The sequence below is a fragment of the Pituophis catenifer genome, unplaced genomic scaffold (genome assembly GCF_029215685.1).
Source record: "Pituophis catenifer annectens isolate HBS135680 unplaced genomic scaffold, rPitCat1.0.hap2 SCAF_1, whole genome shotgun sequence".
Classification (NCBI taxonomy): domain Eukaryota; kingdom Metazoa; phylum Chordata; class Lepidosauria; order Squamata; family Colubridae; genus Pituophis; species Pituophis catenifer.
In genome coordinates, this window is record NW_027256881.1 from 199062935 (window position 1) to 199135023 (window position 72089).

The following is a 72089-nucleotide window of genomic DNA, read 5'->3' on the forward strand; positions in this document are numbered from 1 at the left end:
AAACAGAAATGTTTTGAACTTGGGATCGTCAACATGCAAATCACTGTTCTAACCTGGAATTATAGTCCTACCCACGCTCAGGTTCTTTTAAATTATGAAACTGAAAGACGGAAGGTAATAATTATGATTAGCATATTGAGTGTGTGTCAGTACATTGCATATATCTTATAGCTGGGTAGGATACAAGCAACAGACAGCCACCGCTCTCTTCATCATCTCTAAAATAGACTCTGAAATGCTCTGGAGACTACCTGGAAGCTACATGTATACAATTTGGCAGGACCCAAATTGTTAATGGGTAATCGTTGTTATAATCATGCAAAAGTAGAGTTCTGTGTTCTGCATTGGTTGTCAGTAGGGCTCTGGAGACCATTCAAAGCCCTGAATTTGATGTACAAATACATAACTTGGAACCTAGGTATCTACATGACCAACTATTTGATTTCTGCAGATTGGTTCTGTGGAGTAACATGACTTTAACTGAGATGCTGAGGATTATCCCACATGTTAGATCAGGTTAGGGGCAAGAACAATGTTTCGAATCTTCATCCATTTGGAATACTCAGCTCCCAGAAATCTGGATGGTGTCTTCCCTGATGGTTTTTAAGAAAGCGGTAAAAGCAAAACTGTTCTGCAGAGTTCTTAATTTACAATATAGCAATAGCACTTAGACTTATATACCGCTTCACAGCCCTCTCTAAGTGGTTTACAGAGTCAGCCTATTGCTCCCAACAATCTGGGTCCTCATTTTACCCACCTCAGAAGGATGGAAGCCTGACTCAACCTTCAGCCTGGTGAGATTCAAACTACCAAATTGCAGTCAGCCAGCAGTCAGCAGAAGTTGCCTGCAGTACTGCATTCTAACCACTGTGTCACCGAGGTTCTTGGGATACTTTGGATTCCCAAAAGAGTGTTAATTATTGCACAGTTATTCTATTTTAGGTTATGTCTTTAATGAGTAGTGTTTAAAATTTGTATAAAGGTAAAGGTTTCCCCTGTCAAGTTGTATCCAACTCTAGGGGGTAGTGTTTATTTCTGTTTCTTAACTGAGGGAGCCAGCATTGTCCGGAGACCTTTGTGTGGTCATATGACTACACCCTGAGGTGCACTGAATGCTGTTACTTTCCCACCAAAGTGGTACCAATTTATCTACTCACATTTGCTTGCTTTCAAACTGCTAGGTGGGCAGGAGCTGGGTCAAGGATGGGTGCTCAGGTCTCAGGCTGTCAACTTTCCAGCTGACAAGCTCAGTATCTTTAACCGCTGAGCCATCATGCCCCCAAGTTTGTATAGATATAGTATAAGTCAAGAGTACAAATGGACTTCGCAATATGTGAATATTGCAAATGCATACATAAATGCATAAAATTTTAAAATAAGAGGGGGAGTTGGTCTAATTATTGAAGAACAGCAAAATCACAAAGACGGCTGGCCACTAATGGTGCCAGTATTGAAAAAAGACAGCCTACAGATTTAAGTTTGCTTAATTTATACAACAGAGAACCTGAGGAGCTATGAGAAGAAATAATAGATATTAAAAAATGAAGCAAAAAATGAAATAAAGTAAAATGAAATCAACAAAAATACCAGAACCAACAAAACAATATTTCAAAGAGGAAAAGGACCTTTCAGAACAAGTTATCATGTTGGCCAAGGAAAGACAGTTTCAGAAGTAGGAACAGCACAAAGCATGAAACAATAATAAATAACAAGAAAATGGTAATCCTTTAATTGTTCATTGGTGGGGAATGCTACTTCCATTAATTTAATTTTAATGGATGGAATTCTATGTTCATTAATTTAATTTTTCTTTTATTGTACTGGATATGCTCCATTTTAACCTATTCCATGCTCTGTTTCTACAGTATTTTACTTCTCAAATGCATTAATAATATCACCAAAGATATTTTGAAGCAAGAACCAAGCAAATCTGCATATCTCATCACAAACTTCTACTTGATCTCTGAAAACATTCAGCTCAGAACTTCCAAAAATACAGTTTCGGTTTAGCTGACCATGCATTTTTATGGTCCTTTGGCTTTTGAACTGGTGATGCAGTGGAGATATAACTGACTGTAGCTCTCACTGTTTTCCAATTGTGAAAGAACAAGCTATTCCAATGGTAACCTATATTAAACCACTATTTCTTGACCAGCAGACTTGAAGAGAAGAAATATTAGCAGTAAAAATCAACCTGGCTTTATGTTCTCCTCTATTCCATTCAAGTCTAATGAATGGAAATGGCATCCCAGTGCCATGGACATTTCAAATGCAGTAAAGAAGCAGCACTAACATTTTACTTGTCTAGCCTCTTAACTGCTTCATAGTCGTTATCTTGATGATATGACAACAACTTTGTGAGTTAGAGCAGTATTACTGTCTCTGAGTTTGGGTGGGATGCAGTACTGAAAATTGTAACTTGTTGGGTGAATTCATCATTGAGCTGAGATTGTACCCGGCTCTAGGTCATCATCCATAACTCTGTTAGACAGGGAAAAATGTAGATCTACAGAAATTGGAGGAAAAGTCTAGCTGATCTGTTTCAGAAAAAAAAAATCCAGAGTCTCATGGCTTAAAAACCTCTTTTGGAGAGAGAAAATCTGCTTTTTTCTTCTAACTATTCTCATCCGAGTTGATGAAAGAAAATATGTTCTTCAAAATATTTCAAATGAGAGAATTTTAGAGACATTCTTAGGGTGGAAGTATCTTCCTCTTACACTTATTTAGTAATGAGATAGACAAGGGACGAATCTAAAGGTGCTGCCTTTTGCTGTGTCATCTTCTCTCCACTGGCAACTTCCTTGACTTCAAACTTTGGTACAGCTTCTACATCAGAGGTGTCAAACTTGGTCATGTCCCGGGCCAGATCGTGACGTATTGTAACATTTTTTTGCCTTTGCGTAGCCAGGGTGGGCATGGCCAGCACGTGATGTATCTGGCCTATGGGTTTGACAGGCCTGTTCTATATGGAACTCAGGTAAATCCAGGTGCTATCTATTAGAAACTAGAAAGAGTTCAAACTGAATTCCTAAGAAAGTTACTCCAGATAGCAAAATGTATATCTAGTATTGCTTTTCATTGGAGGCAGAGCCTATAACTATCAAAAAGAGGACATAGCTATGAGTATTGTTATTGGCATAAAAGCTCACTTTCACCCCCAAGGTTTGATGTATCTTAATCTGTACCAGTGGTGAAATTACTACGGTAAACCGGTAGTAAAAAAAAAGCTACTGGTTGGTCCGAACCGGTATTTCCAACGATCAGCTCTGCCGCACAATTTAAAATTGCTAGGAAACAGGAAATCCTGCTTTCTAGTGAATCTAAATCAAGCGGCAAAACTGTTCCCCCCTCGCTGTTTTACTTACCTTCCCAAGCCTCCTTTTTCCATGTGTAGCACGCATTTGGTACGTATGCATAGCGTACATTTGGCGTGCATTGCACATGTGCATGCAGCATGCGTTTGGCGCAAACCGGTGGCAAACTGGGGAGGATTTCACCACTGCTATAAACGTAACTATTGTTCATCTTGGAAATGCCAAATAAAAGATAAATAAGGTAGGTTAAGATTCTCAAGTGAGATGATGATGCACTTGGAATACAATTAGGTAGTGGTAGGAAGACTTCTTGATATAGAATATATCAACAGAATATAACAAGATGACACTTATAGCTTAATTGGAGTTGAGCAAAATTTATTTCAAAACAGTATTACACTTGGCTTAATGCTTTCAGAAGGTCTGCATAAAGTTTGTGAGATTTCAGTTAATCTGCCACAATTATACTAAAGTTGTAAACCAGTATTTAGGCTACAAAAAACTAGAATAATGCCAGAGGGATGCATATGTATCAACCATGGTTGGAAAATTTAATAACGCATGGATAACTTTCCACTGAAATGTTTCATGTACAGAATAGCAAATCGGAGAAATAAAAAAAACAAAACAAAACAGGAATGAATCAGTATTTAGAACTTTGGAACATGTAAATTTCATCTGAGTATTCTACTATGCTCACATAATTTCAGTCTTGATCTTTTCCCTCATTTGGTTAAGCCTTTTCTATGTCAGATAAATGCCTGAGAATCTTTTATTATTATTATTATTTCAGATACCTAGTCAATTGAATGCCCTTGAAAAACTCTCAAGGAAATCATGATAGTGATAACAGTATAATTAGAAATATATCAGTGGAAGGCACATAAAAACAAAAGTGATATACAGTTCTTTTTCCTTTACCCGATTGAAAAGTTGCCCTTAGGTGATATTATAGCGAGAAAGGCTGCGACTCCAATGAAATATGTATTTATTTATTTATTAGAAGAAAATAAACTCATGTTAGACTTAAATGTTCAGATTTTTTTCATGATATACAACTGAAAAGAAGATTTTTTTTGTTGTTTTTGCTCTTAAGAGTTTTTCTTGCTCCCTAATCCAGATTAAGTATTGGGATGGATGTATAGAGATTAACCAAGGCAGTTTATAATTATAGTTTGAGTTACAAAATATATCTGTCACAGTTTCCACGGCATACAAAGAAAATATTTACAAGATGATATACAGATGGCATCTTCCCCCCCGATAGACTAGCTAAAATGTTCACTGGACAATCAGCAGAATGCTGGAAATGTGGGTGTGAGCGTGGCACTTATTATCATCAGTGATGGACGTGCCCGAAAGCAGTAGAATTCTGGGGGAAAATAAAAAAATGGCTGAATGAGATTCTAAATCAAACGATTGAATGGTGACCAGAGACATGCCTGCTCGGCTCCAAACCGGAAGGTATTAAAAGAGATGTATGGTATCTTGCATTACATATTATCACAGCGGCGAGATTGGCGTATGCTCAACTTTGAAAAAATCAAAGTATCCCATCAGAGGAAGCTATTATAAAAAAGATTTTGGACTATGTGGAAGCAGATAAATTGACCAAAAAATTACAAGATAGAGATCAAACACAAATATGTTTATCTTGGGAAAAATTCTATAGGTGGCTAGAGAAAAGGAAAATATAACCCAAATTAGAAGAGGAACTATATGTACTGAGAAACTTATATTATACAAGTAAAGTGAGGTCAGATAGACCTAATTGTTTTATAAAGATATGTGAGATGTTCTGTCTTCTCCGGATTATAATATAGATATATAGTACTGAGTACTAGGTTATTAAGGTACTGCTTATAGGTATGCTAGTTTTGTTGGTTTTTGTTGTCTTGTCTTGTATGTTTTGTTTGTTATTTATATAATGTGTCGTTCTCTTTTTGTTTTTAATGGAAAATGTAAATAAAGATTATTTTATATATATATATATATATATATATATATATATATATATATATATATATATATATATATATATATATATATATGTTTTCTCAGGTTTTCGCGGGTCTTTGTATGTAGCTCTTTGGTTATTCGGGTCTTCTCCCACGTAAAATTGGAAGTGTCTTGGCGACGTTTCGACGAAGTCTCATTCGTCATCTTCAGGCTGGTGTTCTCGGCTTCGTGCTTCCAGGAGCAATGTGAGATCGCAGCTGTCTCTTCCTTTTAACTGCTAGTGGAGGTGTGAGCTGATTGGGTGGGAACTTGGCTGTGTTCTGATTGGGTGGAGGTGTGTTCTGATTGGTTAGGGGCTTGGCTGTGCTCTGATTGGCTGGGGTTGTGTTCTGTTTGGGTGGGGGCTTGGTTGTGCTCAGCTTAGTCTGAGTTGCAGGGGGATTTGAGCTGGTGAGCTGCGTTGTTGTTGTTTGGCTTCGTGTTTGTGGCCGTGCGAGCTCTTCATGGTGGGTGTCAGTCTGCTTCATGTATGGATTGGAGGGGTTTAAAGTGGCTAATGATGCAGCTGCGGTCTGGCTTCTGGTCCTTGGTCGTGGCTCATTATCAGTGTGGGTTTGAGTCTGCTTTCTGCGTGGATGTGTGGTGGTGACATCAGGTGTGGCACTCGTGAGTGTGGGTCTGGTGTCATTCGTCGTGTTAGGGACTCGTTTGTCAATAAGGGCGGGTTTCCAAATGGCTGGTAGGCGGGAGGTATCGTCTCGTTTGTTCATGCTGTGTGGGCGTTTTTCTATCTCAATGGCTTCTCTGATTATTCTGTTGAACACTTTAACAACAGAATAATCAGAGAAGCCATTGAGATAGAAAAACGCCCACACAGCATGAACAAACGAGACGATACCTCCCGCCTACCAGCCATTTGGAAACCCGCCCTTATTGACAAACGAGTCCCTAACACGACGAATGACACCAGACCCACACTCACGAGTGCCACACCTGATGTCACCACCACACATCCACGCAGAAAGCAGACTCAAACCCACACTGATAATGAGCCACGACCAAGGACCAGAAGCCAGACCGCAGCTGCATCATTAGCCACTTTAAACCCCTCCAATCCATACATGAAGCAGACTGACACCCACCATGAAGAGCTCGCACGGCCACAAACACGAAGCCAAACAACAACAACGCAGCTCACCAGCTCAAATCCCCCTGCAACTCAGACTAAGCTGAGCACAACCAAGCCCCCACCCAAACAGAACACAACCCCAGCCAATCAGAGCACAGCCAAGCCCCTAACCAATCAGAACACACCTCCACCCAATCAGAACACAGCCAAGTTCCCACCCAATCAGCTCACACCTCCACTAGCAGTTAAAAGGAAGAGACAGCTGCGATCTCACATTGCTCCTGGAAGCACGAAGCCGAGAACACCAGCCTGAAGATGACGAATGAGACTTCGTCGAAACGTCGCCAAGACACTTCCAATTTTACGTGGGAGAAGACCCGAATAACCAAAGAGCTATATATATATATATATATATATATATATATATATATATCTGTCACAGACATTATAGAATATATGCATGGATGTGTGGATCAGTCTAAATCAGGGGTGTCAAACTCAAGTCCCGCGGGCCTGATCTGGGCCGTGGGATGCTTAGAACTGGCCCATGGGGCCACTCTGGAAACAGTGAAGAACCGGTCCATGGTGTCTCTGCCAGGAAAACGGAGCTCAGGAGGGCTGTCTGTGGCATTCCTGAGCTCCGTTTTCGCTGGCAGACAGTTGTAGGAGGGCTGGTGCAGCTGAAAATGGAGCTTGGGAGCCCGTTTTTGCTGGCAGAGCACTTGGGCCACCACAGGCACCCCAACACGAGTGACGTTGAGCTGGTCGTGGCCCCCCTGGCCTTGCCCCCCTGCCCATCTGGGGTCAAACACAACCTTGATGTGGTCCTCAATAAAATTGAGTTTGACACCCCTGGTCTAAATCTAGACTGGGTTATTGTAGGCCTAGCTCTGAAGGATTTGAACAAAAGAAGGCAAAACTCAGCTTGGATTGAAAAACACAAATGCCTGGAAAAGCCAGCTCTGGTGGCATTATTTCTGTAGCCCACTTTTATGGGGACTGTAAAAAGTTAAAATTATGGCAAAATAAATTAGAAGTGAACATGAAACCCATAAAATGCTAAAAGAGCAAAGCAAATGCAAACACGAATCAAATAAAGAGAAGGACAGAGTAGCATAAAAGCAATTGATGAAATGCCAACGGAAAACAACTTTACCCCCCCTCAACATCCAAAGCCACAAAATTTGAGGGTATCTTTAATCAGCACGGATGGGAGCTTGTTAAATTACTGCATCTCACAAACCATCCAGCATGTGGGTGGTAGTTATCAACTCCGGAGCACTGATATTTCTCAGAAGCTGATTACAGTACAGCTACCTGTACTCTGAGTTCTTTATAGCACTGTCAGTGCTAATTGGCTCGTTAGTGCCAATGGCACACTAATTACCTCTTTTATCTAAACCTAAATTATTCAGCAACTTGCACCATGCTTAAAAATGCAGATATGAAAAGCAATAGTGTATGGAACAGATTCTTTTTTTTTTTTTTTTGCATAACAGGACTTTTAAAAAATTTAAAATATGCTGCAAGAGCTGCCGTTCCTCCTTTGCAAATAGATTTCGATGTATAAATATTTCACCTCTCCTAACTTAATATTCCTTAAATGTATATTCTTATTTTTATTTTTTAATAATCATTGCGAGCTGTGCCACAGTGCATATTTACACCTTTACGCTTTTGAAGTGAAAATGTAATTTCTATATTTCCTTTTTAAAAGAATAGTCTTAATTTCTTTCTCTCTTTGTGAAAGTATCTACTCCTGAAGGTGGAGGAAGTAGAGGTTCTATGGCTTAAGATGTTATGCAGCCCAGAGGTGGTATGATAACAATTTCATTTTCTTTTCATTTTCGCCTTTTTATTTGCAACAAAATGGGGAGGGAGGGGGAAATCTTATCTTTCTCACATGCTAGGGGTTGGAGGGAGAATATAAGGAGGAGGAAGATAGCAATGGTAGCTGGAACTAGCAAGCAGCTGCCCCAGGTCAGGTACTGAAGACCCAGAGAATTTCTGGGAGGCAAGATTTGAGATCTTCAGCCGACCTCCTTATGAACTCAGCCCTACACTTTTTAAAATTGTCCTTCTGCTCTGTTTAACCTCTTCCAATATTGCTGAAGGTTAACTTTGGCCTCCATTGGTAAAATTTGAAAGATTTGGGGATTTAAGAATAGGCAAAGGGCAGAACATAACTAATATTAACCACTGCGTTTTAAAACATGGGGTGGGGAGCCTTTTGGAAGAGCCCACCTTTGACTCTAACCCAAATAGAAAGAATACCACAATGCAAAGGAAGGGAAGGGGCAAATTTCTGTCTCTTCTGCACTGCAAACTTTACAGTCCTTGACTTAAGACTGGTCACTTAACGACTATTCAAAAGTTACGACGGACCTCCCAAAAGGTATATATGGCTCAGATTCTAAGTTCCAGTGATTGCCCCATCACATGATCACGTTTTGGACACTCAGCAATTGGCCCGCATTTAGGGCCATTTGTAGCATCCTGAAGTCATACCACTGCTGTTTATTACAGTTTTTGTGTGAAACTGATGTTTAATTCCAGTTTTTGGCAAAAACATTCATTGTGGACACTTAACATGGCATTCACTTAAAGGATTGCAGATTTGGTTAATAACTGCCCCAACAGATGTCATAAAATCAGGTCAGTTTCATGATCACCCTGCCCCCCTTTAATGAACAGCACAACTTATGACCATAATTCCAATTATAGGCTCAATTACAGTTGTAAGTCGAGAACTACCTATAATTGGAGGTGAAAAAACTACCCAAAAGAGGTTTTGCTGTTGGACTAAACAGAAAAAAATAAAATGTTACTCTTTGGTTTTTGGATCATGATTTTATCAGAATTGTACTAGTGTACTGAGCCGTGGTGGCACAGTGGTTAGAATGCAGTATTGCAGGCTAATTCTGCCAACTGCGAGTAGTTCGATTCTCATCGGCTCAAGGTTGACTCAGCCTTCTATCCTTCCAAGGTCAGTAAAATGAGGACTCAGATTATTGGGAGGCAATATGCTGACTCTGTAAACCACTTAGAGAGGGCCATAAAACATTGCGAAGCAGTATATAAGTCTAAGTGCTATTGTTAAGTGCTATTTATGAAACTTAAAAATGATCACCTTGGCTTGTGGAAAATAGGAAACAACACTGGAGAAAGAAAAATCCACCCACTCAACCAGGCCCTGTTGCTAGGGGTCAGTGGATCATATAGAACATATCAACATGTAACGTATATACATTTATATTGCTTTAATTACATTACTCATTTGAATGTTTATATATCGTAACTATTGGGCTGTGGATGTTTTATGTTTGGAATTATTCTCGTACACTGTTGAGGGCTATGTGAATGTGATGGCACAGGAATCAATCTAAAAGACTCAACAGGGAAATTCTTTGCAATTCTGGTGCAGCTTTGGATGGAACAGGATCAATTTGGTAACACTGGGAGTTGGGCTGCATGACCAGCTGGCCACAGAGTGAAGGTGGACCATTGCCTGTTTCTCATGGGCAGGAATGTACCACACTGTCTTCTACCTGTGCACAGTCCACCCACAAGACAAACTTCATCTGTCTTTGCCTGCTGTGTGTCAAAAGCAGTGTTTTGTGATTTATGCTGGCCCAAGTGATGCTGGGCAGATTGTCTGCTGCGCTCCATTTCACTGTAGACAAACAACAATTCCGCTTCAACTGATTACTGTTCACACCAGCAGGAATGCCCCCTTCCCTCTGGCCATTGAAAGCTGCTTTTCATGGCCATTTTTAAAAAAATAGATTCAGCCATGAAAAAGGGAAAAGCTACAGGTCTGGGTTTTTGTTGTTGTTGTTGTTGTTTTATTCTATTTTTGTTTTTGTACACGTTCACTGATGAAAATGTGAAATGGTGAATTGGTCCTTTTTTTTTTTTTTTAAGAAGTTCATTTGCATGGAGTTGCCCTTTTGTTTATTTTTAACCAGATGAAACGGTTTGGCCATTTCTTCCTTCTAGCCAAAGTAACAGGAAAAATGGTAAAATTGTGTTTTGTTTTGTTTTTACCAGTCCAAGAAGGATAAAGAAGAAATGGGATCCATCAACTGGGGATTGTGCTAAATATTGTCAGGAGAGAACTTCAGATCGTAAGATGGAAGAAGAGACTGAAACCTGGGAAGGAATTTCTTAACTTGGGATCATTTCTAGCCAGGAGATAAATGGGAAGAAAGCATTTGAAGGCTGCAGTGCAGAAAAACTGCATTAGACTTTCCCCAACCTGATGTCCTCCTATTGGGTTGGACTTCAGCTCCTTTTATTTCCAGCCAGAGTGGTCTTTGGCTACACGTTTAATACATATGGAAGGGACCAGTATGGGGAAAACTGCAAAAGGATCTTTCCAAGCCTCAAAGCTGGATACAGCCAATTGACCCATCAACATGATTGCAGACTTGAATTTCTATGAAAAGACACCAATTCGCCCATTTTTAAGGCATACTTTCTCCTCCCTCTCATTTGTCTTTTGCAATAATTTGGTTAATGGCAAAGTTCACAGCTCCCTGAAGCTTGACTCACAGTGAGTAATGGCCCGATGGGAAAAAAAATCACAGGACAAATTTCTATATCAACTCAAAACACAAGGAAACAATTCACGCATTCAAAGGCACAGCCTACACTGTTTTCTTCTGATAGCCAGCTGTCTCTTCCAATGCTCAAGGGAGCTCCTATCTTTTTTTCTCCACAGAATTAGTTTGTGAGGCAGAGTGGGGATTTCAGCTTGGGGATTCCATATCCTGGCTAAATGCATACTGAAAATGTCATATAGCTATAGTTTAAGACATAATAGTCTCCTTAAGTCATAGATAAACCTTACCAGGGATGGGTTCATCTTACCTTTACTACGGTTCGCAATGGGAGCGCACGCACACACGCTTGCTTTGCTCGCACTTCATGTGCAGATTGTCAGTGTTGATGACGGGGCAGGTGAGCAGAGCCTCCCACCTTTATTACCAGTTCGCAAGAAGCGGACTGAACCGGGAGCAACCCACCACTGAACCTTACACATATGTGCTAAACATTATTTCCATCACACAGAGATAACAGTGTATACAGTAGTAGTGTGCCGTTTAAGAAATGTAATGCCATATAATATAATGATGATTTTACCTAAGTATCATTATGCAGCATTATGCATTATGAATTATGCAGCCACTCCACTATATCATACTCCCCCGCAAAAACATTTTTTAAAAATAAAATTTTGCTGTCCCACATGCCTGAAAATGGTGAAATAATCGAAACGAAAGATGAAAATTCTTGCAAGCAAAGTGGTTTCACAAGGATGAATATATTGTTTTTAAAACATCTCTCTCTTTCTCCCTCCCTCCCACTCTGCTGTTTACTACCTCATTCCACCTTTTGAATAATATTGTTTTACTTCCTTAATAAATATATTTCATTATATTAAGTATATTTCTGTTCTTCAGACCTGGAGCGACAAACATGCCTAGACTTTTATATCTTTTATGAGAAAATAATTGTTTCCCCCATTCAGCAGAGCTGTTTGCTCAGAGGACAAATTTTCCTTTTATTAACATAGTTATCCAGCTGCGGAAGGAAATCTAGAGATACACTGGCATGAAAGAAGAATTTACTCTGAATATCTCTGGAGTCTCAGAATGGAAGCTGGAAATTCAGGGCTCGTGGAATCATATGTCTCTGTAATTTCCCTGTTTGGAATTATTAGATTCCTTATATCTGCCACAACTTCTCCATTGCTCCTAGATAGCTCACTATTCGGTCACTTGAGTGTCAGGACACAGATTGTCTCTTTGTTCTTCTTCCCAGGAAGAGGAAATTAAGTTTTATTGTTTCATTCCCCCCCCTCCTTTCCAAGGTCCTTATACAGGTACGGTAGTTCTCGACTTACAACAGGTCGCTTAGAGACTGTTCAAAGATATGACTGCTGCCCCAAAAGATACAATCTGTTTTTGAAATTACGACAACCCCCCCCCCCCACACACATGTGATCCAGGGCACTTGGCAATTGGTTCACCTTTATGGATGTTTGCAGTGTCTCATGGTCAAATGCCTATGATTTTCAACTTTTTTTGCTAGTTTCCAGCATTTTTATTTCCAGTTTCTGGCAAAAAAAATACCCATTGGGTATAATGGATTCGTTTAACAATCACAGCATTTATTTAATAACTATTCATTTAACTTACACCATTGTGTTAGTTAAAACACATTGAAACAAAACTATTGCCAAAAAAACTCTATTGTAACCAGCCTGCCTTCCACTGAAAAAATGTATACTGCCCAAGCCAGAAAGAGGGCTGAGAAAATATCTGCAGATTCCTCACATCCTGGATATAAACTGTTTCAACTCCTCTCCTCGGGATGCTGCTACAGTAAATAAATAAAGTATAAATAAAACCAAATAAGTATTCTATTAACAACTGTGGCATTTGCTTAATAACTGTAGTGTTTGCTGAACAACTTCTGCAAAAATTTTTGTTAAATCAGGTCCAGTCACATGATGGCATGTTTAATGAGTGCAAACACTTAAAAGCATAATTCTGGGCTCAATTATGGTCATAAGCTTAGGACTACCTATAGTATGTGCTTGTGTGAATATGTCCATAGTGTATATATGTTGTGTATAGGATCACTATGCCTTTGTGTTTCTGTGAATATGGCTGTAAAGGAGCACACTGTATGTATGCTTATGCAGATTATACAACTCTCTTGTGTGTTGAGTTTCTTCCTATTTTATATGGTGGGTTTCTCCCTAGTTGTATATGTTGAGGATCAGGGGTGAAATGCTACCAGTTCGGACAGGTTCACCTGAATCAGTAGTAAAAAATTCTACCGGTTCGGGTGAACCAGTAGAAAAAAAATGTTACCGGTTCAGGCAAACCAGTATTTCCGACAATAAGCTGTGCCGCACTATTTATATTTGCTAGAAAGCAGGAAATCCTGCTTTCTAGCAAATCTAAATCGTGTGGCATAGCTGTCCCCCCCCCCCTCGCTGTTCTATTTACCTTTGCAGACTCAGAAAAGGATTCTTAATCCTCCTTTTTCAGCGCTGCGTGGTAGTGCCTGTGGTGTGCCTGTGTGCAAAGCATGTGTTTGGCATGCACTGTGCATGCGTGCGTGAAGTGAACCGGTAGCAGACTTCAGAGCATTTCACCCCTGCTGAGGATGTTGTAGATGAACCTATGTGGGTCTGCTAGCTGTAGATAGAGAGGTTCAATTTTATGGATAAATAATATATGCTCACATGTATGCTATTAGATGTGCACCCAAATCAGTGGTGAAATCTAAAATTTGTTACTACTGGTTCTGTGGGCGTGGCTTGGGGGTGGTGGGGGTAATGTGACTGGGTGGCATGGCCAATTTTTTTTTCTTTTAAAACCATTTTTTCTACAACCTCTTCGGTGAAGAGGTTGTAAAAAAATGCTTTCAAAAGGCTCTGATGATCCCAGCTGAGATGCCTGATTGGCAGAGGCTTTTGTTCTTTTAAAAGCCTCTGCCTATCAGACAACTCAGCTTGGATCATCAGAGGCATTTAAAAGAAAAAAAGCCTCTGCTGATTAGGCAACTCAGCTTGGATCGTCAGAGTTTTTTAAAAGAAAAAAAACCTCTGCCGATCAGGCAACTCATCTTGGATCGTCAGAGGCTTTTAAAAGAAAAAAAAAACCTCTGCCGATCAGGCAACTCAGCTGGGATCATCAGCTGACAATTCCTTTGATGATCCCAGCTGAGCCGCATGATCATCAGAGGCTTTTTTTTACTTTTAAAAGCATTTTTTCGGCCGAAGAGGTTGTAGAAAAAATGCTTTTAAAAATTAAAAGAAAAAGCCTCTGATGATTTTGCGGCTCAGCTGGGCATGGGGGGGGGGGGCAGGGATTTTTGCTACTGGTTCTCCAAACCATCCGCCTCCATCGCTACCGGATCGGGCGATTTGATCCAAACCGGGAGCATTTCACCCCTGACCCAAATGCTTGCATTGATCTCAGATACCCCAAAATATTATCTCCCCCTAGTTTAAATAATCAGGGAGGTCACCTAGGTGATTTCCTTATGTCATAACCTGTAGATCATTGGTAGGAATGAGCCTAATTCAATCTAGTATCTTCATGTTGTCTGAAAGGTCTTCTCTGAAAATCTTAAGAAATAGATCATTGGCTTTTCTTTATATAAGGCAGCTTCTTATGTTCCTATGGATACTTGATGATAAGGTAAACTGTGAATCCATTTCCATGAACCATGCAGATCGTTGGCAGTCACTTAGCAACTGTCATTTCCAAAATGGAAACATGTTAATATAGCTGCACATCTTCTACTGCATTTAGAAAATCAGTTCAGATGCAAATTTCTATCCTGATGAACAGGTGCCAATAAAAAGTTTATTAATTAAAATGACATCTTATTTTAAGACTTGATTTCAGCCCCCACCATTATTTGCCATTTGAAGTCATGATATAGCATCAGATGTAGAAAAATAAAATTATGCAGGCATTATTCAGACCTGAAATGTTTTCATTATAAAAAAAAAAAGATTGGGGAAAAATGAATGAAATTAGCATTTAAATAACATGTCATATGCTGCAGTAACTGTTGTTTTGAAAGCTGGTTAGCCTCTATTAAAGTACATTATATATCAAAAACATACAATGATGCTACAGATAAAACACAGAATTGAGGTCTCTAATTTTACCCCTATCTTTCTAATCTGAGAAGAACTGACTGCTCAGGTTGCAATAACACTGCTTATCCTTCTTCAGATTGTCAAGACATAAACGGTTGGCTGTTCAGATGAAGTGGGGAATTAGTGGGATGTAGTATCATGGAAACCCACAAAATCTCTCTTCAGTCTTTTTTGTATCTCAAAAGACTCATGTGAGTGGATTTTGCCCACCTGCATATCTGAGAACCCTGGAAACCTAGAATAAGATTCTTTGTATAAAAGTACAAACATCCTTCCCTACATATTTCTAGATAGTGTGATTAAGGCTTAGGAAATGTGATTCAAAAAAAGGGAACATTGTTTGGCCTTAGGTACGATTCGGAGTCTGGAAAGAAACTATGGGCAAAGAAAAGTGTAAAAAAGAAGAAATCTAGAATTTAGATGCTGATTTTGAATAATCAAGAATTTCTTAGGGACCAGGTTTCAAGCTCTACTCCTCCATTATTCATCTAACCTTTTTAAAAAATCTTTTTCTTCTCAAAAGCAACCAGATTTGAGGTTCCAGAGGGATTAGCTATTTTAGAAATAATGTATTCTACAGGTGGGAGAGTTATTTCACAGAAACAATTCTTTTTTAGGCAAGAGTGGATTAATGAATTAATGAATGAATTAATCTGACAGTATCACACTTCCACTTGTAGCTAATAACATTTGATTTCAGTTTTTATCCAGTTAGCACACTTAGGAAAAAAGGATTTTAAAGGGAAGAGAGTATAAAATTCTATGCTGCTCGAACTAGCATTATAAAATGGATATGTCTAGTTCTTAACACATTTATCAAAGGTGTAAGAATATTTATACACATATACCACAAAGAAAATACAGTTTTAAAATATCTGTAGTTATATAGCCATTTTGTTGTTATCAGTGGCAGTCTTTTTTAATAGCGCTAAGAAATAGATACCACATTTGGATAAAATTACCCTTTATTGTTCTTCAAAGATCTTTGCTATTATGTTTTCAGCTATTTTTTTTCTTTAAAACAAAATCACTCCCTAATAGATCAAAAAGAATTAAGACTGGAAAGAAAGAAACTACCAATTAAACTAAATGACATGCAAATTGCGTGTCACCCTGCTCCATTTTTCTGAATTTTTTTTTTTTTACTGTAAATGTTCAGCCCCATGTGAGGACAGGCTGGAAATCTAATCTTCCTTTTTGTTTCTCTAAACAACATGGTGTTTTTTGAGTTTTCCCCTTAAATCCTACACTCCTGTAAGGATTATTCTTTTCAACAAAAGGGTTGAGAAAATGATTACCTTTTCTCTTCCTAGTCCTAATTTAGATCAGGCCACCCTGTACTTAGCATCAAGTGAATAAAATCAGATGCTTCAACAAGACAGCCTACAATTTGTGCTATTGCCTGCTTCAGGGCTGAGGGAATCCAAAGAGAATAGGTTGACCCCTTCTGTACTGCAGAGAATACCCATGATGATCTCAATTCAATTTCCTCCAGCTTTATTTCTGAATCTGGCACAACTCTTTTCTGCAATTACTGTAAAGCATTCTTAGCATCAAACTGAAATGGACAGATTTGTACCTGAAAGTACAGCTCTGCACCCTGTTGCAAAGCTATACCAGATTTCACAGTGACCAATTGAACACAGGCATCCATGGGGAGGTTAAAAATGGATGGCAGTGGTGAACATGTGATCAAGACCTCAACCCTTTTAAAAAGGGCGGGACTTCCAGCACATTGCTCCAATTGCCATCGTGGGCCCCGTCTCTGCTTCCTGCAGATCAGAGGTGGGATTCACTTACCTTCCCTACCGGTTCGCAAATGTGAGAGCTAATTCTGTGCATGCGCAGTAATCTTGCATTACGTCTGGGCAGGTGGGTGGAGCCTCCCACAGTCGCCGCTACCAGTTTGCGCAATCTGGACAGAACCGGCTGAATCCCACCACTGCTGCAGATGATGGCTTTTGCCCATCTTATTGCAGCAGGCACTTATGTTGAACACAATGCCATTCAAAGACATTTTTCCCCATGTTTTTAATCACTGATATGATTTAGAAGTCACCAGCAACATGGTTTAACTGGGAGGAGTTTTCTTATGTGTAGTGGAGATGGCTTCAGAGAAAAGCTCAATTAATTATTTGGCAATTGTTCTGCTATCATGCCACGATGCCTTTAAATAAATGTATAGCTCGCCATCTGATACAAAATACAGTACACTGCCAGATACAATATTATACTTTTCTGTCTTCCTTTCATCCAAAGTGTTTTTGGGAAGCATATACTGTACCTTCTACTTCTGCTTCATGTAGTGGAATACTTCTCCATCCAAGTTAAAATTAAAAGGGAGGTTTTGGCAAATACATTTTCTTCAACTACAAATGCACTTTAAATGAAACTCATTAAGGGCAACCAGAGGGGACATTCGCAGATGGAGAGGAAAAGGCAGGTGTGAGGACAGTTAGGCAGCTGTGAGAACTGCAGGAAGAACAACAGCAAAATAAATATTTGGATGCTCAGGGTAAAAACGTGAGGCAAGGAGACAGAACAGCCAAGAGAAAAAACATTTAAAAAGTTATTTGTTGGTAAGATTTAATTCCCCACAATTGAACCATCAAAGCTTTTGCCAAATGACTACATGTAAAAATAAATAAATAAATGAAAATCGTTTGGATTGTTTCCCTCCCCTTCTCTTCTATTTTTAACATGAAACTACCTGCATTTAAAGTTGTAATTCCTGCTGCACAAAAGAATAAGGTTTCAAGGAAGCGAGGAAATATGGACTCTATTTGTGTGTGTGTGTGTGTGTGTGTGTGTGTGTGTGTGTGTGTGTGTATGCACGCACATTCAAATTCATACTCAAGTCTTCTAATGCTTTTCAGATGAAGATGGTATGTGCTTTTTATATGATTGTTATTTCTTTTTGGGACTCTGTTGTGTTCCAATTCCACTTTATAGAGTTCAGACCATTTCCAAATAACACTGGGCAACAAACACAAAAGCAGTATGAAAGAAATATTCCAGCAATTTCTTCTCATAAAAGTTGACTGTTTCAAAGGAAGAAACAATGCTCCAGAATTTTAACAAGAAGCTGAAAGTATTTTGAGAGTAACATGGATCTATATAAAGATGAGTCAGTAGGGCGAGGTTACAAAGATGAGGATGTGTATGTGTAGCTATTAAAACAAACCCAGTGTTTTTCTCAGTAGGTCACACTGAGGGCTTTTCAAGCAACTAAAAGTTAAGATGGAAGTGAGGAAGGTTAACTTGATTCTAATCTCCTGAAGATACCAAAATTGGGGGCATAGTTAGACCCTACTAGTAGTTATTCTGAGGCTGAAGTCATTCCTGTAAGGCAGTGGTTATCAACCTTTTCTTCCCCATGGACCTCCTTTAAATACCTTTTGTGGCCACAGACCATGGCTATGGACCACCAAAACTTAACTCGAGATTTGAGTTATTTGACTGCATCAAATATTTATTTCAATTTTCTCATGAAGGTCTTACAAATTTGGAGAGAAGGGGAAATAAACTAATCTGTTAATGCACACACTCCTATTATATCTTTATTGCAATGATTCCATATGAATTTAAAGTAATAGTATCAACACTCTTTCCCCTCAAATGGACCATTTTAGGGTGTTCTGATGTGCTAATTCTGAATTTGACATCAATTTTTACATTAAAAATTTAAGGAAAGTTTTTACAATTCTGCTCACCTCCCCCCTCCTCTTGTTTGTCTGTGTTCAGTCACCGTATCTTTTTGTTTACGGGTCCAGGGCCACCACTTGGAGGAACAGACTTCAGCCCCGTTGTGGCCCCCCATAGAGGGCCTTTGGGTTAAGAAAATGTGTCTGAGAGAAAAACCATCTAATTAAAGTGAGTCCACCAACCATACTAGCACCACAACTACAAAAAACATACGCATACAAAAGTCACATGCAAATGGAAGCTGGAAAATGATATGAATAAAATTTTAGAAGTTGTATTTCGCTTAATGCAAGCTGTTGGCAAAAAAGGAATATATATATATATATATATATATATATATATAATATATGCAAAAACCACTCACACATTAATCACGAAATCTCCAGAACTGTAAAGCCTACAAACTTGAAATTTGCCACGTATGTTCCTCTTGGCTTCTAGGTGCTCACTAAGAAAGGATTTTTTGAAATGACCATCAGAGCATTAGTATTTCCTATATTATTATAACATGCTCTGATGCTAATTAGTTAGACGTTCTACTCCTCCTCCCAACTTGAAAATAACTCTGGAGAGAATGGGATAGCATAGGACAGGCTTCTGTGGGGCAAGGCCCATGAGGGAAGGAGCTAGAAAGCCTGACGGAGAGAAGGGGAAGGATAGGAGATGTTTCTATGGGGCAAGGCCGAGAGAGAGAAGGGAAGAGGTTTCTATGGGGCCAAGCCTGAGGGAGGGAAGGGGAGAGGAGAGGATCTATGGGGCAAGCCTGAGGGAGAGAATGGGATAGGAGAGGATCTATGGGGAAAGTCTGAGGGAGAGAATGGGATAGGAAAGGATCTATGAGGCCAGCCTGAGAAGAGAAGGGGATAGGAGAGGATCTATGGGGCCAGCCTGAGGGAGAGAAGGGGATAGGAGAGGATCTATGGGGCCAGCCTGAGGAAGAGAAGGGGATAGGAGAGGATCTATGGGCCAGCCTGAGGGAGAGAATGGGATAGGAAAGGATCTATGGGGCAAGTCTGAGGGAGAGAATGGATAGGAAAGGATCTATGGGGCCAGCCTGAGGAAGAGAAGGGGATAGGAGAGGATCTATGGGGCCAGCCTGAGGAAGAGAAGGGGATAGGAGAGGATCTATGGGGCTAGCCTGAGGGAGAGAAGGGGAGAGGAGGAATCAAACTCTAAGTGTTGATTTATCAAGCCCGATCACATAGTTTCTTAGGAGTACGGGTATTCAGCTAGTTCTATTCATACAATTACAACTAATGAGAATGCTGGTGCTGCATTCACACTCACAAGCCTTGTTATATCCAGGTTAATAGGTGAAACTTGTATTCTGAGTTCTGACTCTATGTTTCTATGCTTATTCTTAAAATAAACGAAAGCAGAGAATATTTTTTTGCATATGACGTTGTTACGAAAGGCATCAATACTTTCATAGCTTTCAGAACTCTTAGTTAGTTCTGGAAAATCTGCTTGTAGATGAACCCAGAAATTTGGAAGGGACTGTTCTTTGGCCTGAAGTTTCAAACCACCATCTGTGGATATTTCTATGAGCTTGTCTTTCTCAGCTGCTCTGAGCCCTTCTAGTTCACATTAACTAATATACATTAACTGAAAAAGTATCTCTAATCCAGTTTTTGCTTGCATCAGGAAAGAGGAAAATATTCACGGAAACTATGCTGCAAATCTTCCAAATATCGTGCAATAAGTGATGTGTCCCCCTTAGACACTTCTTTATTGATGGAACAAAGAAAACTTGTGAGGTTTGGAAACATCTCACACTTTTGGTTTAATAGGTGATGATGCCACAATTTCAACTTTTTGATCATTGTTTCAATCTTATCTTCAACTTCAAAACTAATCTTTTCTCCTTGAAGACTTAAGTTCAGCATATTTAAGTGGGTGAAGATATCTGAGGGATACGCCAATTTGACTAATCAGGAAAAATCTGTCAAATGATCGCTAAGGTGAAACTGCTTCTCCAGGAGGAATAATCTTGTCTCTCAGTTCCTAAAAGCGAGACAAAACTTTACTTCATGATAGCCAACGAACTTCACAGTGCAGCAGAAGTTGCTGATGTTCACTGCCCATATCCTCACAAAGCTGTTCCAAAAAATAAATAAATAAATAAAAAATCTTGAATCCAGTGATCTGCTTTTTTACAAAATTTACAAATTTGACTGATTCATTTAAGGCCTGTTTTAGTTTTTCTGGTATCTTTTTAGCAGCTAGTGTTTCTCTATGTATGCAACAATGGTACCAAGTCACTGATGACACAATTTCCTTAATCCATGCGACAAGTCCTGTAAGCTTTCCAGATATTGTTCACGCACCATCTATACTAATTCCAACACATTTCAACCAATCCATGTCATGAGATGTTATGAACTCATTTAAGTTGTTGAATATTTCTTCAGCTGTTGTGTGTACCAACGAGGAGATGAAAAGTATGCTTTCTTAATACACTTTTTTCATGCTGATACCTAATGTAGCATGATAAGATCACTTTGTTTATGTCCATGCTTTTGTCCAGTTGCAGTGCAAAGTAGGGGAATAGATGAATTCTTTCTAATAATTGTTCCTTAATATTAGCTGTCAAACCATCAATTCGCCTCTTAACTGTGTCATTTGACAAAGATATTATGGAAATTTCTTGGGTAGCTTGCTCACTGATCAACGCAGAAATCATGTGTTTTACAACAAGTAATGTAAGTACTTCAGCTATAGCGCACAGTTTTCCGGCTTTTGCTATTAGTTGAGAAGCTTCAAATCAAGCCTTCACTGCATTTTCATTTTACAACCAGTTGCCGTCTTTTTTTTTTTAAAAAAATCATTTTCTTACTTTCTTAAAGTTCACATTCCCTGCTTTTGAAAAAAAAAGTTCTTTGTGGCATGTCCCTTATGTTTTGTATCAAGATTCCTTTGTAATTTTGATAATCTTGTTTCATAGCCTTGTTGGATAGTAACTTGTAACACAACACGCTCTGTGGTAGTTGCTTGTCCTCAGGACCTGTACGCGTAAAGCCAATCGAGAGATATTCCTTGCTATAATGGTGCTACTTTTTAAAATGACTGGAAGCCACACCTTGCTTAGAACAGGATGCACCCTGTTCATCAACATCATCAGTCCCTTTACGTTTAAATTCAGCCAGCGATCCATCCTGAGGCTAAACCGAAATGTGTTATCATAAAAACCACGGCAGTAATATCAAAAAATCACCTTAACAAACTATACACAAATGGTTAGCAAAAATTGAAGACAATTACAAAATTGGTCTGAATGCTCATTCACACTGATAATGACTGACTCAGTTTTCTCTGCCCCATAGTCGCTGACAGTCTGTGCAACGCAGGAAATGTCACACGCTTTCTCCTCCAGTCGGGCACGGCAGTCAGGATGGGTGGAGACCTGGTTGAGTCGTCATTGGACCGGGTCTGCTGAAAAAAGGCAGGAAGTCCCTCCCCTGACCGTGGCTGTCAGTTTTTCGACTCGGTCGAGTCCAGACCGGTCGTGTCTAGGGTAGTCTGTTCGCTTAAAAAAAAAAAAAAAAAAAGAAGTTGAGAAAGAGAGGATTTAGTTAAAGGCAGCAGGGGCGAGGCTTGATTCTCTTCAGCGTAGTAGCTTCTAGCTCCGCTGGGATCGCCTGAGGTTACATCACCGGCTGGTGATTCCTCTTCCGACGCGCACGAGTTCGCTCCGTCGCGGCGGCCTCACTTCTCTGGCAGCCGAGGGAGCCCTTTACGATCGGCCTTAGAGCGCCTGGCTGCCTGCTCATTAGCGCGACGCTTCTCCGCGCCTCCGGGAGTGTCTTGCCGGCTGGCTTGCGCTCCGATTCAAAAAAAAAAAAAAAAAAAGCCTACGGAACGAGAACCAACTGCGGAGAAGCCCCTGAATCGCCTGGCTCCCTGCTAATTAGCGCGCTGTGTTTCCGCGCCTTTGGGTGTCTTGCCGGCTGGCTTGCGCCCTAATTTAAAAAATAATAATAATAATAAAAAAAAAGCGGAGAAGCCTCTGAGCGGAGCGTCGGCTCTGGGGAATAGCGGCTAGCTATTTTTAGCGCGTTTGCGATCCCGCGCTTTTTCAAAGTGCTTAGGCCGGCTGGCTAACACTTTGCACAAACACTTCCAGCTCTTCTACATTGAAGTCCTACGCAGTGAGTACGTCTCCTCGGAGATCCGTGGGCCAATTTGTCTTAGTCTCAGCTGCTTTTGTCTGAGGGGTCCTCTGGCCTTCTTAGCAGTCTCTACCAGCGGCCATTTTACAGACCCTCCTAAGATGGCGGACGCCATTCCTTCCCACAAGGGAAAAAAGAATAAACGCCCTCAGCTTCAGTTAGGTCCTGAAGGGGAGCAGGCCTCGACCTCCCAAGCTAAGAGGCCTAGAAATCATAGCTCCCAGGAGGCCCCAAAATCTAAATCTAGATCTAAGGCTAAGGATGAGCAAAGAAGACATAAGGCTATCGAGAAAGCATTTAATAAAGCAGCCTCCTCTTCCTCGAAAGATCCTCCAGAGGCCTCATCGAATCCTGAGCCCCCACCTGCCCCTGCCAGGAGTGCTGCCTTGTCGCAGGCCTCTCCAGTACCTCCTCTCTCCCCAGATATTTCAGTCACGGGGGACTCTTGGATTCCTGATACAGCCACCGTTTTTCCTACTGACATAGAGGTGGTCAATCCTTCTCAGACAATTCACAACCCTGAACCGGTTGTCAGAGGGGCAGGAGATTCTGTGGCCCAGCCCTCTCAGGCCCAAAAACTGGATATTACACCAGCTTTGGCCCAGTTGATAGCTAACTCGATACAGCAAGGGATTGCTCAGGGGTTACAGGAGAGGTCTTCCTCGAGAATTTCCGAATATCTGAATCGCCAAGCCCCTTCGATTAGTTCTCAGCCCTTGCAGGCTTCTTCTCAGGTCCTGCCTCAGGCAATTTCTCCTTCCAGGGATAGCCAAGGCTCCCTTTCAGGCGAGGAAGAACAGGCCATTATTGACCAAGATCTGTCGGAGGATGAAGGCTTAGAGCCGGATCAGCCCTCGTTTGTAGGGTTGTTCCGCCCTCAAATGTTTCGTTCCTTATTACATAAAGCTCAGATCACCACTGGTCTTGGCATCCCTTCGCCCTCAGACCAATCCAAGCCTGGGACTTCAACATCTTCTTCGGCCTTGTTTGACGTGCCTACAGTTCAAACCGAGATAGTGCCAGCCCCTAAATTGTTTGCAGACGTCTTGCAGAGGCAATGGAAGAACCCTAGCACAGGGCCAATCCCCAACAGCCTAGACAGACGCTTATTTAATTTGGCGGAGGAGTATGCTTCTCTTTTGCAGATCCCCTCAGTGGACACACCGGTGGTGGCTTTGACCTCGTCCTCTCCCGCCTCGGGCCCGGCTGAGGAATCCCTACGTCCGGAGGAGAGAAGAGCGGAACGCACCCTCATCAAAGGTCATCAGGCGGCGGCCTGGTCCGTGCAGGCCTCATCTGCCGCATCGTTTTTTAACCGGGCGTCGATCCTCTGGCTGAAGCAGTTGCAGAGCCGTATTCCTCCTACTGAGGTGAGAACACTACAAGACATTAACAAGATACTGGCAGCGGTAGAGTACTCGGCGGACGCCACTCTCTCTGCAGCCAGATTTTCGGCCAAGGCAATCGGTTCCGCAATCACTTCTAGGCGCTTACTTTGGCTGAAGTATTGGCAAGCCGACGTTCGTAGTAAGTGGCGCTTAGCGTCTTCACCATACTCGAGTGACAAACTTTTTGGGCCTGCTCTTGAGCCTCTCTTAATTGAGACCAGAGATCACAAGAAGATTTTGCCAGCGGTTTCCCGCAGGTCAGATGGATGTTCGTCGTCTTCCTTTCGACGGCAGTCCTTTCGAGGCCCTGACTCCGGCTACTTGCAACAGCGATCCCACCGACCCTTCCAACAACGTGGGAACCTTCAACACTATAATCAGGTCAGACAAGGCCCTCGATACCCCCCTAGCAGAGGCCAAAGAGGTGGCAGGGGCCGTCCCTTTAGACGGTCTCGTTAGGAGGCCTTCCTCAGAACAGCTTGGGGGTCGTCTGACCCTTTTCTCCCAGGCTTGGGAGGATACGGTTCCTGATGAGTGGGTTAGACGTACCATTAAATTTGGTCTTTCCCTGGAATTTTCATCTAGTCCCCCTATTAGGTTTATTCGTTGCCCAGTTTCCCTCAATGCTACTAAGAGATCACTAGTGGAGAAGGCTATCCATCACCTGTTAGCTATAAGTGCCATCGAACCGGTGCCCCCCTCCGAATTTGGCCAAGGTTTTTACTCTAGACTCTTTTTAGTACAAAAGTCTTCCGGGGACTGGCGTCCTATCCTTGATTTGAAGTCCTTGAACCGGCACATAACTTATCGCCGGTTCAAGATGCATTCCTTACAAACAATTTTACTTTGCATTAGGGAAGGGGATTTTTTATCATCTGTGGATTTAACTGAAGCTTACCTCCACGTTCCCATCCTTCCCGAACACCGTAAGTTTCTCAGATTTTGTTATAACAACAACCATTACCAGTACCGGGCCCTTCCCTTTGGTTTGTCCTCGGCCCCTAGGGCCTTTACCAAAATAATGGCTGCTCTCATGGGTTATGTCGCCACACTCCCAATTAGGGTGTCCTTTTATCTAGATGATGTTTTGATTTTGTCAAGGTCTTGGCAGCAAGCGCAGGCTGACCTGACTAGGACCCTTCAGATTCTCCAGGATCATGGGTTCTCGGTCAATTTGGCTAAGAGCCACTTAACCCCTTCTAATCGAATTCTTCACCTGGGAGCAGTAATTGATTCCTTGTCATCAGAGGTGTTCCTGTCTCCGGACCGGGTTAACAGCCTCAGAGAGTTAGCTGGCCGAGTGCAGAATCAGGGGTCCTCTTCTCTGCTAGCTTTGTCACGTCTTCTTGGCAAGATGGTGTCTACCTTTGGGATAGTCCCTTGGGCCCGTTTACACAGTAGGGACTTACAGTGGATGCTGCTGCCCTTTCAACGTTCCCACAGGGACACCTCATCCACAAGACTGATCCTTCCTCCGTCTGTGATCCGGTCTATGTCCTGGTGGACATCGGATGCCCTGTTAAAGGGGACCAGGTTTCGAGAGCCGTGCCGACTGCAGCTCACAACGGATGCCAGCTTGTCGGGCTGGGGAGCTCATCTGGGTCCCCACCTTGCTCAGGGCCTGTGGTCAGCACACGAGAAACGGATGAACATCAATGTGCTAGAACTGCGGGCCATCTTCCTCGCCCTAAAGGCCTTCGAGCCTCAGGTGCTGCACCGAGATGTGTTAATTCTAACCGACAATGTAACAGCCAAAGCGCATGTGAACCGCCTCGGGGGGACTCGTTCCAGAGCCCTGATGAGGGAAGCGCGGCGTTTGGGTCTCTGGGCAGAGGACCACTTGGCATCGATTCAAGCAACTCACATCTCCGGAGTTCTAAATCGCACGGCCGACTCTCTCAGTCGGTCCCCGATCGACGACGCAGAGTGGTCCATTTCTCCTCGCCTGTTCCAGGAGGTGGTTCGTCGCTTCGGGAGTCCGACAGTGGATCTATTCGCCAGTGCATCCAACCACCAGCTACCACGATTCTTCACCAGATTCCCTTGTCCCGGGGCAGAGGCGGTGGACGCTCTCCGGAGTCATTGGCCGACCAATCAGCTCCTGTATGCCTTCCCACCGGTCAACTTGCTGTCCAGAGTGGTACGGAAATTATTACAGGAGCAAGCGGAGTTAATCCTCATCGCTCCAGCCTGGAACCGACGTCCTTGGTTCGCAGACCTCAGATCCCTGTCGGTAATGCCCCCTTGGCGGATACCGGGAGACTGGATGACCCTCTCCCAGGGCCAACTGCAGCACCCGGATCCTCTCTGGTTCCAGTTCACCGCGTGGCGATTGAGCGGGAAGTGTTGAGTAAGCTTCCCCTCTCGGCAGGCGCCATTTCGACTATCCAAGCCTCTCGACGGGCTTCAACCACAAGGATCTACGACGCTACCTGGCGAGCCTTCTGGCTTTGGTGTAAGGCTCGACTTGTCTCTCCTACTTCGGCCTCAGTTCCTCTTGTCATCGAGTTCCTGCAGGAAGGGTTTGTCTCCGGCCTCTCGCCTAACACACTTCGCCGCCAGGTGGCTGCCCTTTCCACGATCTTATCCGGCTCCTCAACGGACCCTATCTCACAGAATCCTCTGATCCGGCAGTTCCTGCGCGGCGCTACCAATATCCGTCCGCCTGCAGTCCATCGCTACCCTTCTTGGGACTTGCCTAAGGTTCTCCGGGCTCTTACTGCTCCTCCCTTCGAACCCTTGAGAGATGTTTCCTTAAGATACCTATCCTTTAAGGTAGCCTTCCTTGTGGCAGTGACGTCGGCTCGGCGGATTTCTGAGATGGCGGCCCTGTCCATTCGTAAGGAGCTCTGTATCTTCCACCAGGATCGGGTGGTACTGAGATTGGATCCTTCTTTCATCCCGAAAGTGAATACGATTTTCCACCGAGCCCAGGAAGTAGTACTTCCTAACTTTTGTCCTAATCCTCAACATCCTCTTGAACGGCGATGGCATACCCTCGACGTCCGTCGGGCTGTAAAGATCTATATTTCCCGCACGGCTACCTTACGGCGTTCGGACGCCCTTTTCGTATCCTTTTTACCAGCTTCTCTGGGATCGAAGGCTTCTTCTACCACCTTGGGGCGCTGGATTCGGGCTTGCATTTCGGCGGCGTATGAAGCCTCTGCGCTTCCAGTTCCTCGCAATATAACAGCTCATTCGACGAGAAGCGCAGCCACTTCAGCAGCCTGGTCCACCCGGGCCTCCATTGACGAGATTTGTCGGGCAGCGGCCTGGGCATCGCCTTCTCCCTTTGTCCGCCACTATCGCTTGGACAAGTATGCGTCTTCGGATGCGGCCTTTGGCCGGAGAGTCCTGCAAGGGGTCCACTCGGCTTCCTGATTTCGGGACCGGCCTTCTCCCTCCCGTCTGGACACTTGGCTCTGGTATGTCCCATCCTGACTGCCGTGCCCGACTGGAGGAGAATGGGCGTTGGTTCCTACCTGACACGCCTCTTCTCTGACTGTCGGGCACGGCAGTCAGCCCCACCCTTATTGTGGTGGCCGATCCCGGTACGACCTCACCTGGGAGGGGGCGGGTTCTTCTAATTCTCTTTGTTCTCTATTCCTAGACACGTCTTACTGCTGATACTCCCTCGTCTCAAACTGACAGCCACGGTCAGGGGAGGGACTTCCTGCCTTTTTTCAGCAGACCCGGTCCAATGACGACTCAACCAGGTCTCCACCCATCCTGACTGCCGTGCCCGACAGTCAGAGAAGAGGCGTGTCAGGTAGGAACCAACGCCCATTCTCTTTGCCACTCAGCATCATTCACTTGCATGTTCTCAGTGTGTGCAGAAATACCAAACGCACTATTTAGCACTTAGCAATAGCAATTATATTGCTATTGTGGTATATAAGCAATTAGACTTATATACCGCTTTACAGTGCTTTACAACCTTCTCTAAGCACTTTTACAGAGTCAGCATATTGCCCCCAACAATTTGGGTCCTCATTTTACCTGCCTCAGAAGGATGGAAGGCTGAGTCAACCTTGAGCCTGGTGGGATTTGAACTGCCAAATTGCAGGCAGCCAGCAGTCAGCAGAAGCAGCCTGCAGTACTGTGCTCTAACCACTGTGCCACCGAGACTCTTGGTGCCATCAGACAGCTACTCTCACATCCGATTTATATCTCTGATTGTTGGTCATCAAGGCAATAAGTTTAAAAAGCCAAGTTTTACAAAACAAGCATGGAGAATTAAGATTTTGTTTTATTTCCCATACCATCTTACTTTCATTCGTTCATTTGGATTTAACTGCAAAAAATCATAACATTTCTTCCAAGCCTTTGCAGACTTCCTGTGACAACATCACAATCCCCCAAGAGTACACAGACCACAGGTTGAGAACTACTGCTGTTTTCCACTGCATAAATCAGGACTGAATAAAGAGATGCTGGTTTTAAAATTTGACACAGGAGGGGTTGGAAGCCCACTCAGTTGAGACACCATTGTGGATTCTTCTTTAAATCTGTGGATTTCATTGCTTTTGACATTTTTTTTTATTTTTTTTTTGCTATTCTCACTAAAATCCCACTGATTTCAACTGGACAAAGCAGGAACAAAAGGGTACAATGGGAGAGATACTGAAGAGGGGTGAATTTTATACCACAGGTTCTCAGTGATGGGTAGACCTCTGCTGTGCCATACTTGAATTTTCATCTATTAAGCATAACACACATGGCTTCACTATATTCAATTAACAAAAGGTTTTCTCCCATTCAAATTTTAAGTGCCGTGATGAGAAGAGATCCCCTTTTGAGGCTGACATTGGTAAGTCCTTAGATTAGCTCAGGGGAACATTATGAGCAGTGTACAATGGGATCTACTTTCACAAAAGTGTTCATGGGATGGATAGCATGGGCTTTTAAGAGGTCTGCAGACAGATGAATACTGATACAATATATAAGTGTTTCTGAAAGGAAAACTATTCATGGTGGCTTAATGGCATACTTCATTTATTCTGAAGAGGCCAAAAATCTGCCACAGCATAGCATGTGCTGGTATTTAATATCTGATGAGGACAGAAATGAATTAGAGAGGCAGTCAAATCCTATTTCAATATACAATCATCAATCATTCTATTATTATTTCCATTTATATAGGCAAGGATCTCAGAAGAAATGTTAGGAGCTGCTTAGGATCAGCTCCTTATTTCACTGCATTACAAACTGCCCTAAACCCTCATGGAAAGTTTGCATTAATTCAATATTTGAGGTTTCCCCCCTCAGAAGCATTGTAACATGCACTAACTGCTCCATTTATTACTCTTTTTGTAAGCAGCTGTAAATATAGAACTTTATAGAAAAACTAGATGCAAATAGATATACATGTTACTGCTTCAGTAGTAAGAACAGTAATAACATTCAGAATATATACATCCCAGGTGCCTTTTTAATAACTATGAGCCACTAAGAAATAAGGTTAGTGTCACCAATGTTGGGGGGAAAAAATAAAGGAAAGGCGGCAAAAGCTTGCTGACATTTTTCATGGTTAATAGCACCATTCATACCATAACATTAAACATGTTCTTACATGAGGCTAAAATATCATTTGCCTAATGTGATTGGAAAATGGATGAATATCCTACCTTTAAAAACAGCTTAGTGAATTTTGAGTGAAGACGTCTTTGTCAATAAACAATAAATATAGAAAAAAGTATTATTTGCTTGGGTTTTTTTAATCAAGAAATAAATCCATGGCATATGATTTATAAAATTACTTATCTGTAAAATAATTTGCTGCTGAATGTGTGGTCCAAACTGGAAATGACTACAATGTGTGTATATGTTTGAATGTGCATAGGTGGCTCTTTTAAAACAAGAGTTTCATTTGTTACGTTTGCTTAGATTTCCATGAGTATTATATATTTCCTCCTAACAATGTAGTAATTATCAAGAGTTTAAGATTTATCTGTAGCATAGAGTTGGAAATTCAAACAATCAAATTGATGTTTTATTCCTACATGAACTTGTGCTTCAAGCTGGTGTTTATATGGTGGCTGGAGAGCCAGGTGCACCTGGAATTATTTTATGATAGATACCCATGTCCTTGTTTTCACATCACAGTAATCACTGACCAAATTGCTGCATTCCCACATCACTGCTCAATTGCTTCCAGCTGATGAGAGTTGGGTGAAGCTTCAAATAAGCAGTTGGATTTGAAGAGATCTGTTCCAATTGTCTATTTGAAATGAATATTTGACCAGTTTAGAACAGTCCCTAGCAAGGCACTAGAGAAAGCTTTGAAGCACCTTTTGGAGGTTAAATCTGAAGAACTGCCACGGTCATGGATAAACCTTAGGTAATTTACTCCCATTATGAGATATCTGAACCTCTGGAAATTTAGACAAAGCTTTCAGATGAAATTTAGTTTTTTGCTGTAAGCAAATATGATCCAAATTTTGCATACTTGATTTTCTTTTTGCAGAAGCTTTCTGTAATATATGACTTGCCCTCATGGATCTGGACTTCTACCACAACAACAACAACAACAACAACAAAAAAACAACAACCCAAAAAACGAGTCATTATATGAAGAGAAACAATATTTCAAAACAATATCCACTTTTTTCTAGAATTGTGGATTCTATTCCTGCTCTGCTATTTGCAATAGGATGCATGGAAAAAAAAAACCACGCTGTTAGTACCTCTAACACATATTCCCAGTACCTCTAACACATATTCCCAATTGCTGCAAATCAGTTCCAACAACTGAACAGCAGTGGATTTGTAGAAATGTCCCTTTCATTTATGATTTAAAATATGAATTTCAGTTTCTGTTTAATCAATGGTTTATAACGAGAGTGCCTTTTTGCATATTTAGAAGTCAAAAGAAAATTCAAACCCCTTTGGTATTTTACAAAGAGAGGGGAGGGCAATGTTTTACAGAATAGGGCTGTATCTTCTTGGAGATTATTATCTTCTTGGAGACTATCGGAAATTACCAAGATTTTTTTCTAGGAGGTTAACTGTGGGAATAGGAGTGAGAAGGTTCTGGAAGGTAAACTATTCCCAGATAGTCCTCAATTTACATTTCATTTAGTGACCGTTTGAAGTTATAACACACTGAAAAAGGTGATTTATGACCATTTTTCACACTTATGACTGTTGCAGCATCCCCATGGTCATGTGATTTACATTTGGATGCTTGACAACTGGTTCCTATTTATGACGGTTGCAGTGTCCTGGGATCATGTGATCATCTTTTGCGGCTTTCTGATAAGCAAAGTCAATGGGGAAGGCAGGCTCGCTTTAACAACCTTTAGTAACAATATTACTAATTTAACAACTGCAGTGATTCACTTAACAAATGTGGCAAGAAAAGTCATATAATGGGGGTAAAACTCACTGAACAAACTTCTCACTTAGCAACATAAATTCTGGACTCAGTTGTGGTCCTAAGTCGAGGACTACCTGTGCCTCCTTAAAACTCCCCAATCAGGCTAAAAAGCAAGGGAGTTAAGGGTAGAGTAGAAGAGGTAGCTTTTCATCAACCATCACTTCCTGTTCCCATATTTAATTCTGAGGGGAAAAAAACCCCACTGATTTTCCTGGGTCAGTATTTGCAGCATGACTGTGAAGACCAGGGGTCTGCAAGTGGGATGCTGGAGCCCCTTTACAAAGGTTAGAAAAATCTTCAGAGATTTTTCTTTTAAAAGTCTTCTTTTTATTTTTATTTTAAATGTACATCTCAGAGAAAAGACTCATATATTTATTTACTGAAAAGGAGAGGAAAAACAGCGTTTTTCAAGGGAGCTATGATCGGCGATTTATTATGCAAGAAAGGGGAGGGGGAAAAAATCCTCAAACGAACTGTTTTTGATTAGTTCCCCAAACTTGTCAAATAATATGTTCATTACAGTTGTGTTATGTAGTAATTTCTTTCCATTTAACGCATGGATGAATTTATTCTTTGATTCTTTTAAGGAAATGTAATGATGCGTGTCTTGCAGCGTTTTAATAAGTATGTGTGTACATGAAAAGGAAAGGCTCTCATAATTATGCTGAACTAGATCTCAGGTACATTACACCAAAACTTTCTATATTGCCCTCCAACCAAGGAATAAATCATGACTGAAACCTGGCTTAATACATCTCAGCCTGAAGATCAAGAAATGCACGCAAAGTCCAAGACTCAATTCTCAGCCATGGAGCTTTCTTTCTTCAGCACAAAGATTTTCCTGACACTGAGTTTTCTAAAGCAGTCTTGGGGGGGAAAAAAAGGTTGAATTATGAACAAAAGGTTTAAATTTAAACAACTGCCTTTTCTTTTCCTGGCCTCTGCTGAGCCTAGATTCCTTAACCATTTTTGCTAACTCACTCGCATATTAAGGGAATTGATTTCTTGCCTCCACATAATAGAATCTGAGAGCTGGAAAGGAACATTCATGCCATTCTTCTGGCTGGGTAAAGACATCCAGTTAAAATATCCTCAGAAATTGTTTAGCTAGTGACTGCTTTAATAAATGAGAGCCCATCACTTCGCAGCTGGAATCACCATCAAGCCATCTTCTTATGTAACTTGTACTTTATGGAAAGAAAGGTATTAGGCACAAACCTCCCCTCTATAACTCTATTCAAAGTCTTGCAAGTAGCATTGGTTTTGTTTTTTTTTACTTTATCATTCCCTTTCTTGGGTTGGGTTCCTGAGGGTGATGCTGCTTCAGTTTGGGAAGGCTTTCTTCAATTTGTTGCTCAATGCCTCTGTGGCCATTCTCTAAGTCTTTCTCCAGCTGGGGAAATGTATTAGGTGGCACTGAGTCAACTTTCCTCAACTCAACCTATCTCTGAGGATTGTTGAGAGGAAAGAGCCCTATGTCACCTTGAGCAGCAGTGGGTTTCACCTATTCTTACCACCTGTTCGCCATGCACACTTACTTCACCCACGCGCACCTTCCGCGCATTTATTTATTTATTTATTTATTTAAATTTATATACCGCCCTTCTCCCTGAGGACTCAGGGCGGTGTACAGCCAGAATTAAAAAACATGAAATATAAATATTAAAAACAATTAATATATATATAAATTTGGCCCAAAATTAAAAATACAAACCAATTTAAAACATTGTTTTAATGTTCTTCTTAAGCCAGCCCAGCTTGCTGGAAAAAGTGGGTTTTAAGGGCACGGCGGAAGGCACTAAGGTCTTGGATTCTCCTTATCTCTGGGGGCAACTGATTCCAGAGGGTAGGTGCCCCCACAGAGAAGGCCCTCCCCCTGGGGGTCACCAGCCTACATTGATTGGCTGATGGCACCCTGAGGAGGCCCTCTCTGTGGGAGCGCACTGGTCGATGGGAGGTTGTCGGTAGCAGCAGGCGGTCTCGAAGATAGCTAGGCCCAATGCCATGGAGCGCTTTAAAGGTGATAACCAACACCTTGAAGCGCACCCGGAAGACCACTGGGAGCCAGTGCAGCTCGCGCAGGAGCGGTGTTACATGGGAGCGCCATGCTGCTCCCATCACTACCCGCGCTGCTGCATTCTGGACCAGTTGGAGCCTCCGGGTGCTCTTCAAGGGGAGCCCCATGTAGAGAGCGTTGCAGTAGTCAAGGCGAGAGGTGTCGAGGACATGAGTGACTGTGCACAGGGAATCCCGATCAAGAAAGGGCCGCAACTGGCGAATCAGGCGAAACTGACAAAAGGTCCCCCTAGCTACAGCTGTCAGATGTTCCTCCAAGGACAGCTGCATATCCAGGAGGACTCCCAGATTGCGAGCCCTTTCTGTGGGGGCCAAAGACTCGCCTCCAATAGTCAGTGATGGAGTCAACTGACTATATCGGGATGCCGGGAGCCACAGCCACTCAGTCTTGGAAGGGTTGAGCTTGAGCCTGTTCCTCCCCATCCATATCCGCATAGCCTCCAGGCACTGGGACATCACTTCAAGGGCATCATTGGGGTGGCCTGGGGTGGAGATGTACAGCTGGGTGTCATCAGCGTACTGGTGGTATCTCACCCCGAAGCCACGGATGATCTCGCCCAGCGGCTTTACATAAATGTTGAACAGAAGGGGTGAGAGGACCAATCCCTGTGGCACTCCACAGATGAGAGGCCTCGAGGTTGACCTCTGCCCCCCTGCCAACACAAACTGCGACCAGTCGGAAAGAAAGGAGGAGAACCACCGCAACACGGTGCCTCCCACCCCCAACTCTTCCAGCCGGTGCAGCATGATACCATGGTCGATGGTATCAAAAGCCACTGAGAGATCTAACAGGACCAGAACAGAGGAGCAGCCCCTGTCCCGAGCCCTCCAGAGATCATCAACCAACGTGACCAATGCCGTTTCCGTGCTGTGCCCAGACCTGAAACCTGACTGGAACGGATCTAGATAAGATGTTTCCTCCAGGAATTGTGGGAACTGTCGCGCGACCACACTCTCAACAACCTTCGCCATGAAGTGAAGGTTGGAGACAGGACGGTAGTTGGCCAATATTGCCGGATCCAGGGACAGCTTTGCCCGGCCTTGAAAACGTGGCTAAATAGGACGGCATTACGTTCGGGTGGGCCCACCTGCAGAATTCACCCGAACCGGCTGAATACCATCTCTGACCTTGAGGATAAAAGCTTAACAATAAATAAATAAATAGATGGACTGGGATTATGAGACTCTCAATTCAGAACCAGTTGTTTACCAGTTGGGAAATTGACATAAACTTTCTACTAGTTATAACTAGGAATTGAAGAAAGACTTTCCCACTCCAATTTAAAGGAGTGAAAAAGTCTTTCTTCAATTCCTAGTTATAACTAGTAGAAACAAGACTTAACATGACAAACAGCCAGTCCAGTTTAGTGCTTAAGGTGTTGTGCTGGGATTGGGAAGACCCAGGTTCAAGACCATCCTCGGTGAAGAGAGTTTCCTGGGAGCTTTGGAGGCCTGGCACTATTTCTGACAGGATTGTTTCTGTGAGGAAAAATTGGCGGAAGATTCTGCATATTATCTTGATCTGTTGAATAGATGGCAGGGGATAATTCAAACCAATAAACTGACCACGTTTTATTTTGGCGGCTTCTGTGGAACAGCACCCAGGAGAGGAAAAAAATGATGGTAGATTCTATACATGGATTTCAACCTGTCCAATTATGGAAGAATAATCATTCTGTGAAGGACATATCAGCCACAGAGACCTGGTTACGATGAAGCTTCCCTCACCCCACACACAAAGATGGAAGAAAGAGAAAGTGCTGTAAAGAAAGAAAGCTTCATTTCCCTCGATATTTTCAATCACTTAAAATCAAGTCAAAAGGGAGCTCTCGGGGCTCCTATGACCCTGAACTACAATTTCTATGAACTGACCTTTTTCTACGGATCCCAATTCTGCCTGCATGAACATGGCATCTGCGGACAGAGCTTTTTTGAAGTCTCGACTGCAGCTGTTCTCAAAGCCGCAAGAACTTTCAGCTTTAAAGCTGAGTTTTCAAAAGATTGCTCCCGGGTTCTAAGATTTCTTGAAGGGGCTGTGCAGCTAAATCTAAACTCCCAAAAATGATTTGAAGGTTAAGAAAAGCAACGCTATCACCTGCTTCAATTCTTTAGGGCAGCTACATCTTTTGTCCAAAAGCTCCATTCTTAGTCCAACTGATGCTTCATGTCCCCATCAATAATCATATTTAGGTTTCTCTCCTTTACCTAAATGCTCTGTTAACAAAGTCAGAGGCAAAGTGTGTTATTTTTAAAATTAATTATTGCCTGCTCTTTTATATTGAGCCACAAGGAAACGTAAATGAAAATACAGCTAGATGACTAGAAATAATTCAGTAAGGTTGAATTCAGAGGCTTCTACCTGTTTATATTTTGTGATGACTGCAAACTGTGTCTATTGAATATCTGCCTGTCATATACTTGTTTAAAGTGTTAGCTTTTCAGCTAGTGTACGTGCCCAATTTTATAGATTAATGCAGAGGAAGTATGTCTCTGTAGGAAATAGAGAGAGCATGGAAAGAAATGGCATGACTTCAAAAAAAAAAAAAAGAACCAAAATATTGGGTCTTTGGCTGTATAATCTGACTTGCATAAAGAAATTGCTAATGCTTTGGGTTAAATAAATAGTTCTGGGAAATAAATAAGATCCAGACTTGCTGCCAATAATTTAGGCATATTTGCTAAACAGATATGTTCTCTTTCCTTCATATTTTTGTATTATTTTCTGCCATGGAAAATTGGTTTAATTCCTCTACCCAAAGAAGATTTATAAAGTGATCTGTTTGACCAGGGGTAAATATATATATGTTGTAGTTTCTGGTCATTGTTAATGGGATTTTCTTTTGTCTATGGTTGAAAGGTCAGATTTTAACAATTAGTTTAAAAATGGATAAAATTTTCTTTTGCTTTATTTTTTTAAAGAAAGAGATAAATTTTGATTGTAAAATTGATTTTTATTAAGATTAAAATATATACTTTAATATTTCTGGTACCTTTTGGTAGCCCTTTGCTGATTAGGACTGAATGATATGTTTTTACAATTAGATTATTTATATGAGATGAGATAGGGAAAGATTTCTTTTTTAAAAACCTGCAGTACTAGAGAAGGTGTTAAGTGTGATGCCCTGGAGAAATCAGGAGATTCAGACTGTTGAAATGAGTATAAAGATTTATTGCAACCTTAAACTCTCTACAAGAATCTGAGCTAGTAAAATTCAAGGGAAATTAGCAGGAGTTAAGAAATTCAAAGTGGACTAGACTCAGTTCTCTTGCGGGCATGATTTATGATGCATTTGATCCCTCCCTCAGGTTCAGCCTGGTCATCTCCTACATTACGTTATACAACTTATTTATATTTGTCTTTTTTTCTTTTCTTATCTCTTTTCATTTTTTTAAGATACTTTAATTTCTATTAGTTTTTTTTTTAATTTTTGTATTTTTTTGTTAACATTAATAACATTAATACAAGACAATTGGTTTAATTGCCCTATCCAAATTCGCCTTCAAAAGATAATGGTTTCTTTGTATATGAATGACTATTTTGCTGACTGTTAAAATAATAATTTAAAAAGAAAAGTAAAGTATAGAATCAGTGTTATGTTAACAGATGGATGCAGGCCAGAATCATGGAGGGGCAGTCAATACAGCTTGAAAGGTTAATAATCTCTTTCGCCTTTACATCAGTGGCATTCTGTGGCCTTTTACAGGCGGGGATGGTTTTTTCTGTTGAGGCAAGGCAAGGAAAAGGCTTTGAATATTTGAAACAGAAATGATTGGACCTTTGGTTCCTGATTTGCAATTCAGTGAAGTTTGGAAAATACACTTCATAGGAATGAGAGGGAAAACTGGATTTCTGTGCCAGGTTCAGTGTTGTCTCCTGTATCTTTTCTTTACAGCTTTGCCCAAAAGACATAAAATCCTTTGCTGTGATGAAAAATCATTACCTAGTTGATTACTTAGGACAGGGATGTCAAACTCATGATGGCCCACGGGGTTCTTAGATCTGATCTGCGGGGCCACCTGGAAACAGCAAAGGACTGGTGCATCTGCCAGTGAAAACAGAGCCAGGGGAGGATTGCGCGCAGCCCTCCCAAGCTCCATTTTCAGCCGCAATGGTCTCCTGCAGTCCGCTGCCAGCGAAAATAGAGTTCGGGGAGTGTGCAGCCTCCCGAGTTCCATGCTGGCACAGGGCTGCAGGAGGCCGTCGCAATATGAGTGACGTTGAGCTGTCCATGCCCACTCTGGCCACACCCACCCAGCCCCGCGAGGTCAAACACAACCCTGATGCAGTTGTCAATGAAACTGAGTTTGACACCCCTGATTTAGAACTATTGATCATACAGATTTCTTATTTTTTAAAAAAATTAGGATTTAATTACTATGCGGTGCCCCATTGGCTTATATATGTTTGTCATGTATACGTTTTCTATTCATATCAATACATTGGCAGAATCAGGGAAGTGCCGTTTTCTTTTTTGTCGGTCGAGGTGAGTAAAAAATGAAAGAGACACAGGAAGAACTTACTTTATACTTACTCAAAATAATGATTTCTCTCTCGGCACAGGGGTTTAGATCTGCCTCTGTCTCTGCAAATTGCCTTCCAAACTCTGATATGGAAGGAAGCCAAAATAATTCCTAGTGTCGTAGCAGAAAAGATTTATCTTTGCAGCTATGCTGCTGGAGTCTGGCTTGGGTCCAGAGTATCACAACATTGCTTCTATTTAGGCTGGAAGGATTTTCTACTCATCTCTTCTGGCCTTGCTTTCCACAAAATTGCACTGAAGTCCCTTTTACTCACTTTAAAAGATGCAGCTTCCATTCATTATGTTTGTATTACATTCCATTCATTTCTGTGGCTTAGTTGTAGAAGAGTTATTACTACTACTACTACTACTACTACTACTACTACTACTACAGTACTACTACTGCAAAGAAGAACAGCAGCAACAGCATTTCATTTCACTTGTGTTCTGCTTTTCCTCTGAGGGCTCGAAACAGCTTATATTGAGATCTCATGTAATTTTTGTCTGCCGAATAACAATCCTGTGGGATGCACGGACTAAGGGAGTAACTGGTCCCTTATCATCACAAAGGCTCTCTGGTCAGATAAGGACACAAATGTGTGTTTCTCCAGTCCTGGTGCAAAATGCTTTAATTACTATATATCATTAGCTCTAGGAAATGGAAAAGAAGAGGCCATGGGAGATCCGTAACTGAGATCATCAGATTTTTGCAACTTTGTTTTGTTCTCAAGAATTGACAGAGGAGACCAGCCACTTATTATCAATCTTATTCCTTTCATTCAAGTGTTTCTTTTTAAAACAGTGGGGATTTTAGTAACTATCAGCCACGGTGGCACAGTGGTTAGAATGCAGTACTGCAGGCTACTTCTGCTGTCTGCCGGCTGCCTGCAATTTGGAAGGTCGAATCTCACCAGGCTCAAGGTTGACTCAGCCTTCCATCCTTCTGAGGTGGGTAAAATGAGGACCCAGATTGTTGGGGGGAAGAGGCTGACTCTGTAAACTGCTTAGAGAAGGCTATAAAGCACTGTGAAGCAGTATATAAGTGCTATTGCTATCAAATCACTCTGAAAGAACTGCCAGCCGTGATGAATGACTGGCATTAAAACTTTGGAACAGATTAATACCAAAATTACATTTATGAATTCATTCAGAAGTGCAGAATGTAGTCCCAACTACTAGACTGCAGTTGCTTTCCCCAACCAGGTGCTTCCAGTTGAGTTTGGATGTCATCTCCCATTGTTCTCAACCAACAGTTAACCATCCTGGTTGAAGTACTGGGTGTTGAAAACCAGGACTTCTAGAAACACTGGTTTGGAAAATAATCCATTCCAAAGTTCTCCATTAATAATGGCAGTTGCAACTAGATTTGCTATCTGTAAGTGATGCAGTCAAAGTATTAAATCACCACGCTCTTTAGCAATGGCAGTTTTGGCAGTCCTGGTTACCACTGTTAAAATTGTTACCGGTCATGCAGGTCATAAAGCAATAGCACTTAAACTTATATACCGCTTCACAGTGCTTTTACAGTCCTCTCTAAGCGGTTTACAGAGTCAACCTATTGCCCCCAATAATCTGGGTCCTCATTTTATCCACCTCAGAAGGATGGAAGGCTGAGTCAACCTTGAGCCGGTAAGATTTGAACTGCTGAACTGCAGCTAGCTGTCAGCTGAAGTAGCCTGCAGTACTGCACTCTAACCACTGTGCCACCTCGGCTCTATGTAAGCACAACTAGCGACTTCCTACTGGCTTCCCCACTGACTTTGCTTGTGAGAAACTGGCAGGAAATATTGGAAATCCCAACCACATGACTGCAGCTTTCTCCATCATCATTATTGTGAACTGGGTACTGAGTATCCAATCATGTGACCTGAGGGACACTGCAAAAGCCCGAACTCCAACGCCAATCATAAGTACCATTCATTAACACCATTTTAAATTTGAAACATCATCTTATGAGTTGTCATTAAATGAAGACCACCTGTATCACGGTCATTATTTAGGATTCCAGTTACAATGGCCACAAAAAAAGCCATTTAATTTCATGATCAAAAGTTATTTTGAAAAATGACATGAAATTAAAAGTAAACCCTTTCTTGAACTTATCAATTATTTGCTCTGAGAAGTTGAATTCTCCTCTTTAGCATAGCTAAACATTTATTTAACAAGGGAACAATTTCCTGCAAGGTAGATTTTTCATTTAATGAACCAAGCAGAAAATCACACAGAAAACGTTCTCCCAATGAGAATAACTACTGTAAAGGAAGAAGACAAAGGAGTTCAGCTTTATACAAATGACTTAGTCATATTTACACTTTTAAGCTGAAGTAAAAATGTAAAAATATCACCAAAACTCCAATAGAAGCAAATAGAAGAAAATGCAGTCAGCAGAAATAGCCTGCAGTACTGTATTTTAACCACTTTTGCTTCATTTTCACAAAGCCATTTGAGGTTGCCTCCAAACTCATTTTCTTCATTTCTCTGATACTGGAAATAATTTTGAAACCTGCATCGGTCACGGTACATATCTCCAGCTTCTATAAGACCCACTCTGTCCTTCACAGAGGTTGTAAATAAATCAATGCATTATTTTTCAAGACTCTATCCTTATTGAATGTCTTATCACCCATCTTCTGATGAGGAATTTTCCATTGAAACACAAATGTCTCTTTGAAAGCACTCATAAATATTTGCGAGAAAAAAATATTGCTTTCATGTAAAATATTCCCAGGAAAAAAGAATGGAAGGAATATGCTTTTATATCAGGTGGTTCTCTGAGATTTCTTGGATTAAGCTATCTCATAACTGAATATAAGATTCAGCTCAGCTATTTATTATACCTTGAATTTAGAGCTGCCAAGTGCATGTTTGCATGAAGGGAAAATGCACATTCTAGAGACAGGAAGCAAGCAAGCCATAAATCAGATATATTTCTTAAACAGGATTTCCATAGAAAGCTGCAAATACACACTGCAGCTATACCTGAATTGTCAGACTGAAAGATAAATGTAATACCCCTCTTGCATCTGTTCATGCCACGTATATATCAACACGTTACACTGGACTATAAGCATGGCCTTTAGATGCAAGTGAATTCTAACTGCCCAAGGATCTCCTCTTGATCATCCATTTTGTGCCTTGCCTCATTCATTTTCCCTCCTGAATCTCTCTGTCAATTTTGCTGCCCAAAGTTAGACAGAAATCTGCCTTTCGTTTCTGTTTTCCTGTGGAGTAAAAGGTCATGTTGATTATAGCACAAAGATCTTTGCCCCAAATGGATGATACATGGCTGAATAGGGTTGCCAGGTCTGCTTCCAAAAAATAGCAGACAAGCGCGGGGTGGGTGGGTGGGTGGGTGTTAAGTAGTAAAAAAATAAAAAAACTTTTTACAATTAAATTATATATTTTCTTACAAACATTTTAACATGTATTAAAATAATCACTTCAAAACTTTACTTAAAATTCAAAACATCAAATATATTATAATAATATGTAAAATATTAAATTACATTTTAATTTCATCATAAAGCTTTTGAATAAAAAAATGTCCACTATTTTGTGAAAAAAAAATAGTGAACATAATGTGAAAAAAGCGGACTGTCCGCTCAAATAGTGGACACCTGGCAACATTATGGCTGAAGTAGCAAGTCTTAAATATAGGAGCTCCCTGCTCTAGGATTTGACATCTTCAGATACAAAAAATTGAGATGGAACTATACAATTGAGGAGCTATACAGTTTCCTATCAAGAGTTTCCTGTCGAGATTTTTGCTTGGGTTTGACTTCTTGGTCAAATGTCTGACAAGGTTGTTATGTATCTTGTAATGTACCAATTGTACATTGTTGATATACTGTCTTGTATTAAAAGCTATGGAACAAAGGATGTGAAAAGGCATCCAATTTTTTTTTTAAAAGGCCTTGATACAGAGTTCATAAATGTGCTCTGAGACAATGAACCAAGAACCACTATTGGGATGGGAGAATGTAATATGCAGAGCGAAGACTCTGGGCAAAAGTGTAAGTACTGGATCAGAACAATGATATTCTAATGACTTTCTCTGCGTATTGTTTTTACACATGCCGCCTTTTCACAATAATATAGTATTAGAAGTGATTTTATCCTTTAGCAAACGGATGGTGTAAGACATGTGAAATAAATTTTTTTAAGCATCAGCAACACATAGCTGTTAAGAAGCATAGGAGAAATGTTAATATTATGCAATACTAAACATTATGGAGCAGTGTCTGTCTAATGTTTGTATAGATCAGGGGTCAGCAACCTGCGGCTCTGGAGCCGCATGTGGCTCTTTCACTCTTCTGCTGCGGCTCCCTGGCACTCAAAATATGTGTCACAACCGCCAATGTGAGACACCCGTTGGCACACGATTTATTGAGCTTTTCAACCCCCGGTAGGCCAACCATGGATAAATCCAAGAAAAGAAAAGTTTCAGAAGAAAACAGAACATTTAATTCAACTACATATGCTAGTTTTGTGGCCGCTCAAGAAATAGTCAGGCACGGGAAGGGTTTTGTGGCTCCTGGTGTTTTCTTTTCTGTGGGAAACGGGTCCAAATGGCTCTTTGAGTGTTTAAGGTTGCAGACCCCTGGTATAGATTTACATATAACAGACTTAAATAAGAGACCTGCCGACAATTCCTCATCCCAAACCTTCATCTTTCAAATACAATGCCTTTATGAATTTAAATTTAAATTACAACATTTCATATTTTACTTGACATTTCTTAATCCCAAATTCCTATTTCCCTCCAGAAGGGGGGAACAATTTTCAAATTTTTGATAATACAATGCTCTTTTCAAATTATCAAAATTTCTTTTGTAGAAATACAAGGATTTTTCTTTGTTCTTTGGAGTGTAAAATACAAGTATTTTATCAATCAAAGATAAATGAACTTTCTGCAAAACAGTTTTAGGAAACCTCCCCTTTATTTAATGTAAGCATATGTCCTAACTTGTGGTTGTCTGGAAAATGTCCATATTACCATCCATTCCTTCCATATTCATTACTAGAATGATCTAAAATGCAATGAGAGAAGGGAGAAAATGCATTTTTACAAAATGGCCAAATCCGCCATCTGAATATGGTGTTTATTCTACATTCTACATATAAGAGCTGTGGTGATGCAGTGGTTAGAATGCAGTACTGCAGGGCTAACTCACTGCTCACTCCAGGAGTTCAAACTTGATAGTCTCAAGGTTGAATCAACCTTCCATCCTTCCGAGGTCATTAAAATGAGGACCCAGATTGTTGGGGGCAATATGCTGATTCTGTAAACTGCTTAGAGAGGGCTGTAAAGCATTGTGAAACGGTATAGAAGTCTAAGTGCTATGGCTATTATCAAAGGGTCATATTATACAAGACATGAGGATTTAAGGCATTACAGGTAGTCTTTGTTAATGACTTGGGGCTAGGAACTTCTTCACTAAGTGTTCATTAAAGAAGATATCACATGACCATGATGGACTTAGTTCCTAACTTCTTCAACAGACCTTTAGTGAAACACCAGAGGCTGTTAAGTGACACGTCACATGACCACAACTTGTGATTTCTACTGTTGGCTTCTCCAGTGACTCAGTGTTGGAAAGGGTACAAATGATGATCATGTGATCATGGGATGTCATGATGGTTGCAAATGTCCACCAGTTGTAAAGTGTCCAAATCTCAATTTTATGACCTGATTGTAAAGTTATTTTTTACTGTCATAACTTCAAAAAGTCACCACAAGGGCAGTCATTAAGTAAGGACTACCAGTATTCAGCCTATACAAACCTGATCTTTAATCTTTTAGACCTTTGAAACCATCAGCGTTTCTAGCTGGCCAGTTGTGTTAACATAGGTGATATTACTTTTCATTCAATCCTTGTATTTTGTTTATACTATTATTTTGGACAATACATTCTGTTCAAACAGCATAAACATTTAATGTCCCAAAGGTGCTTTTTCAAGAGGCAACTGGACTTGGTTGGGTTTTTTTTGAAGACGTTTCGCTTCTCATCCAAGAAGCTTCTTCAGAAGTGATAAAAAAAAATTTAGACTGTGCAGAAATGAATAGATTAACTTTGATGATTAAAGATAAGGAGGAATCAGAATATTTTAAAACATGGAATTATTTTTATAGTTGGTTGGAAAAGAGAGATAAATGACTGATACTATAATTGTGTATAAATGATGATTATAATATTGATTTAGAAATGAAATGTTAGAATGGTTTGGATGAACATGAAGATAGAAGAAACTTATGGAAGATGGAGAAGAAGCCTAGAAGATAACGCCAAGGCGTCACAGGGAAGGGAGGATTGATGTATTAAATGTTTGTTTTGTCTTAAATTTTTTTTTTTACCAAGAAGCTTCTTCAGCTCTCTTCTCTCTTCTTGAAGAAAAGCACCTTTGGGACAACCATGACCTGGATGTCTTAAAACCTCCATTGACATAAACATTTAATATTTGAATCTTTTCCTTGCATGTTTTGCTATTACTATTAGAAGCTTAAGTTTTAGAATAATAAATTAACACCTTAGAGGCTTTGAGATTGCAGCTCCCAGAATTCCTAGCCAAAAGGGAGTAAATTCTGAGAGGTACGTGATTTATTTTCTGATTTCATTTAAAATTTTGACAAATATGTATATATGTATATCCACTCATGCATGCACACTCATTTATCAGGGTTTTTTTTGTGTGTGAAATTTAGGGATATATATAATATCCTTTTTGTCCTCCATTTATTTACTGGTGAACCAAAATAGGGAGGGAGAATTCTTTGGGGAGAAAATGAAATAATATCTGTGCACCAAGATCTTAAACACGTTTGCTTGGTTCACTAGCGCTTGGTTTCTGCAAAGTGTGTTTAGGATTACAGCCTCATTACAAGAGTATTTGATATTTTCAATTGCTTTGGCAAATTATGGTCTTTCTATTACCGAGAGTCAACACTGAAATGGGTTTCTTTACTTTCCAATTTCATATGTTGAGTGTCAGTACTGCCCAATGAAGGAAAGGATATTATGCTACAAGATACTGCAGAGGGGAAAAAAAAACACAGTACCCCCCTTCCTTTTTCATTTTGTTTTAGTCAGCTCCGATTCCTCAGTGTTTCCAATCAATATTTTGTTGCAAGCAGGTATTTGCACAGCAGCAGGAAAGCAGAAGCTTTATAATTATAACGCCATGAGGAAAATTGGCAGGGAATTTGGTTCTGAGCAGCCAAAAAGACCTCTTTTGCATCTGTTGCCGAATCTACCCTGGAGCATCTAAGCATTCAAGATGACAGAATAGATAGATTATAGATAGATAGATAGATAGATAGATAGATAGATAGATAGATAGATAGATAGATAGATAGAGGTATAGATATAGATATAGATATAGATATAGATATAGATATAGACAGACAGCAGACCTTGGTTGAATCCTCTATTGAAAATGAGAGAGTGCCTAGGAATTGAGTCATTCATACATACATACATACATACATACATACATACATACATACATAAATAGATCTATCTTAGTCTCCTTAGTTTCCCAATGGGCAGCAGAGTGCTTGCTGGCTGCCTGAAGAAAAAAAGCCTAGAAACTAGTGGATTGGGATTTCACTGAACTAGGGCTGCATAAAAATCTTGGTTTACGTAGGAAGAACCTGGCTAAAGAGAAATACACATAAAGGCCTACGAAAAGAAAAGAAAACTGGATAGCTCAACTGACAGAGCTCTGTAATTTAACACCAGCTGTCTGCAATTAAAGTAAGATCGAATCACGCCAGGCTCAAGGTTGACTCAGCCTTCCATCCTTTCTAAGGTAGGTAAATTGAGGACCCAGTTTGTGGGAGCAATAAGCTGACTTTGTATAAATACACAAAAGTATGAAGGCTATTGCTTAACGCATTGTAAGCCGCCTTGAGTCTCCGGAGAAGGGTGGCATATAAATCAAATTTAAAAACAAAAACAAAAACAAAAAACAAATACTGTACCTTTACAGGGAGGATACATGGGATGAAGGTATGGCTAACTGATGAGGGCTTATAAGTCCGAAATAGATCTATCTTAGTCTCCTTAGTCTCCCAATGGACAGCAGGATGCTTGCTGGCTGCCTGAAGAAAAAAAGCCTAGAAACTAGTGGATTGGGATTTCACTGAACTAGGGCTGCATAAAAATCTTGGTTTACATAGGTAGAACCTGGCTAAAGAGACATACATACATACATACATATATACATACATACATATATATAAAATTTATATTTTTGCTGGCAATAAGGCCAAGCACTTATTTCAGGGTTCCATAAAAAATGAGACAGGGTCTTATTTTCGGGGAAACATGGTATGTATGTACACACACACACACACACACACACACACACACACACACCTTGGTTAAATCCTCTATTGAAAGTGAGAGAGTGCCTAGGAATTGTGTCACCAAGTTTGTTTGTTTATTTATTTATTTATGGGACTTAAATAAATGTTGCCTCAATTGTAATGGATTGTGTCAAAAGTTATTTTCTGATAAAAGGCAATCCCAGTTGATATAGAAGAGAGTGAAGCTGTGATAAGATCCACAAAAGGGCTTCATGTCATCAGAAGAAGAATGGAAAATCTTTCTGAAAAGTCTTGGCCTGAGGAGAAGTAAAGCTCGGTATAATAAAGCAATTCGCATTTTGTGGCCAAACAATTTCTGAAATATGGAAGTTTTGTGCATGATCTCCTAAGAAGTATTGAGGTCATGTTAGGTGACACACACACTGTCTGTGCTTCTTTGGTGTGCAGTGTAAACAAGCAGCTCTGATTCTTAGAGATAGTTGTGTCTGTTTTGTCTTATTGAATACATCCTACACCATTGATGCCTTTTCTGAAGTTTAATTTTTTAAACTAAGATGTATACTATCTTAGATATTCTGATTTGGATTTAGATTTAGGAAATGCAAATGAAAAAAATATTGTTTTCAAAAAGGCTTCTCTCAGCTTAGGAAAGAGGATAACGATTTGTAAAATGTAAGCAAAGAATATTTGTATATTTTTCATTTATTAGGAAGAAGAATAACCATCTCAAGTCACTTTGAGACCGCCTTTGAGACCGCCTTCTACCACATAGCTCCCAGCAACTGGTAAGATCCCACAGAGTCGGTCTCTTCCAGGTCCCGTCAGCTAAACAATGTCAGCTGGCGGGCCCGCGGGGGAGGGCCTTCTCTGTGGCTGCCCCGGCTCTCTGGAACCAATTACCTCCTGAGGTCTGGACCACCCCCACCCTATTGGCCTTCCGCAAAGCGGTGAAGACCTGGCTCTTCCAGCAGGCCTGGGATCGTTGATCTCGTTATAATGATCTTGCGAGACCTGGCCACGAATTGGAGTGCATGTGTTTTAATGTTTTTAAAGTTTTTAATGTTTTAATGTTTTTCTTTTTAACATTTTTTATGGGATTGTTCGTGTTGTGTTCGGGCCTAGTTCATGCCTGAACAAACCATTTAACAGTTCGCATTGTTTTATTCTTTGTTGTAAGCCGCCCAGAGTCCCTTGGGAGTTGGGCAGCATAGAAATGCGACAAAATAAATAAATAAATAAAATAATAAATCTCCCTACTATATCAACAAATAGTTAGCAAAAGGATCAAGAAACCTCCCCCCCCCAGTCTATTAGGAATAATTGGATGCTTAATTAAATGCAGCTTATTGTCACTATTTGTGCAATCTAATTCCCTTTTCTCTTTCTGTAGATCTGATGAAAAAAGACTCTGAGAATCTTCCTTTTTAGTTATAAGAAGCTGCTAAAGACTTAATAAAACCTAATTAATTCATGTTTTGGTAGAATATCCAAGATTTAATGCAATAGATTATATGACCTGAATATGAAGATAAAGCTTACAGAACACCCAAAGCATTATTTCTCAAACATCTTTTAAAAAGAAAAGAAAAGACTCATTTATCAAACACTCTATCAACAGTCAGATACCTCCCAGTCAGCTAGCATAGGAAAAAAAAAAAAAAAAGCTGAGAATGCAGTATGCTTTATCTTGTTTTCCTCCAGTTCTCTGGAACTACAATTCCCAGACTTTTCAAACCGTAAGACCAACAACAGCTGTGTTGGCTGCAGATTTCTGGGTCCTAATCCAACACAATACCAGATTGAGCGAGAGTACTGCTGTTTTCTTCAGCCACTACCTGCAATTTGTATAACAGTCATACTGATCTGAAGTATGGGTTTTACGTTTAGAGGAATGATCACCCTTACCCAAATTTCAAGTACTAAGCAAAAGTAATTTTCAGTGATTATAGATTTATTTTTTAATTTTATTTGTTTACATCCCACTTTATTATTATTATTTTTTACAAATAACTCAAGGCAGTGAACATATCCAACCATCTTTGTCCTCCTCTTTTCCTCACAACACCCTGTGAGGTAAACTGGGCTAAGAGAGAGTGACTGGCACAAGGCCACCCAGTTGGCTTCCGTGGCTAAGGTAGGACTGGGACTTACAATCCTCCTGCTTTCTAACCTGGTGCCTTAACCACAAGTTTCCCTATCATAGAAAATTACCCTGTTTTCACCCCCTGCCTCCTCCCCAGATATAATCTCTGTGTGTCTGACCTGGGCAGTCTTTCTCCATGTGGTCCTGCTTCCAACTCACTGCAAGCAGAAATGCTATGGGAGAACTCATGGCCAGACTATCTGTCACAAGGTTCTCCTTGAATGGAAATGACCATGAGCAAAACGGTGACTCATTCCCAGGACAATCATATCCGTGCAGACAGCCACTGGTTCTGTAGCCTCTTTCGTAGCTTCAGAAGTGTTATCCTGTACTTCCAATTAGATCTGCTTGCTACGTGGCTGCTTTTGAAGAACAGGCTCTGCTGTGAATGCATGCCTGTGGCAAAATAGATATGACTTGGGGGTGTTTATATCTATATACCTGACGTTCCTGTCATTAGGCAGGATGACACCTCAGGCAGCAAATACTGAACATCATGAAGGGCAACAAACAATTATTCATTTAATTTATGTTGATGTTTTCATTACCAGGTATGGGGTATACTACTTAATGGATTTTCCGCTTCATCTACAATGTATCCTGACATGCATGTTGAAGAGAGGAGGGCTGGTTAATGTTTCATTGATAGCTGGAATGGTATCCAATTCTAGGTATCCCAGAAACTAATACTGAGGCCTGGGTTTTTAAACTTTTAAGATACGTGGACTTCAATTCCCAGAATTCCAGAAGTATGCTGCAGATTTCTGGGAACTGAATCCACATATCTTAAAATTGCTAAGTTTGTAAAACACTGATCTAGATCAGTGGTGGGTTGCCCCCGGTTTGGACCTGTTCGCAAGAACCGGTAGTAAAACTGGCGGGAGGCTCCGTCCATCACCCTGGATGTCATCATAGGTGATCTACGCATGCACAGAAGCTTGGCGTGCGCGCGATCCCATTGTGAATCAGTAGTAAAGGTAAGTAGAACCCATCCCTGATCTAGATCTACAAGAATTTTATTTCATTTTATTCATCTACCAGCAAAAAAATAATTTTAAAATGCTGGAAAGAATATTTAGAACTACTGAATGCAACATTAATCCTAATGATGAAACAGGTTTTCTATATCCCCTTGAACTGTGATAATTCAATTCTCCCCCCACCTCATTTCTGAGCACATTGACCTTTCCTTGATTTATTTTTTCACTGGAGATAACAAATACACTGGATGAAATTTTAGCACCCATATTCTTCCTCTGACGTGCTAGAACATGATAAAGAGTAAATAGTCGTTAACAGAAATAATAAAAGTAAAAAAGGTGGGTTATCGGGGCAGAACCATATATACATGCTAATAATGTCTTCTGCTTCTCTACATGCCCAGTGTCTCACGTAGAACAATAATTGACTGTTCTTTAAATACTACTTAGAAAACAAAAACCCAACATTCATGTGAAAAGTGTAAGAATTCAAGAATTATAGAATTTAAGTAATGTAACCTATGTAGATTGAAAGGAACATGCAAACTGCATTGGCATCTGAAATCTTTTTTTTTTCTCAAAAAAGAATTGTCATTGTTTTCAGAACTATTACTCCCTAGAAAGGGCCTTTTGGAGTACCATTTTTAGGTGTAGCAGTGCAACACTCTACACTGTACATAAAATGTGATAGGTTACTACCACCACGGCACTTGTTCCTTACTCTCAGAAAAATCCACCCTCCATCAAGTCTCCCTTAAAATAAATATCAAGGAGATTGGGTGTGTGTGTGTGTGTGTGTCTCAGTCCTAATGACTATGCAACAGGGAGTTTGATTGATTGTGTGCCATTAAGTCTTCGTCGACTCTTAGCAACCACATAGATAGATAGATTTTCTTCATGCATTTGGAAATACTTGCAATTTTGTTGTTTTTAAAAGAAATAATCTTGCTTCTTTTATTGATGCAGCCATCCATTATTATTATTCAAATACATGATCATTAACAGTATGCATATGTATTGAAATGTGAGAAAGATTTCTCCCTCCCTCCCCCCTTCCAAATCTTTGGTAAATTCTAATGATTATATATGTAGACATTTTTATCAGCTGTCTCCAAGAAATGTGGTAAACAAAGGCAATCCATCAGCATTCCATTTGTGCTTTCTTTCACATTAAGCAAAGTGTTAAATAGTTATTTCCATACAGAGTAGGATGAATTTTATTATTGCCAAGGATTGCAAATTACTTCAGAGACTCCTAGTTTGAACCATTCAGGGTGGCAGATGTAGTAATAATTCAAAAATGGCAAGACAAATGTTTTAATAATGAAAATTGCAAAATTCCACCTTAATGGGACAAAAAAAAAATCAGTAATACATTCATAGCTGAAGGAAGTCTAAATTTATCATTGTTGTAAAAGGGAACGCAAATCAACATTTCCCCTCTACTTTCCAGAGTGACAAACAATCAGTTTATGTACATGCAAGATATAGTGGGGCAAAAACCAGATTGAGGAACAGTTGGGAAAACTGGATTTATTTAACCTGGAGAGGACAAATTGAAAGGAGCCAACAAATGTAGTTTTAATATATGTGAATGTCAGATGTGTTTTCTGCTGTTCCAAATAGAATTATTAAACAAATTGATAGAAATTAAAAAAAAAAACAAGTTTTGTCCTCAAACTCTGTATAGTTGGGTTAGGGTTAGGGTTCACTTCACTTCCAACTTATAAGGATGTAATGCTCCTGATGAAATCATGAGGCAACGTGTTTCTTTTCCTCCACGCTTTATCACTGTGTGACGAAACAGATTTAACCCTAGATTTTGAGTTCTTCATCCTTGATCTACACGTTATTTATTTTTAGATATTTTTAATCCTGCCTTTTAGCTATCTGTCTGTCCATCTATCAAGATGGTGAACATACTAATATTCCTGTACATTTATTTTTCCCATAACATTAGCTCCGTGACATGGGTTGGGTTGAGAGAGAGTAACTCAGCTAGATTTCATGCTTAAGGAGGGTCTAGAACTTATAGCCTTCTGGTTTCTACGGCGGCACCTTCATCCCTAGAGTAAACTGGTTTTTTGTATTGGAAGCTGGAGAAACATATATCATGTCATGTCCAACGTTGACTTTATTTTTATTTATTTCTTTATTAAACCTCTGTGCCACCCATCTTGCCTGGAAGTAAATCTCCAGTAGGTGGCTTGCAATAATTGAAAAACCAATATGAAACATAAAAACATGAACAGTTTTAAGGACTAGTTATGTATAATCTGTAGGTTCTGTTTTTATATCTTGAAGGAAGTTCCAATGAATAATCGTAATTTCTGTGTAATTGTATTAATTCCTCTTCCCTTTTTAAACACATTTGTATATTAAAAACTAAGATCCATCAATAAAATAGCAGTCAGAATAGAATTTAAATTTGACAATGTCATACATTGTTGTGCGTTTCTCTTACAGCTCATGTGTTGATCACAACACAAGAGAGATCTCTCTCTCTTTCTCTCCCTCTCTCCTCTCTCTCTCTCTCACACACACCTGGTTTTTTTCTGATTTGTTTTCTTTTTCCTTTTTCTTTTTGTTATCGTTTTTTCTAAAACTCCAGTTTGAGCCCACATCTCCATAAATTCTACATGGTTGATGATTCTGACATAGTTCCAAAACTGTTGCTAATTATATTTCTTCAGTAGCCTACTACTATGATGGCCAATTCACAGGTTACTTAAATATCTAGTATTTCACCTGTAGTTCCCTGGGATTTCAGAGCAGGCACAGCTAAAACGTTTGGACTATTTTAAGTTTTTAGGACATAACTGAAGACTTTACAAGACAAAGTTTATGTCACTGCAAATATTTCTCACTGCCAACTTTTTCTATAGGAGCCTTAAGGGGTAAAATAGGATCCTTAATCATCTTTAAGACGTGGCCATCAAGTTCATACTGAATAATCCAGGCCCAACTCCCCCCCCCCAAATAAAAACAACAACAGTCCCACCTATTTGGTGATAATATATCACATGCTAGTTTTCATCTACCAGCAGAAGACAATGCTATTAAAAATCCTATCTGGCTGAAAAAGATAATTAACTTCTGGCCCGTATAAATGGCCTAGTAGAACCATGCTTTTGCTGGAAAGAGTTAGGAATAGTTCCTATTGATTGATGCTCTGAAGCAGTTTATCTTATGCAGCATGTCTTTGTTTTTGAGCCAACAGTGGCATTAAATTAGAAGTGTTTGAATGGCACTGTGGTTTAGTGTTAAGATTTCTCTTTCCTAAAGATGGATCTAAAAGAACTCATTCATGGTTTTTCATGATCCAACAACCATTTTGGCTTGGTATATATTTGCTTATGCTCGCTTATCCCTCTGGTTGTAAATGTGCAACTCTGACATTACCCTCCATATCACAGTCATTTCACAGTCAGTCTATTCCACAAGCAAAGTGTGGCTCTGGGTCATGTACAGAGTCAATTTCCCCTGGCTCCTTCCACAATTAAGAGATAGAAAGGATTTGCTTTTAAAGAATAAAGGGTAATTGAACTGAGAAATAAGCCATAGAAGAGCAGTTGGACATGGTATGATTAAGATGGAATCTCTCCAAATACTGGCCAAAACTGTTACTGTTGGGATTATCTGTTAAATTCTCCCTCTGTTTCTTTGTTTTCTCCTTCTCAATTAACAATCTTGAGAGTTACCTAAATTTAAAAAAAAAGAAAACTGAATTTGAATGGATGGGAGAAAAAAAACACAGAAGAAATTTCTGAAACATTACTAAAACTGCCTGTGAGTCAACTAAATCTTGCAGTCACATTGGGTATCATGTGGAGATTATTAGTCTGTTTCTTCTCTTTTATTATTTGCTAAAAATCTTTGATATCACTTACAACCTGTTGCCTGAAACCTTTCAGCTGCAGCTTTTTCCTTTTTAGTATTATGAGGAAAGTACAGTGTCGTCATCGGCAAAGTAAATAAGGAGATTAGGGCCCTGAGCCCTTGCTACCAGTTTTATCAATTTATGATTGTCTCCAGCAAAATGGGTTTCAAGGAATCTCTCTCAAGGACTTTTCCACCATAAAGTTGGCAGAGATATTCCATTTGAAGAAGATGTTTTCGACACTGCATGCAATACTTTTGAAAATATTGCTATTAATAGTTATTAGAAAATTTATTAGAAAATTTATATTGTCGCCTATTTGCACATGGCGATTGAAGGCAGCTTACAGAGATATAAAACATCATATATATAAAAATAAAACTAATAAAAGAAAATAATCAAATAATAAATCAATAAAATAATATAATAGCCCCCCAACCCTCACCCCTCAACACATCATACATTTTTATTTTTATTTTTATTTTTTAAATTTTTATATCGCCCCCTCTCCCGAAGGACTCGGGGCGGTGAACAGCCAAGATTAAAAAACATACAATATAAACATTAAAATACATTTAAAACAAAATTAAATCCATAATGGCTTTCCCCAATTTAAACCCCCTTACCCATAAAATTCACCAATAAAAATTTTAAGCCAGCCCGGCTTGTCAAAATAGAAACGTTTTCAGAGCCCGGCGAAAGGTTCGGAGGTCCGGGATCAGTCGTATCCCTGGGGGTAGCTCATTCCAGAGGGCGGGTGCCCCCACAGAGAAGGCTCTTCCCTGGGGGGTTGCCAGTTGACATTGCCTGACCAACGGCACCCTGAGGAGACCCTCTCTGTGGGAGCGTATTGGCCGGTGGGAGGTTATCGGTGGCAGAAAGTGGTCTCGTAAATAACCGGGCCCTAAGCCATGGAGCGCTTTGAAGATGAGAACCAGTACCTTGAAGCGCACCCGGAAGACCACTGGAAACCAATGCAACTCGCACAGGAGAGGTGTTACATGGGAGCGCCATGTCGCCCCCATAAGTACCCGCGTGGCTGCATTCTGCACCAGTTGGAGCCTCTGGGTGCTCCTCAAGGGGAGCCCCATGTAGAGAGCATTGCAGTAGTCCAGGTGGGAAGTGACGAGGGCCTGAGTGACCATGCATAAGGAGTCCTGATTCAGAAAGGGGTGCAACTGGCATATCAGGTGAACCTGATAAAAAGCCCCCCTGGCCACGGCCGTCATATGCTCTTCTAAAGACAGCTGTGCGTCCAGGAGGACACCCAAGTTATGCGCCCTCTCCGTGGGGGCCAATGTCTCGCCCCCAATAGTCAGCGATGGCACCAGCTGGCTATATCGGGACGCCGGCAACCACAGCCATTCAGTCTTGGAGGGGTTGAGTCGGAGCCTGTTCCTCCCCATCCAGACCCACACGGCCTCCAGGCACCAGGACATCACTTCGAGGGCATCGTTGGGGTGGTCTGAGGTGGAGATGTACAGCTGAGTGTCATCAGCGTACAGATGGCACTGCACCCCAAAACCACAGATGATCTCACCCAGCGGCTTCACATAAATGTTGAACAGGAGAGGCGAGAGGACTGACCCTTGCGGCACCCCACAAATCAGGTGCCTTGAGGTCGACCTCTGTCCCCAGCCAACACGGACTGCGACCGGTCGGAGAGATAGAGGAGAACCATCGTAAAACTCCCACTCCCAACCCCTCCAACCGGCGCAGCATGATATCATGGTCGATTCTTGTGCATCAAGAATACAAGCCATTTAATGGGCTGTATCCCGCTCTGGGTTCCCCAGGCCTGATGACAGAACCAGGTCTTCAGCGCCTTCCGGATGAGTGTTAGAGTGGGGGCCATTCTAATCTCTGTGTTACCTATATATATATATGTTACAGAGAAAGCCAGTTTTGTGTAGTGGTTAAGACATCAGGCCAGAAGCTGGGAGACTGTGAGTTCTAGTCCCGTCTTGGGCACAAAGCCAACCATGGGTCAGTCATTTTCTTTCAGCCCTCGGAAGGAGGAAAAGGCAAACCATTTCTTGCCACAAAAACTGCAGGGTTTGTTTAGGCAGTCTTTGAGAACTGGACATGATTGAAGTGAAGAAAAAAACCCCTGTTACAATACAACTTCTTTGCAAAAAAAAAAGTAAAGCTAGCAACTCTGCAACCTTCATCACTAGTAATCTTGTTTGATCACGTCTGTTTGCATTATGCAGCAGGTAACTAGAACTGGGGTATTTTGGCATTAAGATGCTGCCCTAATCTATCATTATGATGAATGTCTACTCTTGCAAGAATTTTTCCCTCTTCTCCCATCACTTTGTTGTTTGAAATTATCTTCCCCCTTGCGCAAACAGATCAGCCTAAGATATTTGTATACATTATTGTCATGCGTGAGTAAGTACATGGTTGAAATGGAAAGATGCAGTTAATAGGTTCCAGAGAACAAAATGTGAACGATACCAATTATTTAGGCTAGAAAACTGATACACAGAAAGGTTTAGTGAATAATAGAGAAGGAATATAGTAATACTCTTCCTAAGTGATTCTTTTCTCACTAATCAGAACCCCTTAATGGTTCAATAACTAAATTATGGTTAGCCGTCTAAATTGCCGGAGTAGCTTCAAAAAGGAAAGTTGGACATGAACAATGAATTACAGTCACTTCCTGTGAGGACTGGCCAGCACAGCATAATGGTTAAGATTCTGGATAGGTATCAAGGAGGTTTATTCACATTCAGCCATGGAATTTCATAAGATAAATTTGGACCAGTTGTTAATGCTAGAATGCCAACAATTTACAGCAGCATTATGCATCTCTCTGACAATATAACCACTCTACTGATACATTATGTGGATGATGTCTGGATGGTGCTATAAATCATTAACCCGATACCTGTTCAACCTATCCTCACCCTGACAGATAAAAGCAGGGTGTAAATTTAGTGCATAATATGTAAATTGTGCATGAGCTTTGCTTATATTAAAATTTAAAAACATACATTGAATGAATTTACATCTCTTACAGGTTTAAGTGGGAAAAAACATGTAGGAGCAACCAACCCAGCACTAAAGAGTATTTGTTAAAGGGCTTTAAATAAATTCTAATAAGAGGCAGGGGATAATTAAACACTCTCTGTGGAGTTACTCCTTTAACAGGAAACAGGCATGTTATTATTACAGTGTTTACTGATCATATAATAATCTTTGCCTAATAAGCTTTGGTAAATGCCAAGAATGAGCATCTGGCTTTTCACCTATTCTTACAGAGCTACGGAAATGCTTTACATAAATATTTTAGAGAGGACAGCTGTGTATTGAGAACGTGCGATAAGAAATAAAATGGAAGATTTTAAGTGGAATTTAAACTATGAAAAGGATGCTACATATAGAGTGAAGAACAATTACAAGCATGAACCAAAAGAGAACTGATGGATTTTAGGTTATATTTTCCAAAATCTGACTGATTTCTCAACAGCAAGGCAGCTCTGAAATCATACTGAATGTGGGCCTGCAGTGACACCATATGATCATCACAGGCCTGGAAAAGACCCTAGCAGATGGCAAACTCTAATTCTATAAACATTTTAATCATATAGGAAAAAGGACAGAGAAAATTCCACCTGCACGTAACACGGGCCAGTTTGTGGGTGAGCTCGGCTACTCAGTTGCACCTCTGTTGCATTAGGCATTCTAGTCAAATGCATCATAATCAGAGGTGGGATTCAAATACTGTTACTACCGGTTCTCCTGGAAATGTGAGCATGCGTGCGGTGTCACAAAACACGACAATTCGCTCACTCGTGCCATCCGCAATGCGTCGACATCAAAAACCCAGCGATATAGGATGGGATTTCGCCCTGGCGGGTGTGCGGAGTGGGTCCACCCACAGGTCGCCAGTACTGATTTGCCTGAACCAGTCCGAACCAGCTGAATCAGTGGTGGGTTCCTCCTGGTTCGGTCCGGTTCGGCCGAGCCGGTAGCGGTGACAATATGACGTCACCGAACTGGTTCTCCCCCCCGCCCTCCCATTCCCCCACCCCCACACGTTATTTTTACCTTTTATTTGGTCCCACCCCCAATGTATTGCTGCCTCCTGAGTCCCAGCTGATGACTAGAGGGAAAAAACTGTTTAAACTCTTGCCGCGGGGCTTCAAAGGGCCATCCTACAGCTGATCAGTGTTAAAAGCAAACAAATGGGTCAGGTCGTAAGTGCGAGGACTGGTTGTAAGTGCGAGGACCTTCCAGAAATGACTCTGACCAGCTAGCCATGCCCACCTAGTCACATGACCTCCAAGCCACAGCCACAAAATAAGCCACGCTCACAGAACCAGTAGTAAAAAAATTTAGAACCCACCCCTGAACTGAATACCACCTCTAATCATAATATGAACATGAAGAATGAACAAATACATGAATGACCAGGGCCTACATACATGAGATGGCTTGGCATCACACTGAATTAGAGACACTTTGCCCTGTGAACTATTTTTTCTTAGGAAGGCAAAGAGTCTTCCCTAAAAGAACTTCTTGCATGACAGTGTCAGCTGGAAGATGAGAGAGTTCGTGGAAGCTTCTGAGCATCTGAAAGCCACGTCTAGAAGCCTTTTCCAGTTATGAAAACTGCCAGACAAATCCTTAGAGAAACAATGCAGCTGCTGTGCTTTGAAAGTGGGAGTGGGAGGAAAGGCTATAAAAGTTCACAAAGCAACTTTGAACAGGTGCTTTGCATGAATCTAGAGTGCTAACATAAAAAATTTTCAGAGAAATTTGAAGCAAAGCACCCCTTTAATGCTTTGCACAGCCCTAGTAGGGAAGCTTTGCACAGCCCAAGTAGGGAAACAGAATTATTTAGATTTATAAGAAACTCATTGTCTACTATCTTGCCTATATTTTATACGCTTATAAATAAAAGCTTAAATAAAAGGGGAATAGAACAGCAACCAAGCCTCTACGTATCTCTTTCCTATGGATAATTTAGACAAGTTACAAATAATATTATCATGCATTATCTTTCCAGTCCACTCCTAAAGCTTTCCCCTCTAATGAAAGCTTTGCTACCCTGTTTTCCCCAAAATAAGCCCTCCCCGGATAATAAGCCCAATCGGGCTTTTGAGCGCATGCGCTAAAATAAGCCCTCCCCGAAAATGTTTAAATATATGGTCCACGACATTTCTTCTGCTTAGGGTTAGGAAGACAGAGCTGGAAATCAGGTAAGATGGCAAGAGGCGTGTCTTGCTCCACGCGCCCCAAAATAATAAGACCTCCTCGAAAATAAGGCCAAGCACTTATTTCAGGGTTCAAAAAAATATAAGACAGGGTTTTATTTTTGGGGAAACATGGTAATCAAATTGCTAATTTGATTCTAACTTGTGAAACCTGCCTGTCTTTAAAAAAACAAAAGCAAGGAAGAATTTTGCTATCAAAGTTTGGTGAGGGCCCAGTTCTCTTTGACAGAAAGTTTGCTGACAAAAGATCATTCCACTCAAATTGCACAGCTTGCATTTCCAAAGCATACAATAACTAGAATAGTATCACTTTATGGTTTGCTACTATAGAAATCAGCAATCTTTTCACGTGCTGAGAGAACCATCTCCCAATTTCCCATCGTGTTATGAGGGTCAATGAAATATTTGAGCTGCCAGCCAGTGAAGCAGACTGCCAATTGGCATGGTGGGTTCTTCTTTGCTAGAGATCTTCAAGCAGTGGCGGATTAAGGCTCACTGGTGCCCTAAGTACTGACAAATCTTGGTGCCCCCCTCCTTTGTACATACTATACAAACGAAACCAATCTTCATTGGGGCTTTTTTTTCCTCAACTTTGTGGTGCCCCCTTTGGGCCTGGTGCCCTAAGCACGTGCTTAGTCTGCTTAATGATTAATACACCACTGTCTTCAAGCCTGGATGGTCATCTGTCCAGTGCGCAGTACTCCTTAGCAACTCCATGGTTTCTATCATGACTTCAGTTATTTGCTGATAATCTTGGCTGGGAAATGAATACATACAAAATGGCTGACTTGCAAAACGTTAAAGTGAGTGAAGCATGACATATTACCCTGCACAAAACTGCAACCTCCCACATCTTACATGCCTGAACTGTGCGATTTTACTAACAGATGGGGAAAGCCCACTTAGCATCCAAAGAGCAACCGTCCCATTTTTAAGGTGTTACTGGTTCATCCCTCAGGTTTTATCTAAGTTTTAATCTAGATATTTGCAAAAGCGCCTATGGATAATTCACTTTTGTCCAAGCTAATGGGTAACAGGTTTGTTAAATCTTATTTAATTTACACAGGGCCAAAATGAAAGTGCTTTTTAAAATAATAATTTTAAAAAGAAAATCTTCAGAGACATTGTTGCATAAATTGTCAACTCTCAAGGGTAGCCATGGGTAAAATGCCCTTTCTTATTAAATGTCACAAGATTGAATGTCATAGTGTAATTGGGATGAAGGGATAATTGAACTCGGCTCAACATGTCTTTTCCTGCCACCTCATTATTAATCTGCAGGAGTTTTGAAATACATTAGAGAAAGACCCAATTCTCACAGAACTGGTTGGCAGCTTCTAGAAAGAAAAAAAATATAGCATTTCATTTTGGAGTACTGACATAGGGAATATGCAGAGAAATTTGATTTGCAAGTGAAATGTGAGAGAATTAGGCACTTATTTGTGAAGCATATAATTTTTGTGCAACAAAATGCTCATATGCTTGTTCTATAGCATTATAGTATCAAGCTAAATAAGCCTGAAAAACAATCTCAGTACCAAGCTTATTTTTAAAGTTTCTCCTGAGCTTTCAAAGATGAAAACAAGAGAGTGAAGTGTGTGTGTGTGTGTGTGTGTGTGTGTGTGTGTGTGTGTGTGTGTATTATTCAGAACCCGCTTACAATGAAATATATTCATTTATCTTTCTTTCAGAATTCATGTTGTCAAACAACACCAGTGAGGCTGAGTACTCTCCAAGAAAAAATTATTAATTAGGATTTAAGCATAAGGCATACAGTCTCTTTTGAAATTTGAGTAGAGAAAAATGGAGTTTGATCACATTTTTGCCTGAGCAGTGCCTTTCTTTTAGTACCACTGAACAATTCACATAGGCCTTCATTTTTATTACTTAAAGCAACATAATGGAACCTATCCCCTCTATATGTTCTTACAGATGTTAAGGCACAGTATTATACAGGTCACAATTAAGCAGCATTGCTGCCTTTATCATGTACTCTGTAACCAAAATATGCTCATAGTGGTTCCTCCCATCCATTTAGAATACGGGTATCAAACTCGTGGCATCACATTGCTATCATGTGACGTATCATGACTTTTTTTCCTTTTGAGGAGCTGGGGTGAGCGTGGCCTGCATGTGATGCATCTGGGTCACTGGCCATCAGTTTGACACCCCTGGTTTAGAATGACCAATGAGATGACAGCAACTTTCCCTGCCCCCCCACCAACAATGCCCTCTGGAACAATTTTTATTTAGCCCATCTCTGAATTTCACAAGTGAGAAATTGTTAGAGTTTGCAGCAATCCAACCAGTACATAAGTAAATAATTCAGCGGGATTCATGTATAAAAGAAACTTCTTTATATACAGTAATATAAAGCATGATGCATGTATACAATACCCATGCAGCAGAAGCCAGAACTCAGAATCCAGAAGCACAGAATCTATATAATCACAGAAGCACTAAAGCAATAAAATCCATACACACACACACACACACACACACATAGGGAGGGAGGGAGAAAGAGAGAGAGGGAGGGAGGGAGGGAGAGAGGGAGAGAGAGAGAGAGAGAGAGAGAGAGAGAGAGAGAGAGAGAGGGAGACCAGTGAAGCCAAGCCACACCCAGGCTCCGAGCCATCTGTCATGGATCTCAGTCACCAAACAGTTCTCATTGGCTGACTTGTTGTTATGGCTATCCGAGCTGATAATTACACTGACAGAAATGGTCTTGCAAAAATGGAATGCTATATTCATTTTGCCACTTAGGGAGCACCAATATCATCAAAATATAAGAAAGCAAACTGTGTTACTTGGTTAAAAGTTTTAGAGGATGGTTGACATGATCTTTCTCACTTTTCTATTTTATTATTCCTAATTTTATTTCATTTTCATGTTTAACAAAACAACAACCACCCCAAAATAATATTTATTAGTTTTAATCTCCCTTCAGAGAAACACTTGCATTTTTCCTCTCAAGCCAAAACAACATGAGCGACATGTTGTGAGAAATGCAGCTGGTGTCTCAAGCAGCAAAATACTGTATTTTTCGGAGTATAAGACGTACTTTTTCCCTCCTAAAAGAGGCTGAAAATTTGGGTGTGTCTTATACTCTGAATGTAGCTTTTTTGAAGCTATTTTTCAGCCCTGAGGAGGCGCTAGCAAGTAAAGCGATCTCCGTGCTAAGCTTTTTTTCAGTGAAGCGATTGTGCTTTGCTTGCTCCCTCCGATTCTCAGCTATGAAGCTTTTTTTCAGCCCTAAAGAGGTGATAACGAGTGAAACGCTTTGCCTGCTCCCTCAGACTCTCAGCTGTGAAGATTTTTTTCAGCCCTAAGGAGGCGCTAGTGAGTGAAGCGATCTCTGTGGTTTGCCTGCTTTTCTCATTGCTTCTCTCTCCAAAGATCAGTTGTGCTTTAGAAGCTGTTTTTTATCCCCAAGCAGGGGATAAAAAACAGCAAACTAATGTGCTGAAGCTGACCAGACTAAGGACGCTAGCCAGATGAATACCTGGTAGGCAGATTTTCCCCCTCCCCTATTTTCCTCCCCAAAATCTAAGCTGCGTCTTATACTCCGGTGCATCTTATACTCCGAACCGGTATCTTGGGTTACAACTGGTAGCATGATGATTAAAATGATACAAAATTGTATTACAAAACTTGCCTCACATATTAAGTTCTGGATAACTATGTGTCAGTGTAGACCAAGACACGTTTTCTCTAGGATGCCCTCACATAAGAAATGAGTTGGAGGAGATTCAAGTTCAGATCAATATTATGTTTCGGAATGAAAACCTTTTGCTCTATTGACATACAGGCACAATGAATAGCTAGATTATTTGCTAGGACCTTCTGGCTCTGAAGGCAATTATGACAAGTTGCATTTTGTCTCACTGCTGGTCCTTCCTTATGGCCCATTTCATCCATCATCACCCAAGCTGTTGTCTTTGATGATAAGAAATAAACACAGAAGGAGGCTTGTAATATGGAGCAAATATCACAGGGCTGATAGGAAAGACAAGAGAAATGAAGCAAAAATGGTGCTTGTTCTGAACCAGCTCCCCACACATGACAAACCCTTTGACATGAACTCAAAATATTCCTTTATTCGGAGTGCCAGCATCCCTGGCAAAATGTTTCTCTCTCAACAAGGCCTTCCGGCCAGAAGATGAATAGTTGTCTAGTCATCTATTCATCTCCGCCTCCTGCCTTTTATCCCCAGCGCTAGGGTGGGGCATTGTTAGGGTGGCTCTTCCTTCCCCAGGATCGGCCCACGGCTTTCCACTGCTCTCCTCTTCTCTGCCTTCTGTGCAGCCACGCATCAGGCACTGGACCCAGCTGTTCCTCCTCTTCTTCATCAACCACCTCCAGACCTGGAGGGTGTTGACTCTCCATCTGAGGGCTGAAGGATGGCCCAGGCTCCTCCTCTGTCTCTCTCTCTCTCTACCAGCTCCATTCCCCCTTTCCTCTCAGAGCTCCCAGGTTGCCTTGATGCTGACCCTGACTCCCACGCCTCCTCCTCTGATTTGGCTGTTGGGGGGGCTGGCAGCTGACAGGCCACAACAGTGCTTTAGGAAGGGCATCAGTGGCATAGTATATCTTTTGGCACCTCTTTAACAAAGCTGCCTCTTTTCCTGGCATCCGATAGCAGCTGCATGAAAATAATCTTCGAGCTACATAGGCACAGCATGGAATAAACTGTTCTGGAGCAGGCGTGGGTATGCTATGGATGCCTTCTTAGTTCATAGGCATATTTTCCTGGAATCATGCAGCTGCTGTGCCAGTCCATAAGAGTCTTGGTTTCCTTTAAAAGTGGGGCCCAAATGTTCAGGGAGTCTGCCTACATCCCCCTGAAGGATCTTCTTCTACTCCAGATCTGAAGAATTGTGTGTTTCTAGCAAATAGTAGAAATATATTCAAGTAGTCTTCATTTAAACACTGCCTTGTTTAGCAACCGTTTCTAGTTATGACGGTGAGGAAAAAACTTTATGAGCAACCCTTGCATTTACTGAAATCCTTCACAGGTATGTAAAACAAAGCAAGCTGAAGTAAGATTGTAAACACTGTTGCGGTTAGAGACCACAATTCTCCGCTGAATTTCTGGTCCCAAATGTGGCTGCTAAACAAGGATTACCTGCGATTGTTAAACATTGTTTGTTTCTATTCGAATTCCAATATGAAGAGCTGGGATATACAGTTGTTCCAGGGCAGTCTGTGAGAGATGGAATTTCCCACTAGGAATTATAACACCATGCAAGGAGTAACTGGGAAGGATTGGGGAAGTTTTACGTATCCAGGGAAATTTAAGAAACTAGTTAGACAGCCTGTAATGGAAACAGGGATCTAATCTCTTGTGTCTATATTCTTGCCAACACTTGAAACGGGGATTACATCTGTTTTCCTTCCTTCCTTCCTTCCTTCCTTCCTTCCTTCCTTCCTCCCTCCCTCCCTCCCTCCCTCCCTCCCTCCCTCCCTCCCTCCCTCCCTCCCTCATATTCTGAAACCTTAAAGAAAGAGTTAAAATAAAGTAATTGGAACTGTAGTATTGTTTGGTATTATGAAAGCAGTAGCACCTTCCTCTGTTTCAAAGAAATATCTACTGTACAACTAAAGAACAGGAACTACTTTGGGCTGGATGCCAGTGTGAGAACCATGTTCCACTAAATGCACCCTCATCTCCACATAACGAGAGTTAAATTGGGCTGAGGCAGAACTTAATACTTACCAATTCAGAAGCCTTTTCTGTGCTGCACGTTTCTACATGTGTCAGATTTACTGTTCGGATTAGATCAGTAATTGGGGACCATTCAGTACAATTGCATTTCTTGAATATATTGATTTTAGATGCCATCAACTGCAGAGACTTCTGTATTTTGCATATACAGCATGTCCTTTGGCTGACTTTCCAAAAAGGCATCTAATCTCAGTGGGTGGTTTTTTGTTTTTGTTTTTGTTTTTTTCTAGTGGCAAATACCTTCACAGACAGAATTATTGTGCATAATGAGTAACATGGCCTTCACAAAATGAGAAAAAGGCTGAACATTTTGTTTCTTGTAGTATGGACAGACAATTCTCTCAAATCACGGTACAACTGGAAGTAGAATACACAATTTATTAAAATGGAACTATGTATGTATGTATGTATATTATATTTTGCTAATAAAGAAATAAAGGGAGACTAGTATAGCTCTATTTCAAGCTTTTTAGCTTTCATCAGCTAGCCATACCCTTACTCGGATTCGAACTTGGGCTTCCTGCATGTTAGGCAGTTGAATTAACCTTCTGAGCCACAAGTTCTCCTCCCTTCATCAGCTTGAGCCGGGGAAAGATTAAGTGTTTTTCTATCAAGACACAAGATATATACCGTATTTTTCAGACTATAAGACACATTGGAGTATAAGACGCAAGGAAAATAAGAAAAAAGCTGATTGCGGTTGGATCGGCCTCTTGGAATACCCCCAATTAGCTGTTCCCAGAGGCAAACTTTAGCAACAGGTTTGTTGGTTGTGAGCTCTGTGCCTTGCCTTTTTTTCAGCCTCTCAAACAGAGGTTTCAGAGGCTTTTTTCAGCCTCTGAAACCTCTGTTTCAGAGGCTGGGTGGGGCTACATTCAGACTATAAGATGCAGAGATTTTCAACCTCTTTTTTGGGGTAAAAAGGTGCATCTTATACTCTGAAAAATATGGTGTGTGTGTGTGTGTGTGTGTGTGTGTGTATGGAGTTCTCGACTCACAACAATTTGTTTAGTGACTGTTCAAAGTTATAACAGCACTAAAAAAAGTGACTCATGACTGTTTTTTCACACTTGTGACGGTTGCAGCATGCCCATGGTCAGGTGATTAAAATTTGGACACTTGGCACCTGGCTCATATTTATGAGGCTCACAGTGTCCTGGGGTCATGTGATCACCTTTTGTGACCTTCTGACAAGCAAAGTCAATGGGGAAGCCAGATTCACATAACAACTTAATTTAACAAGTGCAATGATTCACTTAACTTCTGTGCCAAGAAAGGTCACAAAATGGGGCAAAACTCACTTAACAACCACCTCACTTAGCAACAGAACTTTTGGGCTCAATTGTGGTCATAAGTCGTGGTCTACCTGTATCAGTCTACTCTCTTGGGTCCTATTTTGTAGCTGTTGATGAAACTGGCTTATCAGCACAGTGAAATGTGTGAAATTTAAGATTATCCCAGATATTAGGACCCTTTTAAGTGTATATGATCTGCTGAATCATTAAAATGTAACATATTTGAAAATGGTTTTTGTGTGTGTTCCTCCAAGAAGTTCTTTTTCTACTTGTACTTGATAATAGAGGCCCACCAGAACATTATGTGAATCAAAGGAAAGAACGTTTACCTACTACTAGAAATGCTAAATTGCATATAACACCATGAATTTTCCAAACATGTCATTTCTTTCAGAGAAACCTCAGGTTTTCATTGTGTTTGCCAATCAACCCAGAAGCGCCGTCTGAAACATGAGGCTGAGATGAATCCCAAATCAGAGAAATGTATTTCAAAGGCCGTTCCAGTATTCTGAGCATCTGAATGATTTACAGTCGGCATATCTAGAAAATGTAGCTTAATTGAATAGGGAGCAATTTGCAGCCTATAGGTTACATCAGTTCTTCCATTTGCTATCCCCAAGAGGCTACAAATCATAATGTATATGCTTTCCCCCCCTTTTTGGTTCTTCGGTTATAATTAATATTGAAATAGACCTGGTATTTCTTTCTTAGGGTCTCCCCCACCACATACACACTCCAATTATCACATGGCTGAATGAGCAATCACAACTACTGCTTCTGCTTGTTGTGATCAACAATTGAAATTTGGTAGACTGCAATGACAATTAAGCAAGTTTTCCTATCAGCCATCTCATCCATCATCTCTGCTTCATTCACCTTAAGTTTCCTTAGCATCTGTTAATATTAATTAAGACCTCTTTCTCCACTGTTGACCCATTCCATTTTCTCCAGCATCCATTTCCAATTGAGACGATGCCAAATGGGCACTGGGATATTTTGATGCAAGCTCTACTCTTTTGTACTTGTATTATGAAGTCAGAAGGAAGAAAGGGCCACCTTCACAACATCACTTCCCCTTCCTGCTTCTTGCTGTGGATTCTTAAGCTCAGCTCTGGAATGCTGCAGATTTCTCCTTACTGCTCCTTACTCCTTACTGATGTGTAATTCTTTTAGCTTTACTTTTAGTTTTTCTGTGCTTTGCATAATTCTGTTTACTCTGAAAAGGAAATAGCATGATGAATACTATTTATATGTGTGATTATGTATGCTGAAAGCTTAACACTATCTATCTTATCTACCATCTATCTACCATCTATCTGTCTGTCTACCTATCCATATCTATCCATATCTATCCATCCATCCATCCATCCATCCATCCATCCATCCATCCATCTATCTATCTATCTATCTATCTATCTATCTATCTATCTATCTATCTATCTATCTATCTATCATATTGCGTGCTTAGGATAAAGAAGACAACTGTGAGTCAATCTAATATAAAAGAAAAAGAAGAAGAGGCAGCCTTTTGACGTCCAGCATTTGTTGTTCTGTAGCACTTGAAACAACCTGCCAATACAATTCATGTTTTCTGATAACTCGGTGAAATAGCAATGCAATTTAGATGCTGGAGTGTAGCTAAAACCAAAAAAACACAACACAACAAAACAAACCCATTAGATATAAAAGCCACAATCTGCTTAAAAATAGCCGAAAGAACTGTAACAAAAAGAGAGTCTTCAAGTGTGATATTTGTAGAAAAGTAAACCCAGTTGATAAATGAAGAGACTGGAGGGAAGAACAGATATTCCTCTCACGCAATTACTGAGCTTACCTTGAGATTATCAGAAATTGCTTGATTAACTGCCTATTTTGGAAGTCACAGAAAGGTAAGATAAAATGAACTTCTGACAGAAGTTTGTTCTTAGTATTAAGACTTTGCCACTATATGGTGTGATAGTTTTTTGTAAGCAGGAAGTTTTTTTTTTTTAAAAAAAAAAATAATAATAGGAAGGGAAACTCAGATGTGTGCAACTCTTATTAGACGTTTAAAGTAGAATAACTGAAAAGCTCTGCAATCTACAATCTGCGGTCTACAATCACACTGCAATTTCCAACTTCATCTTAAAAACCTTCTTGACAAAATTCTGAGAATTTCAATCCTCGCATAATTAGAGGGTAGTAGGTCAGGAAGGCTAGCATTATCTACACTGGCTGAGTTAGAATAAGATGTAGCCTGATTCTAGAATGTGCTGCTGGAACGCAAGTCTATCCCTCATTGTCCTGTTATAAGACCCTGCTACTGGCACGCAGCATGCATTCAAAATGCACACATTCTTCCAGGCTAAGAAAAAGAAATGTTATTTTACTCCTCAATAGATTTAACAGCAAAAGGACCAGATAATTAATCATTACCCAACTGATCTATGTTAGAATGCCAGAGAGGATACTTCAAAGAATGTAGGACAATTATCTCCTAGTTGAAAGAGCTTCTACCTTTAAAATACATGCCATTTTTAGAATTGGAAATAAATAAATAAACCAACTGTTTGAAATTTATGGAACTGGCAGCATAAAAATAACACACATTCCTTCATTAAAATAACTTTTTAAAATGATGTAGTTAATGGATGTTAAGTCTGCCCAAATCACGTAGCAGTTCTATGAACGGATTTGACTATTATTTGTGGATTAAAACCTATATCTGCTCAATACTCATATAAGATACAATGCTTTGTACAAGTTGATAACCATTTTGCAGCCTTCTCCAAACCTAGTTATTGAAATTATAATTCCCAAGAGTTAAAGGAAAAACCTCTAAGATTGAAATATTTCAGTTCATTTTCTGTGGTCCATGTTTAACCAAAAGTACATGTGACTAGAACCACACTCACTAGAGATATCCAAAATTAGTATAAGATGTGGGGAAAAAAACAAGTAAATTCTATCATAGAAATTACATTCTTCAATAAAAAGAAATCTGTATCTCTTAGAGCCTGCTGTTCTCATGATGGGAAATGGAAAGGATTACTGAGGAAACTGGTGGAAGAGTAGGAATCTAATTAGAGGAAAGTACAGCTGAGACTAAGAGAGAAACAAACACTGCAAATGCCTTAAATCAGGGTTGTTAAACTTGCGGCCTGCAGGCTGGATGTGTCACACGTTGGCCACGCCCACCCCGATTTTAGCAAAAAGGGGAAAAAAGTCACGATACATCACATGACCACAATGTGACATCGCGAGTTTGACATCGCTGCCTTAAGTGATCAAAAAGATGAAAAGTGCAAAGAGTTAATGCTTTTGGAGTTACATCTTCCACAGTAACTCCCCAGGGGTGCTGGTTGCAGATTCTTGTCTTTCTGACAGATTTATGAAACTGTGATAGTTGGCCCTAAGAATTTTATTTCACACAATGTATTGGTTTGCATCAATAATAAAAGCAGCACCTTGCCTTCCAATGTCTGCCTGGATAAGAAGCTGAAATTTGGAATAACAAATAGGAGCAGCTTTCTCTCTAAAACAAAATCCAATGAACCAAAATATTTTTGATCAGCAGAGGTTTATTAAAGATTAGTTAATAATTGGGGGGGGATTTGTTTTTCTTTTTCCAATTTACATTGATTTTTCCATTTCTGTCGATTTCAACACAGGAGCCTGACAGCAATTACCACTCCAAAAAGGAGATACTAATAGGTGACATGGCAGTTCTTTCTGCAGTGCAATAATTAATTTTGAATGGAAGGACAATAAGCTGGTGTGCTCCTGTCAGCCTGCTTGGTTTTCCAATCAAATTGAGAAACTCCAGACATTTGGATCCTATGACATGAAAAATGCATGAGAAAATAAGGTGGGCAGGAAGTTACTTCTGCCATGAAAAGTTATTAAAAAAAAAAAAAAAAAAAACTTCTACAGCAACAATAATACAGAAGAAATAACAATTCTGATGTTGCTGCAAAGGAGCTGTCAATACCTGGCAGAAACCTGTAAGGCATCTTTGCTGCACCATTCTGAAAAGTTTCTACTACGGTAGAATATTCTTGAAAATATATGAGCTTGAGGGGGGAAAAATCATATTTTCCAACTGAAAACCTATTCGGTAATAAATATTTTCAGCTTTGGTGATTAGCAGGATGTCTCAGAATTTAGGACCAGATGGTCATCCTATTGCTTAATTGATACAATGATCCACTACCAAAATTAGGGGCATTCCCACCGGATGTTTTTATTTTCATAATACCTGATTGCCGAACTCCAGATGTCAAACAGGTGGAAACAACAAGAAAGAGAGTAAAAGACAATTACCACAACAACAAGAAGTAACTCGGCTACATCCAGAAACAAGTTTGGTTAAGGACCACTGGCTTCTTGGATACCTTAATTATAGATTGATATGGAATAATACTACTATTTCCAATAGCTGGCACATCGTTTTTCCCATTTCAAGTCTGAAAAACCTTTAATTCCTTCAGAAATGGGATGTTTACAATGTTGACTATGAAGAAAAAAAATGATTTCAAGAATGGTGGCCAAGGAATGCTGCAAACATTTATTGCAAGAGAGCTTTTGCAATGGGTAGGAGAATAATGATGAGAGTTGTTGTTTTTTTCCCCCAGAAACCAAATAGAATTTCCTTGCTTTTAAAGAAGCCTTTAGTGTTTATTCTGGAGGATCCTGTAGAGATTTCCTATGTTGCTTGCCTTGAATGACAAGAATTGGCATTTTCTGTGTTTTATCAAATGTACGGCTGTAATTCAGCACTAAGATGGGACACATTTTTGGGCTCTGGAGGCCCAAAAATTGCTTGCTTATCAGTAGTCTATTCCATACTGAGTCATCCTTTCACAGTAAATCCATGTGGATTCTGTTGTAACCCTTTCCAGACTAAGTTCAGGATGGTCATTTTTCCCACACAGGAAATCATGATGTCAGAATTGATCCAAACTGTAATGGGAAAATGAGATAAGGAGGGAAGGAGCCTGAAATTGAATTGGATTGAGAGGGAGTGACTGGTTCAAGGTCATCTAGTTAGCTCCCATACCTAAGAGAGAGCTAGATTGTGTCCCTGTGTTTGGAGGAACCAATGTGTTCACTTAATAATATAATTCTCTGTAGGTAGAATTCTGGTAGTTTACTCTTAAAGAGTGCAGAGAAGAGCAACCAAGATGATTAGGGGACTGGACCAGTGGTGGGTTGCCCCCAGTTCAGACCGGTTCGCAAGAACCAGTAGTAAAACTGGCAGGAGGCGCCGCTCACTGCCCCGGATGTCGTCATTGGTGATCTGTGCACGCGCAGAAGATGCGCGTGCGAACTAAACGAGCACGTGTGCACGATCCCGTTGTGAACCGGTAGTAAAGGTAAGTAGAACCCATCCCTGGACTGGATGCTAAAACATATGAAGAACAGTTGCAGGAACTGGGTATGTCTAGTTTAATGAAAAGAAGGACTACGGAAGTCATGATAGCAGTCTTCCAATATCTCAGGGGCTGCCATAAAGAATAGGAGGTCAAGCTATTTTCCAAAGTACCTGAGGGCAGGACAAGAAACAATGGGTGGAAACTAATCAAGGAAAGAAGCAACTAAGGAGAAATTTCCTGACAGTTAGAACAATTAATCAGTGGAACAACTTGCCTCCAGAAGTTGTGAATGCTCCAACACTGAAAGTTTTTAAGAAGATGTTGGATAACCATTTGTCTGAAGTGGTGTAGGGTTTCCTGCCTAAGCAGGGGGGGTTGGATTAGAAGACCTCCAAAGTCCCTTCCAACTCTGTTATTCTATTCTAACTTTTATTAATTAGACATTTGTTTTTAGCAATTAGGTTGCACTCTTAATATTCTGCTATCCATATTCATTGAATAAATTTTCCTCTTTATATATGGGAAACACCTAAACTTTTGGAATGGATTTTCTGTGAAAACTCAGAATGACAGATCAAGTTGGATAATTTTGCCCATCTCCTGGTTGTAAGAGACAGTGACTGGCCTTGGGTAAATTATTAAGTTTTCTTTTTCAAGAAATCATTGTGAATCTCAAGCCTTTAAAAGAGGGATGGAGTAAAAATTTAAAGACGAAAAGGAATGAATTAGTAATATGACTTGCAGAGGTCTACACCCATATTTACCTATGAGTACATTCAAGTGAGGCATCATGTGATTTCTTGCCCTTTATACCTAAGGATTCAAATT